Source organism: Schistocerca piceifrons, chromosome 5 (assembly GCF_021461385.2).
Source record: "Schistocerca piceifrons isolate TAMUIC-IGC-003096 chromosome 5, iqSchPice1.1, whole genome shotgun sequence".
NCBI classification, from domain to species: domain Eukaryota; kingdom Metazoa; phylum Arthropoda; class Insecta; order Orthoptera; family Acrididae; genus Schistocerca; species Schistocerca piceifrons.
The window spans coordinates 346884025-346956113 of NC_060142.1; positions in this window are offsets into that span (position 1 = coordinate 346884025).

Genomic DNA, 72089 nt, shown 5'->3' on the forward strand with positions numbered 1-72089 from the left:
TCATACGAAAGTTTGCTTTATCACTAGTAGACGATATCTCTCGACTTCCGTGTCACTTTTCTTTGCTCACAAACGGGGCGCTCGGTCGTTCTGCCATGCTGTTATAGCTTCCGTGTTTGCCGCATCGTACTCAGGATTTCCCAATAGCTGGTAGTCTGCTGGTCACTGACGCAGGCGGATCGCCTCACAGTAGCTGCCAAGGAGAACTAGTACGAATTTTTAGTGTCCGCCGGGGATAGTATCCTGGGGCACAACACGACATATGAAAATCTATGACGGGCTGGGACTCCTCATGATAAACAGGCACAAATTTTCATATGTCGCTTTAAATAGTGTATCTATACCTATTACAGTGTAGTTGACGTTCAAGAATAAATTTCAATAGTTTAAAATGTAGTTCGTCATCAAATATAAACCTACACAGATCTGTTTACTACCGCAATAACTACAAGAGCAATTATTATTAACTGATCAGTTATTCTAAGATCGACGATCAATGTCTCCATAGCAATAACGATTTTACTATGTTGTCAAACCTGTTGTGAAACGAGCCATAGTTTGGTGGATATGAGCATTGACTCTTCACATACTGATGGACTAAGAGGAGAGTAAATCGAGTGAATGGGGCCGAAACGTAGAGCTATAGAGAAAGCTTAGTTGAGCGGAGACTAACGTACACTGATAAGTTAAAACGTTATGACTCTGAATATCAAATCATATACTTTTCAGCCATCTAATTTCCAAACTGTTAATTTATTGGGCTACAGTTTCGGCAATGTATCACGCCATCTTCAGGCCAACTGAACGACGTGTACATCTCCCTGAAGATGACGAGTAGGAAGACCTACACGTCGGTCAGAGGACCTGAAGATGGCGTAATACATCGCCGAAACTGTTAGCCCAATAAAATAAGTTTAGAAATTAGACTTCTGAAAGGTGTTTCATTTGACATTCTGTACTGAACAGTCGAGTCCCGCAACCATCTCTGAGAAGATGGACATACAGAGTTATGACTGTTTGCTAGATACTGTTCTGCTCACTTTCGAAACGTAACACCGCAGCGATTGTGCATGTCAAGGATTCAACAAGCCCTTAGTAGCTTTCTGGAGCTACATGGCAGCAGATGTCTGTGAACAGCTCACGCTGTACCTATGAATTAAGGCCCTGTGGTTTGTTAGCGTGAGTCTGACGCCTGAGAGTCCCCAGATGTGTTCCATGTAGTTCAGATCTGGTCAGTTTAGTCCCCAAGACATCACCATGAGTTCACTAATACGAGTCACAAACGACTAATTCATAATTGTGTCCCTTGCGACACAGACAGTAATTCTGCAGAAAGATATCATCATCGTCAGGAAAGTAATATAGGAATGCAGATGCCTCACTTAGTCCACAGCAGTTATAAAGCGCTGATGATCGTCGTTATTCGTAACGTAGTGACCACGATCGCATTTTTGTGTCCTAACACGTGATAGCGGGAATCAGGACGCTACAGATCAGTTTGCAATTCGCGACCAGTTAGAACCAAATTCAGGGAGACAAATTTCAAGTGAAGGTCGGTTGATTGTATACATCAGCGCCAAACATTGTGACGAGGCACCTGAGTGAGGCGCGAATTTTGAGACTCGATAGGATGCTCACAGCAGGAAACAAGGATACGCGGGTCTGAAGAGCGCTATTTATTTGAAGTCAGACAAACTGCTACCCCGAAGACCAGTAATAAGCATAAGAAAATAGAAGTCAGTATCTGGGCCCATGGGATACGAGCTAATAGAAATGGCAATCAGTAGCATCGTTTTAAGTAAAACTTTGAGATCAGCGTTCCAAGTAAGGTAACTAGTCTTGTTGGACCTACAATGTCAACTTACAACTCTGTCTGAATACAAAAATACGAGCTTTTAGAGGATTGTGGCGGCGCACTGTCTCTTCCTTCTCATACTCGACGCACCAATTCACCGGCGCTTTAAAGTCCTCGGCCAATCTGACGAGTGCCTCTGTTGCTCCACGACACCTGTGGCCAAGCACATTGATTGCTCCCCTTCTCCTCATTGGTAGGAAGGGATTTTTCTTGACATTACATCGACAGCCTCCAAGTTTGGTAGCAACAGCGTTCAGCTGAAAGCTAAACGTCACTACCCTTCCTCTTATGGCCAGCAACAACAGAGTTTAACATCACTTGGCCCTAAGCAGGGGCCTTTCTGAGTGCGGACCGCTCTCGTATCACTCTAACTTCTGCAAATCCATTGACGTTGCGGTTCCCAGCAGCAAAATCGAGACAGCGGCGTCTGCTGAGACGTGCCTTTTTGTGACCATCTTCTACTATGACGCCTTACAACAGCGTCTAGGCGGTGAATGGAATTATCAGCTAATTCTCTGAAGTGAAATTTCTCCCCTAGGAGAGCTGCACAGAACGCCTGCAATTCACAGGGCTCTAGCTTTACTGTGACTTCTGTTAACCTAAACGCTAACACATTTGCTTGCTATTTGCATTGTCTCCCTGATTTTCTGTCTCTCAGTGCTCATGCTGTCTTCCAACAGCCTTAAGCTTACCAGTGTAAAAGTCATTACATCGTCAATATTTGACAATGCCAATACCATCAATATGACGACAATCCTCTTCATGATGACCGTCATCATCAAAATCATAGTTATACTCCGAATGTCGTCTCGTGAAGTTACATACACTACTGGTCATTAAAATTGCTACACCGAGAAGAAATGCACACGATCAACAGGTATTCATTGGACAAATATATTATATTGGAACTGACATGTAATTACATTTTCACGCAATGTGGGTGCATAGATCCTGATAAATCAGTACCCAGAACACCCACCTCTGGCCCTAATAACGGCCTTGATACGCCTGGGCATTGAGTCAAAAAGAGCTCGGATGGCGTGTACAGGTACAGCTGCCCATGCAGCTTCAACACGATACCAGAGTTCATGAGGAGTAGTGACTGGCGTATTGTGACGAGCCAGTTGCTCGGCCACCATTGACCAGACGTTTTCAATTGGTGAGAGATCTGGAGAAGTTGCTGACCAGGGCGGGAGTCGAACATTTTCTGTATCCAGAAAGGCCCGTACAGGACCTGCAACATGCGGTCGTGCGTTATCCTGCTGAAATTTAGGGTTTCGCAGGGATCGAATGAAGGATACATCTGAAATGTAATGTCCACTGTTCAAAGTGCCGTCAATGCGAACAAGAGGTGACCGAGACGTGTAACCAATGGCACCCAATACCATCACGCCGACTGAGACGCCAGTATGGCGATGACGAATACACACTTCCAATGTGCGTTCACCGCGATGTCGCCAAACACGGATGCGACCATCATGATGCTGTAAACAGAACATGGATTCATTCTAAAAGATGACGTTTTGCCATTCGTGCACCCAGGTTCGTCGTTGAGTACACCATCTCAGCGCTCTTGTCTGTGGTGCAGCGTCAAGGGTAACCGCAGTCATGGTCGCCGAGCTGATAGTCCATGCTGCTGCAAACGTCGTTGAACTGTTCGTGCAGATGATTGTCGTCTTGCAAACGTCCCCATCTGTTGACTCAGGGATCTAGACGTGGCTGCACGATCCTTTACAGCCATGCGGATAAGATGCCTGTCATCTCGACTGCTAGTGATACGAGGCCATTGGGATCCAGCACGGCGTTCCGTATTACCCTCCTGAACCCACGGATTCCATATTCTGCTAACAGTCAATGGATCTCAACCAACGCGAGCAGCAACGTCGCGATACGATAAACCGCAATCGCGATAGGCTACAATCCGACCTGTATCAAAGTCGGAAACGTGATGGTACACGTTTCTTCTCCTTACACGAGGCATCACAACAACATTTCACCAGGCATCACCGGTCAACTGCTGTTTGTGTATGAGAAATCGATTGGAAGCTTTCCTCATTTCAGCACGTCCTAGGTGTCGCCACCGGCGCCAACCTCGTTTGAATGACCTGAAAAGCTAACCATATCCGTATCACAGCACCTTCTCCTTGTCGGTTAAATTTCGCGTCTGTAGCACGTCATCTTCGTGGTGTAGCAATTTTAATGGCCAGTAGTGTACCTTTACACGCTCCAGCTGACGATTACTGCAAATGTTCTATAAGTCTAGCAGCTTGATGGTAGTATTGCTTCGTTGTAGTGGAGAGTTCACTGCCACCTGTGAACGACAGCGTGGCGCTGCTTCTGGAAGCTGTGGCGGAGCAGCGGGCCAGCGCTGCCCTCCACGGTCTCAGCTGGGGACAGCCGCACATTCATCAGCCGGCGCGACCCGTGCGGTCGGGACAGCTCAGGCGGACCCCCGATAGCCTGTCGAAGTGACGGACTGCTGCCTCCCTCACGAGTTGGCTAGAGAATTATTAGCGACCAAGCGGCCATACGCACTCTGTCACTGAAATCAGGTCATTTGCTTGTCTGTCTACCTGAGGGGGTGAAACAGAATGAACGGCAGGGAGGGTAGGAAGCAAGTGTGGGGGACACTAGCTTACACTTAAAGATTGTTTGGCCCTACGGGCTCAAACATTTGATAGTCGATCCTGATCGACGAATTGTACTTTAAAACTGTCACTACGATTACTATCAATGTTCCATTTTCCTAAATTCAGTGAGAAAACAATGTGTCATGTATCACATAAATCATACTCTACTTTTTTTCCATTAACCAGGAGTTTGCAGCTTTTAATACAGTTGCGTCTTAACATTCCGATATATTTCATATTGGGCAGATATTATAACTCTGTGAGACATTGACCTTGAGGATTTCAAATGGTTTCCTTCCTCGCGAGCAGTTCTCCAAATATACATGGGAGAGTCCTTTCAGAAATATCAGGTCAATAATAGACTTTATTATTGAAAATAAAAATTTCAACACAAGAACAAATTATGTTAGTCTACAGGGATGCTGAGCGTGGCTTAGACCACTACCTGTTATGTGCTAAGATGATGGTAACATCAGAGGGCCAAACACAAATTAAAGACGTAAATATTGCCAAGATGACAGTGGCTACTTTGAAATACAATTTAAATAGCATGAAACAAGAGTCTGCGGAATTTCTTTATAAATTACGGTTGTCAAACAAACTAAGACACTTAGAGAAGAAACGGTGGAAGGAGAAGACGAGGAAGACCACGGGAAGTGTGGCTAAGCAGAATCCAAGAAACGACGGAGAGAAGAGAAATGGAAGACGATTAGGACGAATGGCGAGATCGAGGCAATTGGCGACATAGGTGCGAGATGCGGCGACAGTTGTGGGACTCCTGCAACAAGGAACGACATCAGAGTAGACGAATTTCGAGGCCCAAGCTTCTATACAAATCATACACGGTTCTTTCATGACAGTTACACTATGTTTTCTCTATGTTTGTACATTTCTTATAGTCGATGGTGACGTATTCCCGGCCTGTTCAATTTTACGTGAAGCTTCGGGAGCTTATCTGATTGACATCAACGTACCACTATGTTATCTCGGCTTTCAAGAAAGCAGCATCTGAAGATGGCTGATTGTCAGGTGCAGTACCTAAGTAAAATATTCTTCTCATAATCCTCACGAGAACTGTCGTTCGAATTTTTTGTACTTAACGTTTTTGCAATACGCCAGCACTCTTCACAGCTGCTTAAAGGGAAATTTTGACTTGTTTCGGTTAAAGATAATGTAATGTGTTGAAGTGCCCTCTACAAACGCTGTTAACCAATTTTTGTTCATGTATTTGCCAAAATTTTATGAGAGACAGACACTTAACGATCACTCTGTATCCGATTTCATCCACTATCCCCATTTGGTTAAAAGTAACCTAACAATGCATAAACATGAACTTTATTACCGGTCAGTAACTATATTAGGTATTCTGTTACCAATTATGACAATAATACGTTAGCTATGCATTATATTACATTTAACGTGACGTTAATACGTTCATGAAACACTCTATGCAGCCTATCGCAAGATTTCAGTTTGTTCTATGCGAGGCCTATAAGGAACTGCTCATTTATGGAAATACTCTCTTAACCTGAAGCTACACTTACAGGCCGTTATCGAAGCAGCTCCTTGTTTCACTTCCTACCTGCAAGATTTCTCTACACACTTAAACCACTTAAAGTGCAGTGCAGCACATATGGGCTGTACTGGTCACCAACCCTTAGAATTTTCACCTAATTTTTCAGGATACTACTTGAAAACTTCGAATTTTTAAATTTGTGTTATCTGTAATAGAAACGACTTTTATGAAATGTCTGTTACATTAACATTTTTAAGTAGCAGGAGCTCTCTCATACGACTTTGTAACAACTGAATAGGCGTGCTGCTAAGAAGTTATTTTACAAAATAAACTCAAGTAATTTACGAGAACGATCATGGCAGAAGGCCTTGAGAATATCCAAACGACTGCAACGATATGGAATGAAACGATTTTTCAAAATTTATATCTTCAGCATTTCGAAGCAGCGGTTAATAACTTTTTATTTTACCTGTTCATAGAAAATTTTTTATTGCAATTAACAACACATGAATTACATAGATAAAATGATGAAAAAGGAAAGTCTTAGCTTCAGACAAACATAGGACATACGTTTAACACCTTGGTTTCAAGCTGCAACACGCAAGTCTGCGTTGATCGTTATCTGTTTACAAATTCAAGTGAATAAACGAAACGAACGCTCTCCCTGCCAGTACGGTGCCGGTGGAACAAATACAAGGGTTGGAATTTAAATAGTGGCAACTATTTATTCACAACCGATACAGAAGACTCACATATTTGCACCTGTAACTGTCTTTTAAAGTAGTCACCAGCATTGTGAAGAACCCGTTGCCAGCGATGTGGAAGGCGTAGTATACCGTTAGCAGAACTTGTTCTGTTGATGGTGCGAATGGAGCGGTCTACTGCCTGTCGAATCTCTGGAACAGTTCTTAACTGCATGCCATGAAGTGGTTCCTTCAACTTCAGAATCAAATCAAAGTCACAATGAGTTAAGTCCCGGGAGTATAGTGGATGATACAGTGCTTCCCAGTCCCATCGACCGAACAAAGCAGCCACAGTTTGACCTGTAAGCGACCGCGCATTGTCGTGCAAAATGATGGGTGGGTTGCGCGGAAAGTGTCGCCGCTTCTTTTGCAAAGCTGGTAGCAGGTGATGATGACTTTGATTTGATTCCTAAGATGAAGGAACCACTTCGTGGCATTCGCTTCAGAACTGTCCCAGAAATTCTACAGGCAGTAGACCGCTCCATTCGTACCATCAACAGGACAGGATCTACTAACGGTATACTACGCCTTCCACATCGCTGGCAACGGATTTTACACAATACTAGTGTACTACTTTGACGGACAGTAACAGGTGCAAATACGTAACTCTTTTGTAGCGGTTGCGAATAAACAGTTGCCAGTACTTATGTTCAAAACCTCGTAATTCCCATTCGTCAATGATATGCTTATTGCGCAACGCTACTGCCCACTACTGCGCGACCTTGCGTAAGGTCTTTGTTATACATACTCTGCCTCATCGTTCTGGCGTGCGTGCATCTTTGTAATCGATATATCACTTATGGTTCTGGATAATATGTTAAAATTTACAGTTTTCTTTATGTGTACCTATTGCTTTCTTGTTAGTAGATAGATTGTTCAGGCCAGGGTGAGGTAAATATACAGATACACGTAATCAGATGCGCAGTCAGTACACCACTTGATATAACTGTTCTTTGTTAGACATAAACATCACATCTTACATTAGACATAAAAGTTACACGTTTTTCTTATCTCTGGCCATCAGTTCATGGAGTGATTCTTCCAAAGACCTGTGCACAAAGTGTTCCACCCATCTGACATCTTTTTCTTTTTAGTCATCATTCTTCCGAATTGATTTGATGCGGCTCGCTGTGAATTATTATCTTCTGAAAACTCCTTATTCTCAGAGTAGGTATTGCCCACGAAGTCCTCAGTTACTGGTAAGATATATGCCAATTTCTACCTTTTTCTACATTTTATTCCTCTAGATCTCCTTCTAGTGCCATAGAGGTAATTCATTGTAGCTATAACACGTGACCTGTCATCCTTTCCCTTCCTATATACAGTGATCTCATTTCGCTGATTCTGCAGGAAACCTCTTATTTTCTTATCAGTCCACCTCATTTTCAAGATCATGCTACAGAACCTCAGCTCATACGCATCGATTCTCTTCTTTCCCGAGCTTTCTACAGTCCATGAGCCCCTACAGTACGATGTTATGTTCCAAACGTACATTGCTATAAATTTATCCCTCACATGAAGGCCGATGTTTGATGCTAGTAGACTGTTTGCCAGGAATGCCGTCTTGAACTGTGCTGTTTTGCATTTATGTCCTCCTTGCTTCGTCTGTAATGTGCTGTTTTCTTCCAAGGTAGCAAAATTCCATCATTTCTTCCATATCGAAGAAAAAAATCGTAACACCAAGAAGGAGTTACGCACCATAAGCGAAACTTGGTATACCAGAAAGATGATTTCTCTACAGATTTCGAGCCAGTCGCATGAATAATATAGTTTGCATTAAATACACGCTATATCAATGGTGAGCGTTAGTTATATTTGAGATTGGACGTAGTGAGTAGATGCTAGTCGGGATTGCCCTTAAGTCGACAAGGACGCCATTAACACCACCTCAGTGAGCTTGAACGAGGTCGAGTAACAGGGTTACGAGAAGCTGGATGTTCGTCCTGCGATATTTCACAAAATGCTTGGCAGGAAAGTAGCGACTGTACTTGATAACTGACAGTGGTAGCCATGAAAATGTACGAGCGCAAGAAGACCGGGCTCCATTCGGCCAAGTGGCACTACCGAGAGGGAAGACCATGGTGTTCGCTGTATGGCTCTATCGCATCGCGCTGCATCTGCAGCAGAAATTTGAGCAGTGTTTGGCACCAAAGTGACTCAACAAAGTGTTATAAATCAATTGCTTCAAGTACGGTTCCTAGCCAGGCTCCCTGCAGCTTGCATTCTACTGCCCCCAAATAGCTATTGACTTCAGTGGTGTTGAGCAAGAGCTTATTGGAAGGCAGGGTGGAGTTCCGTTGTGAATGCTGATGATAGCTGGTTCTGCCTCGGTTCCAGTGATGGCCGTGTATTGATTGGAAGGAGGTCAGTTGAGGGCCTGCAACCCACCTCTAGCTTGCTAGACACACTGGACCTATACCTGGAGTTATAGTCTGGAGTGCGACTTCGCATGGCAGCAGGAGCACTCTAGTGGTTATCTACATCTACATCTACATGATTACTCTGCAATTCACATTTAAGTCCTTGGCAGAGGGTTCATCGAACCACAATCATACAATCTCTCTACCATTCCACTCCCGAACAGCGCGCGGGAAAAATTACCTAAACCTTTCTGTTCGAGCTCTGATTTCTCTTATTTTATTTTGATGATCATTCCTACCTATGTAGGTTGGGTTCAACAAAATATTTTCGCATTCGGAAGAGAAAGTTGGTGACTGAAATTTCGTAAATAGATCTCGCCGCGACGAAAAACGTCTTTGCTTTAATGACTTCCATCCCAACTCGCGTATCATATGCACCCTTTTGATGTCCTCCGTCAATCCCATCTGGTAAGGATCCCACACCGCGCAACAATATTCTAACAGAGGACGAACGAGTGTACTGTAAGCTGTCTCTTTAGTAGACTTGTTGCATCTTCTAAGTGTCCTGCCAATGAAACGCAACCTTTGGCTCGCCTACCCCACAATATTATCTATGTGGTCTTTCCAACTGACGTTGTTCGTAATTTTAACACCCAGATACTTAGTTGAATTGACAGCCTTGAGAATTGTACTATTTATCGAGTAATCGAATTCCAACGGATTTCTTTTGGAATTCATGTGGATCACTTCACGCTTTTCGTTATTTAGCGTCAACTGCCACCTGCCACACCATGCAGCAATCTTTTCTAAATCGCTTTGCAACTGATTCTGGTCTTCGGATGACCTTACTAGACGTTAAATAACAGCATCATCTGCGAACAACCTAAGAGAACTGCTCAGATTGCCACCCAGGTCATTCATATTGATCAGGAACAGCAGAGGTCCCAGGACGCTTCCCTGGGCAACACCTGATATCACTTAAGTTTTACTCGATGATTTGTCGTCTATTACTACGAACTGTGACCTTCCTGACAGGAAATCACGAATCCAGTCGCACAATTTAGACGATACCCCATAGGCCGACAGTTTGATTAGAAGTCGCTTGTGAGGAACGGTGTCAAAAGCTTTCCGGAAATCTAGAAATACGGAATCAACTTGAGATCCCCTGTCGATAGCGGCCATTACTTCGTGCGAATAAAGAGCCAGCTGCGTTGCACAAGAACGATGTTTTCTGAAACCATGCTGATTACTTATCAATAGATCGTTCCCTTCGAGGTTATTCATAATGATTAAATACAGTACATGCTCCAAAACCCTACTGCAAACCGACGTCAATAATATAGGTCTGTAGTTCGATGGATTACTCCTACTACCCTTCTTAAACACTGGTGCGACCTGCGCAATTTTCCAGTCTGTACGTACAGATCTATCGGTGAGCGTGCGATTGAATATAATTGCTAAGTAAGGAGCTATTGTATCAGCGTAATCTGAAAGGAACCTAATCGGTATACAATCTGGACCTAAAGACTTGCCCGTATCGAGCGATTTGAGTTGCTTCGCAACCCCTAAGGTATCTACTTCCAAGAAACTCATGCCAGCAGCTGTTCGTGTTTCAAATTCTGGAATATTCCATTCATATTCCCTGGTGAAGGAATTTCGGAAAACTGCGTTCAATAACTCCGCTTTAGCGACACCGTCGTCGGTAACAGTATCATCGGCACTGCGCAGCGAAGGTATTGACTGCGTCTTGCCGCTTGTGTACTTTACATACGACCAGAATTTCGGATTTTCTACCAAATTTCAAGACAATGTTTCGTTGTGGAACCTATTAAAGGCATGTCGCATTGAAGTCCGTGCCAAATTTCGCGCGTCTGTAAATTTTAGCCAATCTTCTGGATTTCGCGGCAGAACGAGGAGTTGTTGAAATGGTGCCACGTGTAAGTGAAGGTTGCCACACAATCATGGGGCTACATTTTCTTTTCAAACTGCCTGACTGCAAATTTATACGTCAGTCTGGTAATTCGACCTGTTGTGCTGCCAGTCATTAACAGCATTCAAGGGCTGTTTTTCAAAAGTATAACGCTCGCCCACGTACCGCTGTTGTAATTCGACATGCTCTGCAGAGTGCCGACATGTTGCCTTGGCGAGCTCGATCACCAGATCTGTCTCCAATCGAGTACAAAGGGGCACTGCCGGATGGCGACGATTGACCGACCAAGCGCAACAGGCATGAAACTCCATTCCACAAAGTGACATTAGGCACCTGTACAATCCAATGCATGCACGTCTGCAAGTTTGCATTCTCGCACTTACATTAATCCGTGATCTTGCAATATCACTCCCATACATATGTTACCCACGTACTGTGTTTCCAAAATTTCAAAACTAATTATTTTTGTCGTTGCGATTTTTCTTTTCGTCAGTGCATTTCGTGTGGTAAATTTGTCGCATTTCTGCCAATGTTGACTGGAATACTCTCTTTCAAATTCTAAAGGTGGCCGGGGTAAAACACAGGAAGCGAAAGGCTATTTACAATTTGTACAGAAACCAGATGGCAGTTATAAGAGTCGAGGGACATGAAAGGGAAGCAGTGGTTGGGAAGGGAGTAAGACAGGGTTGTAGCCTGTCCCCGATGTTGTTCAATCTGTATATTGAGCAAGCAGTAAAGGAAACAAAAGAAAAATTCGGAGTAGGTACTAAAATTCATGGAGAAGAAATAAAAACTTTGAGGTTCGCCGATGACATTGTAATTCTGTCAGAGACAGCAAAGGACTTGGAAGAGCAGTTGAATGGAATGGACAGTGTCTTGAAAGGAGGATATAAGATGAACATCAACAAAAGCAAAACAAGGATAATGGAATGTAGTCTAATTAAGTCGGGTGATGCTGAGGGAATTAGATTAGGAAATGAGGCACTTAAAGTAGTAAAGGAGTTTTGCTATTTGGGGGGCAAAATAACTGATGATGGTCGAAGTAGAGAGGATATAAAATGTAGACTGGCAATGGCAAGGAAAGCGTTTCTGAAGAAGAGAAATTTGTTAACATCCAGTATTGATTTAAGTGTCAGGAAGTCATTTCTGAAAGTATTCGTATGGAGTGTAGCCATGTATGGAAGTGAAACATGGACGATAAATAGTTTGGACAAGAAGAGAATAGAAGCTTTCGAAATGTGGTGCTACAGAAGAATGCTGAAGATTAGATGGGTAGATCACATAACTAATGAGGAAGTATTGAATAGGATTGGGGAGAAGAGAAGTTTGTGGCACAACTTGACCAGAAGAAGGGATCGGTTGGTAGGACATGTTCTGAGGCATCAAGGGATCACCAATTTAGTATTGGAGGGCAGCGTGGAGGGTAAAAATCGTAGGGGGAGACCAAGAGATGAATACACTAAGCAGATTCAGAAGGATGTAGGTTGCAGTAGGTACTGGGAGATGAAAAAGCTTGCACAGGATAGAGTAGCATGGAGAGCTGCATCAAACCAGTCTCAGGACTGAAGACCACAACAACAACAACAACAACCCTTAATCCATATTCTATGCTCACTAGTTTGTTTACACCGTTTAGTATCTCCTGTGACTCTTCCTCGCTGTCACTGAGGACAGTAATGTCATCAGTGAATTTTATCGTCGACAGCTTTTCGTCCTGTCGGTTAATGCTACTATTCAACCTCCTTTTTATTTCTGTCATAGCTTCTTCGATGCAGAGATTGAACAGTAGGAAAAGAGACTTCACCCCTATCTTAATTCTTGTAGCTCCACGACTGTTCTTTGGCACTACTAATTGAAACAGTAGCACTGTCGCAGCTGTCAAGTGTGAGCGGAGCGGACCGAATAACTTTTGCATCAGAAGCAGCGACTCCGCCAGCCAATTTCCACATTGCGCGCCAGGGCCAGCGCTAGCGTTACTGACGATGCAACAGAACGGTGTGATGACCACGCCAGTGGCAGACCAGTCGCCGTACTTTCTGGCCATTTCCAAGTATGGTTAGAAGCAGTACCTCAAAACAAGTGGGCTCAGAACCTGAATAAATACCCATCATTTTCAGTGAAGGTACTCGCAGTCTGTCAGCACCTACTATGAATGGAAGTCCACGCCAAATGGTTTTGCAAGATGCCACGATGAGTCTTCGACTCTACCACTGACGAGCTGTCTAATGATTCTAAGCCTACTCCTGAGGACGTGGTGCCTTCCTGCTGGTGCGCTAAATTGGACTTATTTCAGCTGCAGCTGGACGTCTATCTTGGAGGGAAGCCGTTCGTGATAGGGACACTGCAGCAGCCCATCTGCCTGTACTTGTGCAGGTAAACAGACTCTGCACGCCTCCATTTACAAAGATGGACATCATTAAGGAGTTGTCTACTGCTCTAAGATTCACGGCGTGCTTCCGCGTCGGCAGACGCGCCGTGAATCGAATTACAGAGTCGCCTGAAGACAGTGCGTGAGCTGTCACAGGCATCCCGTGTCAGAAGCCCTGCTCCACTGATCACCCAAAGGTGGCCACTGAACAGCCATTCCATCTGCAGCCGCCGGCCTTGCTGTCACCGGCAGATACCAAGAGGGCGTAATTACTATGAGATGATACTATGATGGCATTGCTTGTTTTCTAGTAAAATGTATGATTGCAAACCCCGTTTTCACCAGTTACCGACAGTCCGTATCCTGACGTCAACCATCCGCCTCAACTCAACCCTGCTACTTTAGAGGCCACCCAGTATGGGCCTCTACGTTTTGGTATCAGAATAATCTCTGAGATGGATATCGGTACCCAGACCCAAATCGTATGGCAACCGCAGCGGCTGGCAGTGAGAAATGCAGAGGGGTGAGTGGACGAACTGTTTTGCTTCCTACTCCCACTTTCATTTCCAGAGGACGGGTTCCTGGTGGGAGTGTCATCATATCATGAGAATAATGTTTACTAATCTGGGTGAATCAGCTGATTTGTCACAATTTCTTGGCAATTTCACGTGGCACTGCTTCTTACAATCAGTAAAGTGCTCACAGTGCAAACTATTGGGGCACAGTGCACCATGTGCTGATTCGGTATCGGTGGCAAGCTTTACGTGCCACCATTATGACCTACTGTTAGGCAGCGTACTGAATATAAGTGGCTGCGGCGGTATTATAGAAGCAAGGGATAGAATGCTCAGGCATTAAATGCAAATGAGAAGCGCAAGTCCACTAGGTGGCATTCCCATTAAAGTTAACTGCTGCAGAAACATATACAGAGGCAGAATCTGGCGTTGTAGGATCTGTTAGAGGTGGATGTATCATTGGCAAATAAAGACCTCGTTAGAAAGAAACGATTAAACCTACCGCACTAGATATAATTTGCGAGTGCTGGGTGAAAGTGACATGAAGCCAATGGATTCAGAAATATTCGATTTTCAGTTCGGAGAAGAACGATTTCAGTAGTTGTTGAAATGGTGCCACATGTAAGTAAAAGTTACCACACAATCCTGGGGCTATATGTTCTTTTCAAACATCGTGCCAAAACTGATCTTTGTCGAAGTACAGTGGAAATCTATGGGACAGTGTTCGAATTGGGAGGAGACTGTCACCACTAAAATACTGTTGCAATGTTTGGCTTCCTTAAGCATCAACGCAGTTGAACTATAGATAAAATCATTAATGGTAAATTCATGTGGCCGGCCGCTGTGGACGAGCAGTTCTAGACGCTTCAGTCCGGAACCGCGCTGCTGCTACGGTCGCAGGTTCGAACCCTGCCTCGGGCATGGATGTGTGTGATGTCCTTAGGTTAGTTAGGTTTAATTAGTCGAGGGGACTGATGATCTTAGACGTTAAGTCCCGTAGTGCTTAGATCCATTTGAATAATTTTTAATTCACGTGATATTGTACTAGAAAGCACCAGGAAGTTACTTTGGGTGAGTTTGGGGCCAGAGCTGCCTGTTAACATGTTGTGTGTATTCGAGTCGCTAGAAGAGAATGGTGTGTTGGATGCGTCATGGCGTCTTATATGAAGGAGTCCTGTACTGTTTTAGCAAATATACAGTGAAAGAGTGATACCCATCAGTGTAGATAACTTTGATGGTGATGAGTTGAAACCAACCAAAGGATTGTTGGTAGCAAGTTTAGCTGTTTGGGAAGAAGATGATTTGGGCGCATCATCTATGAACCATAATCACATGCAACTAATTGCTGAAACTGCATTACGTGTGGAGGTAGAGCATTTGAAGAGAACAGAGAGAGTGGAAGGGAAAAGTTGTTACCGAAATCCGTGGATCTATTTAATCCTCAGGAACTGTTGCCCGCCATGTTCGTAATACAACACAGAATTACAAGAGCGAATGGAGCAACTATGTATTAGAAAATGTATAGCATATCTCGACATCTACAGCCAATTATGGCGTATTGGTTTACCAACAAACGAGTGAAGCCATGCTAGAGGAGAGCACTAGTCCCTGGGGAGCAGCAGCCATCATCATACACAAAAAGCTGACCGATGAGACAAGCAGTATGAACTTTGTTGTGATTCTCGGCTACTGAATAGCAAGAAAATAACAGATCCATGCCTGAAACCAAACATTTTGGAGACCCTTGGAAATTTGGGGTACTGCCAGTACTTCCCCACAATAGTACTAAGGTATTGCTAAAAAGGTTACTGCAGGCAACCAGACTCTTTGAAATGATGGGAGCGGATATTTTGGAATCTCATAGCCAGACTCCAATGGTAAACTGTTCAAAAAAATGGCTCTGAGCACTATGCGACTTAACTTCTGAGGTCATCAGTCGCTTAGAACTAATCAAACCTAACTAACCTAAGGACATCACACACATCCATGACCGAGGCAGGATTCGAACCTGCGACCGTAGCGGTCGCTCGGCTCCAGACTGTAGCGCCTAGAACCGCACGGCCACTCCGGCCGGCGGTAAACTGTTATGTCCTGATTATCAATGAACATTTCTGATGTTACACCGCAATGATAGCCATTTCAAATCAACAAGCAACTACAGTGGCACAGGCTGTGGTGAATAACCAGTTGGTGAAGTTTTGTGTCCATGTAATCAAGGTAAAGGTAGTAACTTCATGTTGGACTTGATGAAGCAGTTGTGTCGCCTGTTAGGGATTAGAAAACTATGGAATAGACCTTGGCTCCCACAAGCTGATGGTAGAACTGAGTACATGCTTCATACCATTCATAAGATGTTTTGTTACAATTTCGATGGCCACAATAATCATTAGGATGTTTGTTTACTGTTTGTCATGACAGTATGTCACTTCAAGATACATATCAGCACTGGGGTTCCCCGTAATAGTTGGTGTATGGGAGGGAGACTCCTTTACTATTCAACATAGTAAAGCCAAAAATCAGGAGAAATCTGAAGCTAGTTCGGAATTTAGCAAAAAACCTAAAATGAAGAGTGTAACGCGAACACCAGAGCCCTGGACCATGAAAAAGAGGTAGGGAAATGTGTGGGATGATTGCCAGAGTATAGAGTAGGACAATGGGTGACGCTATCAAGTCCATATACCAGAAAGGGTAAGACCAAGAAGTTTATTATATGGTACTAGGATCTGAAGCAAGTAGCTGAGATGACATCATTAGTAAATTTGAAGCTACAATTGCCAACTCGAAAGATTATAGTTCACGTTGGAAATGCTCTGGATTCATTGACCATTGAAAAATGAGAAGGAAAGATAGCGAGAATGAAGACCAGAAAGAACTTACGCCATCTAAATGGAAGATAACACATGGTCTGAAATTCCAGAAGTGGAAGGAAAGGTATGGAATAGTGCAGAATGTTATGGTGTAAGATTATTTTGCGAGATAAAATCATTAACCATGGTATTGTTATGTTATAAGTAGGGTGGGCAGCATCTTACTGCTGTATGGTATAATTACGTGGATACAAACTAAGGGGTAGAATAAACTAAGGGGTGGAATACCGTTTGTCGCTGTAATTATTGTTGTTTTACATAAGGGTTTCTTTATTTTGTGTTCACGCTAGTAATTGTGTCAGTGAACGCCAAGTCTTTCGAATGGGAGAGGAGGTGTAAGTGCAAATTCCTTTTCCCAGGTAGCTGCACATTAGAGGAAGAGCGTCCTAATCCTGGCTATGCTACACTGTATCACTGAGGGTGGAGTGGGAGCACTGCAGGACAAGCAATTGTAAAGTGGAGTACTGTTCACCAGGTAAGATAATGTTATACTCACTAGATGCTAATGGACTCTGAGACTGAGGTACAAAGTATGGAAAATGTGGAATCAGCTACAGAGGTTGAAGAAATGATTTTCAAAATTGCGACAGAAAACAGAGAGGAAAGGTCTGTTTGGAGACGCTTGGGAGAGGAGAGAATACCGCGGATTATACATGTCCTAAGAGCTATTGCAGGAGGCAGAACCACAAATATTGCTAAGGTGCAAGAGGATTGGTTGAATGTTAGTAGGAAGATATTAAAAACAGTATTAAGACCTTCGACGACATTGATGTTAGGAAGCTGAAGGGCGCCATGGGAAGAATAAGAGGTGCAGAACAGACGATTACTAGAACAGCACACCATGCGTTGTCGAAAATGGAACGGGAATTGCTAAACAACACACGCACATTGTAAGATCGATTACAAAGATAACAACAGTTGACTTGGTGAACTGGGAGATAGGATGCAGACCTGGTTAGATTCCTTAGAAACAAGAGGAACAGTTGTGAGGTTTTCAATATCTTCAGCTGACTGCATATGGAATGCCTGGGTGAAAATCGAAGAATTACTGGAAGCAACACACGTGTTATACACAGACGAGTGCAGCACTACTCACATTAGAGCAGTACCTTCTGGGCTTACAGAACCTTCAGATGGAGTGACCTCCGGAATTAGGGCTCTTTGATGAGCCAAGCAAACACTATTTACCGCTGTACTACCAAGTAGCTACACCAGAGATCCGGATTGACCAAGAATGACTCTTTGTGATGGTACATCCATCATGTCCAATGGAGCGGAGCACCCTAGGGAATTATCTGTGGAAGGTAATGATAGTTTCAGAAGATGGTAGCAGACATGCAGTAATGTCAACAGAAGAGCTCCATAACTGTCAGGGGGAACGAATGGCCATTTGTCTGGCGCGAGTGAACCAGACTGCAAGGACACTTAAGAGATTTCATTGTCCTTAGGGGAGACGGATGGCCAGAAATGCTCACAGCGTCATTCCTATTTCTAGCGGACTGGGCCACATGGGATATATTCCATGTACGATGCCATAGTGTTGGTAGCGAATTGCTACAGAGAAGGGAGACTTAGAGGGGCAATGCAGTTGGAGATGCATGGCAGTGGACTGCCGATCAGTGGGACAACTTGTGAGATAGTGGGACTAACTTTTAACCTACTGGCCAACGTTACAGAGATCAGCAGGATAAATCGCTATGGGTACTCCCATACCTACCTCAGTAGTACTCTGGGACTTGACCTCATCCTCTCACTGAACCAACTCATATTGACCCAAAAGTGGCGTATTTCTGCAGAACAGATGGGGCGCCATGTACAGCAACATGATATGATACATGATCATGTGTATCACAATATCCGGTGTCCTGACCCCTCTGACTCTGTGGTTATGCAGCCTTCATGTAGCGCCCACCTTTGTGACCCTTGTAGACTGAACTGCCCGTCGAGCACAGGATATGAATAAATGATTTGTTACGAGAATCTGTAAGAGAGAAAGACTTTTCCACTATTATATTAGTTTGCTCTGCATTTACTACGATTAATGATAGAAGTAAGTGCATCCACAAAGCAAGATTATTCAATAGATCTGGCTGCAGGTTCTTTTCTTCTACTAAAGTATACCGATGGGATTAATGAGACAGTGCTCTAAACGATTTTTTGTCTAGTAATTAATAAGGGTTGTAAACAGTTTATGGCGTGTTGGCAATGTTAGCCCCTTAGGTAATGAGCAGTCACTCAAGGACATTTCAGGCCATTTGTAAATGAAAGCAACTGGACTAAAGTTGTGAACTTAATATGCAATCGACTAATCTTGTGCATCAATCTGAGCAGTGTTAATAAGAATATTGCCCATAATTATTAGCGTGGAAAGTTTGCTGGGCCTCTGGAGAGTTGCCCAAACTAAGATCCAAAGACTGGCTCTACGAGAGGAGGAAGTTACTGTAGTGCTTTCACTACGTTTTGGCTTTGCTCAGTGAAACAGTGGCATTGCCTTAGCTGTCACAAAAGGAACATGGACAGCAGTGGCCGCAGAGAGGACCTAAAGAGCGTTGCATGACATGTAGTAACACTGTACGCTGTTAACGCATTGGAGGCCAGAGGCTACCGCTCACAGTGCTGACGACGCAACAGAACGGCAGGTCGAGCACGGCTGTGGCAGGCCAGTTGCCACTTTTTCTGCCCGTCGTCTTGTTCTTGTGTACTCAGATATAAATAGAGCCTCAGCACAGCAAGCGGGCACCGAACCAGTATAAATACTTGTTATTTTTCTGTATAGGTATTCACAGTCTGGCATTATCTGCTAAGACGGGAGGTCTGCGTCTGTAGAAGGGGTGAAGCTGCCACCATGAGTTTTGGACTCCTCCATCGATAAGCTTTTTACTTGTTCTAAGCTCAATGTTGTGGGCTTGGCACCTCCCCCCTGGTGGGCACTACTGCTTTCACAAGCTGCGACATGGTCGCGAATTGAACAGTGACCCGAATACAGAATAAATTTACTTTACTACACGTCTATGATCATAAATTTTTTGTCATCAGACTACCGGTTTCGGTCTATAATGACCATCTTCAGAAGTTTTATGAAAACATATCCTAATATACTGGAGGGCATGTTTCTATATAACAAATTTTTGGCATCAGACTACCGGTTTCGGTCTATAATGACCATCTTCAGATCTGTTTTCTAAAAACATGTCCTCCAGTATTTTAGGACATGTTTTTATAAAACAGATCTGAAGATGGTCATTGTAGACCGAAACGGGTAACCTGAAGACAAAAAATCTGTAACCATAGACGTGTAGTAAAGGAATTTTATTAGCACTACTGCTCTCGACACCCGTCAGGGGAGTACTCGTATAACTTCTACGGAACGATCCTACGAGTGTTGTACCTTGTTTTCCAATAAAATGTGCGACTGTCATTGCTGTTCTCTTGAGGCACAACAGGTCAGCATCTTGACATTAACCCTCAGCCTCAGCTCAACCCTGCTACTGCAGAAATCATCCCCCTGAGCCTCTACGCATTTTAGTCCGAACACGCCGTTCTTGGTCTTCTTCTCTTATTGTTCCTTGCTGATGCTTGTAGACATTGCATATTATCCGTCTTTCCGTATAGCTTACCCCCATTTTCTCCCAGAATTTCGTATATCTTGCACCATTTTACACTGTCGGGCACATTTTGCAGGTCCACAAATTCTATGAATGTGTCTTCATTTTTCTTCAGTCTTTCTTGCACTGTCAAGCGCAACGTGAGGACTGCCTCTCTGGTGCCTATACCTTTCCTAAATCCAATCTGATCGTCATCTAACGGATCCGTAATTTTCTTTTACATTCTTCTACATATCGTTTTTGTCAATATCTTTGATGCATGAGCTGCGAAGCTGGATTGTGCGATGTTTCCCCCACTTGCCGGCTCTTGTTTCCTTCGGAACGGAATGGATGATTTTTCCGAAAGTCTGAATGCATATCGCTCGTCTCATATGCTCTACACATTAGCCTGAATAACCATTCAGTTGCCACTTCTCCCCGATGTTTTTAGAAATTTATATGGAATTTTATTCATCCCTTCAGCCTTATTTAATCTCAAGTCATCCACAGCTCTTTTAAATTCTAATTCTAGATCACCTATGTCTTCCATGTCGACCCCATCGACTCCAGAGTCTTCTGTCACGTCGTAAGACTATCCCTTCAACTCATAGATGCATATAAGTTACTCTTTTCATCTATCTGTTCTCTCCTCTCCGCTTAATAGTGGAATTCATATTGTATTCATAATGTTGACACCCTTACTTCTAACCTCACCGAATGTTGTTTCGATCTTTCTGTATGCTGAGTCCTTACGAACTCTTACAATTTTTCCTGCAGCCATTTCGCCTTGACTTCCCTGCAAATCCTATTTATCTCTTTCCTAAGTGAAATAGATTTCTGAATTCGTGAATTTCCCTGAAAATCTGTGTACTTTGTTCGATTGTAAGTCCAGTCACGGACCACAAAATTTCTTAATCAGGTACTTAATTTCGGACAATGACGACCATCTATGGACTTCAGAATGATAAAATTTTAGGGGTAACCTAATGTACAATATTTCCAAATTACATAATATACAGAATCAGAAACCACTAGCGTCAAACACGACAATATTCCGTATCTGAGTAAATCCAATGTGCTACACTATTCGTGCCCTTGCATTTATTGACGGTACAGTCGTCACAAAATGATAAATTTTGAGTGCAATGGACATCATTACGACACACATGTTGGCGCTTTAAAGACATGAATTATACTGCATGCAGCGTCAAGTTATGTGCTTGCATTGTGGCAAGTTAGATGGCGGTGCTGAAAGATCACATACCTTCAAGGAAATATTCTCTTTAATTAATTGTGGAACTCTTTCCCACAGAATTTAACGCATATATATCTCCAAACTCAGATGACTACGCCTATATAATTTATACCAATTACCGCATAAGTGGAAGAACACACTTGGTAAGGGCCCGACAGATTTGACTGGTTTTTTTCTTTAATTTGGTGTGTTGCGAAAATTCACTTCGTTTCAGTAAGTGGTTTATTTCTTTGTAAATATCAATCGCGTCGAAATATCAATCGGCTTACGAGCAACACAAGCCAACTACTTTATTGTCGAATCAATGAGACTGACGAAGCGCGTTGAGTGTGTTTGGAGGCAAATCGAGTATTAATTTCTCGAACACGAGCCATTATGACTCGAATAACGCATAGAGTCCTGTTCTACTCTCACAGTTGCAGCTTACGTGCAAAATTATTTGAAATGTCGACAAAACAGACGGCCAGATTTGAATGAATTTTGGGTGTTCAGATACGATCCAACAGTCGAGTACGCTGCGGATGTATTAGTCGATTTCGGAAAAATGACCAATGTTTGATAAAACTGCAATGCTTTGAGGTTTCGACACGAACCGTCAGGATTTTGTTGTGCTAACGGAAAGAACAAATAACCACAACTGACACCGCCGCCAGAGACACTGTCATAATTGCTTTCTGGCCAAGAACCTCATTCGAAGCATTTCCTGGAGAATACACTAAAGTACGTCAGTTCCTTCCAGATGACGTCACTTTTAAGGTAATTTTTTTTTCGACTCCATCGCACATCACATACACAAACGCGTTACACAAACATCAACGATCCGCAATATTTCACCAATGCTCATAAATCAATAATTTGTCTTATTTCTTACAAATTCAAGGGCAAATTCACCATCGCGCAGGAGAATTGTTGCCAACAATGAATCATGGTCACAGATTTCTTCAGGTTTATTTCCTTGGAAAATTGATGATGAAATCAATCATCGCTGTTCCATCAGGCGTACAGTAGTGCGAGAGACAGTGCGCTACTACAACAACTGTTACATGAACACAATTAGTTGATCCGATTCTTCAAGACTGGGCTAGAAATGATGCCTCTGGATGACCACAAAGTAGTGATCAGACCAGACATGAGAGCAGCAGCTGAACACGAATACCTCTTCAATGCACCGACATTGAATTGAGTTGCCATTGTGGTCGTTGGCGGTCTCGCGACATTGTAGTTCGATGGCGTGATGGTGGTAACCTTCAGCGTATCTGCAAAACCCTTAGTTCGTATGATGCAATTCCAATACCCGCTGACACATTGACGAGGAGAGGATGGATATCAGTTTTTGATAAAGATGATTAATGATTAATCCATTAACTGGTACGAAAGACTGTAATAGTACACCCCCATGTACTAATGATTCCAGCCGATTTACCTATTCGTATTGACGTCTATCCCCAAACAATGTTCCGTTTGCTAACAACAATAAATAAGGTCATGCGAAGGATGCGGAGATGAACAGGGAAAGGGAGACGAAATTGATATAAAGAAGGGGAAGGAGGATATCGAAAGCGAGATGACAGAGGTGGAGCTGAACAGTGTGTGGTAAGAGATGTGCAGGGAGCCAGACGAAGGTTATGGACAAAGGTTGGGGGGGAGGAAGAGGAGAAGATGGACAAAAGGAGGGGACGGAGGAGATCGGTGAATAGAAGGGGAAGAAGGAGATCAGGAAGTATATCCAATTCCCATACATATTTAGCAACTGTGAAATATTACCAGGCTCGCTAGTTAAAAATAAAAACCCTTCTTCTAAGTGCACACATCCCGCCAATGTAATCCAAACATAATACAACAAACTTCCTTTCTACAACGTGTAAAGAAACTAACAAAATGTCACTGGACGTAATCAACGCTATTATACCACAACATTTAATCATGAGCTACAATCAAAGCAAATTGTAATAAAGAAGGCTTCACTAAAAATATAATACTGTGTTATTAGAAATATGCAGTACTATTGTATGATACATTCGAATCATTAAAAAAGAGGTCTGCTGCTCACCAATAAAACAGAACAAGGATTTTTAAATGGACAAGCTGCTTTCCCACAATCCACCCACTGAGAAGCACGTAAGCCAGCTCACAATTATATGCAGCGAAATGTAAAAATGATGTCATTGAACATAATCAGCGTATTTGTTACATCTATAATTTATTCACATGGTCTATAGATGAGTCAGTGAAGTTCAGTGAGGAAGGAGACTTTATTAAAATACAGTACTGAAAATGTTAAGTAGTCAGTAGTACAGTTAAACAATGTAAGTGGTAGTTAAAACACCATGTCTGCAGTTTGCTAGTGAAGGAGCGGACACACCTGTACAACAACCCCTTCTCGCCGCCACCCCCCAGACATCAATTGCAAGTACACGTGAATGACTTAAAGTAAACAACGAAATGGAAAAGCAAATGTCAATAGACATAGTCGACTTAAATGTCCTACGTATTGTCCAGTCGTATGAGTTACAGGTAGAATTGAATAATTGCAAATTGAGGCTCTGAAAATTTTTTATGTAAGGGGCAAACTTTTCCCAAACAATAATCACTCAAAACTTCATTATGTATACAGTCTGTACATGAAAACATAAGGAATCATAAAAAACACATTAATAACACCCGTAGTCAACAATGAAAACCTAGTGACCTGTACATACAAACCGTGATGTCTTTTTCCTTCATTGTAATTTCATGCCCCTGTCCCATATGGGCAGGGGAGGGCTGGAAGTGGCACAATTTTCCGCTCTTCAGCCTAGTGGCTTTACAAGAAATGAAAAAGGGGAACTCATACAAAAAAGGGCAAAAAAGGGGAATATAAAAACACAGTAAATGGAGATAATGGAAGTTAAAGTATACACTAACACAGGGATATTCACTGGGTGACAGTTAAAAAAGTCGACATAAAGTTAAAAGAACACAGCTGGCAATTTGTGGGGCACTAAAATACACTGTAGTCACACACATGTTAAAAGTCAGCCACAGCATAAAAAACACAAAGAGTGAAAGACACTTAAAAAACCACTGTAAATGACAGAGCACACACAAAAAATAAAAACCACTGGTATTGACCTGCTGAGGGGTGGGAGGCCTGAGAGGAAGGAAAAAGAGGGGAGGAAGGTGCAGTGGTGGGGGGAGGTTGGGGGGGGGGGAAGGAAGAGGGAAAACAGGGGCAGGTTGCGTACCAAGAGGCAGGAGATGGGTGGGACAGGAGATGAAGAGTGAAGACGAGGCAGGAGGGACCACAGAGCCACAAAAGGGGGACACAGGAAAGGGAGGCGGTGTAGGAGTTAGGAAAACCACTAAGGGGAAGGGAAGGGGAGAGGAGAGGGAGTGCTGAGGAGTAGAGGGGCAAGGTGGGGTTAGAGTTGGTAGGAGGGAGGAGTAGCTGCTGGAAGTTGTGCTGGGAAAGGAGGTGGAGAGTGTGAAGATGGAGAGAGGGCAGGACACAACAGTAAAGCCGCAGCAATGGGCTGGGGGTAGAGAGGAAGGGGGACACCAGTGGGTGGGTGGGGTAAAGTCAGCAGAGGACGTACAGGTTGTGATGGGATGGGTGGAAATCCAAGCATCACTGGCATGACAAAGGATGGGGCAGATCAAGGATTTTTAGGTGTGGAGTATGGTGGAAGGGTGCAATCCCCACGTTCAGCCAAACAGGAGTCTCAGAAGGTGGAGTCTATTGTGGGCTTTGTGTTGGATCATAAGGAGATGGGGTGTCCAGGTGAGGTGGTGGTCAAGGGTGAGGCCAAGGTATTTCAGGATAGGAGTGTGGTTGATAGTACAACCTTAAATGGTTAGGTAGAAATCATGGAGGTGGAAGGAGTGGGTGGTGCAGCCTACGATGATTGCCTGTGTCTTGGAGGGGTTGATATGAACGAACCACTGATTGCACCAAGTGGTGAACTGGTGAGGGTGGGTTTGGAGAATATGTTGGGACCGTTGAAGGGTAGGATAAAGGGCCAGGAAGGCAGTGTGATCAGGAAATTGGAGGAGATGAACAGGTGGGGGAGGTTTGGGTGCATTGGCAGTATACAGGAGATAGAGGAGAGGAGAAAGGATGGAACCTTCGTGCACACCAGTGTTTGAATGGAAAGTAAGGGAGTTGGAATTGTGGATAGTGACACAGGAGGGATGATGGGAGAGGAAGGAAGCAACGTCATGTATGAAATTGATGGGAACAGCATAAGTGTGAAGTTTGAAGAGGAGCCTGAGATGCCAGACACGGTCACAGGCTTTCTGGAGGTTGAGGGAAACAAAGAGAGCAGAGCAATGGGAGTTAAGTTGGAGGTAAAGGATATTGGTAAGGTTAAGGAGATGGTTGTCGACTGAGGAGCGTCTGAAACCACACCTTACTGAACACAGATGACACGGGATGACAGGAAGAGGTGTCAGAAGGAGGTCTCTTGGGTTTAGGGAACAGCAAGACACAGGAAGTGTTCCACAGGTCAAGGGTACATGCCAGTGGAGAGGAGTACATTTTACCGGGTACAGGGGCAACCAGGAAGGACTTGGGGGGGGGGGAGGGGGAGGAATTCCTTGAGGTGGTGGTAGGACACCATCATGACCAGGGGCAGTGTTGTGTTTGGAGCAGAGGACGAGTGTGATGTTGTGTGCAGTGATGGGAGTGTTTAAGTCTGAGGGAGGTAACTGATCTAAATACCAGAAACTAAGGGCGAGGGGTGGGACAGAGGTATCAGTGTGTTCAAGGATGGTGGGGAAGAGGGAGTAATCAAAACTGGGGTCATCAGGAATGGAGAAGTCCTTATGGGTGGGAAGCAAAATGGTTAGCCTTACTGAGGTTGTCAGGGAAGGGGCAGTTGTCTTGCAGAAGAGAGTTATGCGGGGTGGTACGGCTACTAGTAAGGCGGTAGAAGGCCGACTAGTACCTGGAGGAGTTGACAGGGTGGGTGGAGTTCAGGTGTGTAAATGTCTGGCGCCAGTCCCAATGTTTCTTTGCTGTAAGGAGGTTACGGATGTGTTGCTGTAATTGCTGATGGTGGAGGTGTGTATCCCAGTCAGGGGTGCGGGGGAAGGAGCAGTAGAGTCTGCAGAATTCACGAAGAAGAAGGACGGCTTGTGGAAGAAGCGTAGGGTGGTGAGTCTAGATGAATTTGCTAGGAATGTGGGCCTCCACAGCGTCAGTGATGGTCTTCTGAGGGAAGGAAGAGGCATAGGTGATGTCAGCGGGACGGTGAAACGTAAGGGGGTGTCTTGCGACCAGTGAGGCAATGGATACCTGGTGGGCATCCCAGTCGGCGCGGCGGTAGTCATGGACGGACTTGGGAGAGGCAGCAGGGCGGCGGGCTGGAGGGGGGCCACAGGTGATGGTGATGGTGAGAGGGATGGAGAGGGGGGTGGTCACTACCAGTGCGATCGAGGACGTCTGTGACGATACAACCAAGGTACAAACTGTGACAACACAAGGCTCACTTAAAATATAATAGGCACCAAATATTACGAAGTAAATTTAGAAGCAAGAAAATTGTCAGATCAGAGTTCTTTTTTCATTAGCGAGCTGCATGTTTTGCTTTAAGATTCGATTGCATTGTGTAATGTTATTGATATCTTGTGACAAGCATTATTTCTAATAAAGCCTCGACTAATTAAAAAGAATATTTCCTTGAAGTAACAGTATGTGACGTGAAGTGCAACAATGACATCTAACGTGCCAGAATGCAGGCACAACACCCGTCACTGGATTGCAGTATACTTCGGTGTTTAAAGTGTCAACATCTATGGTGTAATGAAGTCCATGGTACTCAAAATTTATCATTTTGTGACGAAGCTTGCATGGTTTATTAGTGTGGCTGTATTATCTATATACGAAATGACACAAACTGTGTAGTATACTGGATTTACACAGGTACGTAAGGGTTGCCATGTTTGATAGTAATGGTTTCTGATTCTGTATATTATGCGATCTGGAAATATTGTACATTAGGCTATCTCTATATGTTTATTACTTTTTGGTCCGAAGATGGTACGTGACTGAATTTGCAATAAAATTAGTGTTTCCTGGATCACTGTGGAATATTATTGCGAATAATATGTCGTAAATTTTTGCACATCCTCCTTTCGTCTATAAACTGAAGTGTTGAATATACTACCCAAAGTAGATTCACGGTTATCTTCTTTGTACATGTGTTTGCCTATCCAACTGCTGTCATTGCCTATTCAAGCTGTCCGTTTCCCTTGAACGGTGTTGCTTACTGAGGTATTCATTATCTCCCTATTATAGCGTTAGAGAACTTCAAATCCCCATCTCTTCGTTCCTCAGTATTTTAGTGATCTCTCTGTGTAACGGTCAATTTCCTCTTCTGCTTCTACCCCTGTCTCTCTGACTCTCTCTCTCTCTCTCTCTCTTTCTTTCTTCATTTTTTACAACCTCTGTTTCACTCTGCACACTCTATGCTTTTTATCGTTTTTCTAAATTCGTCATTCTTCGGCCTTTTTCTCTGTACACTTGCTCCCTCAAATTCTTTGTCATTTTTTTTCTCTATTTTCTGTCCTGAACTATCATTTGTCTTCCTTCTGCCAATAATTGACCTTCGTCCTCTCCCCATTATTTCTCACTCCCTGCATGCCCGCTTTGTTGTTTCTTTGTACCTTGTATCTCTAACTTCATTCACTTTTCCCACTGTCATCTCTTTCACTCACTCTCATATGAATTTCTACATATTAATTTTCTGCCTTTTTATTACTTTTCTCAATAACTAAGAAATTATAAATTTTTCTTGCTGTGAGATTGTTTCTTACAGTAATTTTCTCATAACTCGAAGATAGATGTCGTTTTTCATTGCAAAGTACTGGAAAGTAACAAAAGCCCTCAAAAGTAAACTATTCAAGGTACCGACAGGTCAATGGGAATATTGACAATGGTAGAGATATGCGTGAACTGGCAATAGCTGGGGAACTCATCTTGAAGTTCTTCACGTAATACCAGTGACTTAGGAGGACAAACATGATGAAGAAGACGAAGTTGTTTATGTGCGTTTATTCGTATACGTATATGTATATATGTTGTCGATCATGGTGGTAGTGATAAAAAATGTAGATCAGTTCGTGGAAGAAAAAGTCACTGAAAACCATTTTTTCCTGACATGCTAATATACTGCTAAATCCTTATTCCGTTGTTTTAACTACTTTCTTGTGTACTTGCGAACAGCAAATGACCAAGGATAGAGGCCCTGTCTGGCATACGGTTTCAGTCTGCCAGGAAGTAACGACAATGATCTACATATAAGGCAGATTTAAGCGGCACTGCAGTACACGTCCTAAAAACGTATTAGACCAGAGACCTTTTAGGATCCATAAAGGATGACCTTGGTTTGCATAAGCCGGGTGTCCATCACATTCCTTGCAGATGTGGCATATCACATTCTAGTCAGGCGATCAGGTCCATGGAAAGCCGGAGTATTGAGCACAAGCGTCTCACACTCTTATAACAGCCAAGCAAATGTGCTGTTGGAGAACATTGACTTGGCACCTGTCATCCTACTAAATATAACGACATGCACTTCCAGCAATTGGGATAGTGGTGTTGAGGAAGCAGTTAGGATTAAATTAGCAAATGTTCTTACAAATAGAGGTGACTGTTGATCATCAAATTCTGCTTGAAATCCTGCTCTCCTCCTGCTAAAACAACAGATGAACGTAGTTAATGCTACCTCACCCGTTGGTTACTAATATGCACTAGGTTCTTTTTGGTTATGTCGCGGCGGGGCTAGTGTTTACAGTTTGTGTGTGTGTTTTATCTTTCGGCATATGGTCTGCTTACTGATGTTTTAAATTTCCTTCCAACTGTTTCCACACTGCTCTCTCACTGTAGTTGTGCCTTGGAAATGGCAGGGTGTGAACCTGTCAAAATACCAGCGCTTGTCTAAAAAGTCACCCGGCTGCATTCCTGTAAGTTATGTAAAGATTAATACGCCGGGAGAAAATCAGTTTTCACATGTTCATCGATTCATTATCGTTCTCTGCTACGTTTACCATATATCAACGAAGTTACATCACCAAGTGAGTTTACATTCAAAGTTGCGTTCCAGGTGATGTACTCTGTTAATAAATTTCCAGTGGCGAACAGTGTGTGTGGCATTACAAGAGAAAAAAATTTACAGCGCTGGGTAACGCAATGGGACAGTCTTTCTCTGCCGTGGTGACGTAACGTTATCTCTCTGTCTCTCTCTGCTTCTCCCTAACTTCTCAGTTCGCCTGTGCGCGCACGCAAGTTTGCCAGTTGACAATCCGTCCTCCGTCTGTCTCGAAAATGCACTTCGCGTTAATTTAAAGGCAAAACAGAGAATTAATTGGACTTTAATGGGGGAATAAACTGTGCCTCAGTTTTCTGTTATGATAGTCTTATTAATAAGCGGACCACGACTCGCTCTCATAACAAGTACATAGCTGCCTTCTGGCAACGGGAAATTGAGATAATTAAACGCATCGCAGGGTATGTTTTGTTAAGGAAAGTATTTCTTATTCTGTTCCCGTGCAGTTAATATCAAGTGTTCTTGGCAATTTATTCACCTAAGTGGAACGCACGTGTGACAGGCCATAAATTATTGAATCATACATACATCGCTACAGACAAGGAACAAGAACGTTATAAATTGTCTTTACGCGGAAAGTGTCAAATTATGTTTCCGATTGTTGTCTTTGTCGTTCATCCTTTGTTACACGTGTTTCATATCAGTTCCACTTTACCATTATATGAAATGTAAAGGTACTACCTTCGGCATCTCGGTATAACGTTTCTCTGCTATTTTTCTATAGTAACGTCTAAGGTACACGTATTTTCATTACAGATAAAAACAATTAACCCTCGTAATACCAAGAGAGCGGGGCGGGAGTACTTTGTGACAACCTTTTCAAAGCTTTATAACCCAGACAGTGTCTTAATATTTAAAAATTTTGAAAAGAATATTTGTTGTTTTAAATGAAATCTTCTACACGATTCCTCGTAATTTTAAATTTTTCAATTAAAGTTAACCCAAAAATGTAAGTCTTAGTTGTAGACGTCACTTTCCCCAATGGAGATCGTATTCAATATTTCCAAGTTCAAGGCCTTACTTACACATCAGTATCTCTTTATTACTAAGCTGAGAGTAGAAGTCAACAAGAATAAACGAAATTTCCATTTTTTAAATCTTTCTTGGTAGTCATAAAGTCGCTAGTACACGTTATTGAAATTGCATTGATAAGGAAAAGAGAAAGTTAAAAGATATTTTCAGGCTCTGGATTCTCATTGCACATCAGTACCTCTTTAAAAAGGATGTTATTAATATAATTCAAGAAGAATTAACGATTTTTTTCGTAAGGGTAGGCACAAAGTACCCCCATTTGGTAATGCGCGTTATGGAAAATGTCGTCATATTGCTACGTTGAGGATTCACAATAAGCAGAAATCTTGAGGTTCAACGGCTCATACTTTACGTTATTGCTTGATTTACAAACTATATACATTGGAAATTAGGAATCCGAAGGATAACGTCGGTGAAATCATCGCTAAAAACTGTTTCATGTTCACATAGCGACCTACCGGCTGGGAAAATTTTAAATGTCAGCAGTAAAGATATTTAGTTGTTGATGGCATTATTGTTCTGTGCGATGCAAGCTACATGACGTACGCAGCGTTGAGAAACTTGCAATGTATATTGATTTTCCGACCTGTACACACCATGCTGATGGACCAGAAGCGTCAAAAGCTTAAAACTACAGTAGACACTTGAAAACTATAGCTACCTAGCCTTCACTGCTTTCGTGGTATTGCACACAAAGTCCATTGTCTTGGTTAATAGGTGAAAGGGATGTAACGAGCTTCTAATAACAAGAAGCGACTTACAGTTTTGTTTATTGTGTGCATTTCAGTGTAAAAACTTACATTTCTTGCACATTTGTGTTTCTAGAAGCAATAGTTTCGCGTTTTAATTACTGCGTAGCGTATATTTCGGCCATCTGCTTTGCATCAGGTGGCTGTTTTCGTGTGAGCAGTCACTACAGCTGTAGACCTCATTAGCTGGTCACCATCTACTGTACATCTACTTTCTGTGGGGCTGATCGAAGAGCTTACCAAATTCGTCGGCGAACAGGTTTTCGGCGCTCTCTGTGGCTGTAAAAGTCCCTGAGCCACATGCAGTTGCTTGCCATGTTTCAGCGGAAGCCTATTGCCCAACAAGATCTGGGCATCCACAGAGGATGGGTAACTGATAGTTGGGAACTCCAATGTCAGGTGCATAATGGGGACCATTAGCAATATGGCTGCCACGGAGGGGAAGATATCCAGTGTGCACTCGGCGTGTATACCAAGAGGAGTCATTTCAGATGTGAAAAAAGTCATGAAGAGCACATGGTCATCCAACTGCAGGTGGTGGCTCATGTCGGTACTAACGATGTGTGTCGCCTTGAATCAGAAGAAATTCCCTCTGCTTTCGTACAACTAGCTGAATTGGTAAAGACTGTCAGTCTTATTTGCGAGATGATGACAGAGCCCACCATCTGTAGCATTGTTGATAGGACCGACTGTGGATCTTTGGCACAAAGCGAATAGAGGCTCACATTCTGAATCAGAGGCTCAGACAGTTCTACGACTGTGTAGGTTGCAGATTTCTCGACTTGGGCCATAGGATGGTGGGGTTCCGGGTTCCGCTTAACAGGTGAGATGTCCACCAAACACTGGATATGGCTACGTGGATAGCGGGGGACCGGCCATTCTTTAGATTAGAGCGACTCAGGAAAGTGCAAAAAGGGCTTCAGTTTCAAAAGCTGCACGACGAATTCAGGAACAACGCAGGGGGGACACGTAGCAGCTGTCCATATTGTAGTTGTAAACTGTCGTAGCTGTGTTGGGAAAGGATCGTAACTACAAGCACTAATAGAAAGCATTGAATCTCAAATCGTTATAGGTTCCAAAAGCTGGCGGAAGCCGGAAATAAGTTTGACTGAAATGTTTACAAAGGACCTAACAGGATTTTGAAAGGATACATTAAATACAGTTAGTGGCGGCGTCTTTGTTGCTGTTAGACAATAGTTTATCTTGTAGCGAAATTGAAATAGATTGTTCCTGTGAGTTAGTATAGGGAGATTATACACTTGTCAACAGGAGTACAGGTATGTTAATAACTGGCTCCCTTCAACGAACCCCTACTCCGATGATGCAGTTGCTGAACAGTTCAATAAAAACTTGAGTCTCATCACGAATCGATACCCCACTCGTACAATTATAAATGGTGGTGTCAGAGATCATACTCACTGCTTTCTCCGAAAGTTATTTTGAGTAATTAGTTCTAGAGACCACTCGAAGTGTAAATTGCTGCGGGAGCGTCAAAAATGGTTCAAATGGCTCTGAGCACTATGGGACTTAACATCTTAGGTTATCAGTCCCCTAGAACGTGGAACTACTTAAACCTAACTAACCTAAGGAAATCACGCACATCCATGCCCAAGGCAGGATTCGAACCTGCGGCCGTAGCAGTCCCACGGTTCCGGACTGCAGCGCCTAGAACCACACGGCCACTGCGGCCAGTCTGCGGGAACGTACTTGACCACTCAGTAGCAAATAATCCTAAGAAAATAGTGAACTTCATGACGGATACAGGGATTACTGAACACGAGATCGTTGTTGCGAGACTGACCACCATAACATCCAAATCTACTAAACACGAAAAAAAGTACCTGTTTAAAAAAGCAGACAAAATTTTGCTTGACGCCTTCCGAAGAGACAGCCTCCACACCTTCTCAACTAAATATGTAAGTGTAGAAGAGGTGTGCCTTAAATTCAGAGAAATAGTATCTGAGGCAGTTGATAGATTTATCCCAAATAAATTAATAAAAGATAATGCTGATCCCCGATTATACACAAAACAGTTCAGGACACTGTTACAAAAACAATGGAAAAGGAGAGGAAAATTTAAAAGAACACAACATCTGCAACAATGGCGATTTTTCATTGAAGCTTGAAACTTGGCACAGACTTCAATGCGAGATGTTTTTTTATAGTTTCCACAGTGAAACACCCGAAATCTGAAAAAAAACGCAAAGGGATTCTGGTCGTATGCAATGTACACTAGTGGCAAGACACAGTCATTATCTTCATTAGGTTACCTTCCATTCGGAAAGTGGATGCACTCAGCGACTGTACGTGAGTTATAAATTATAGAGTGCAGCAATCAGTCATCCTTTTTAGATTTTATTACGCAAATCTGGATTTCGGCTAGTAGCTAGCCATCCTCAAAGCTAAAAATACAAGAAATACATAGTCAGGTGCTATAATAAAAAGTTACATCTAATGGGATAACTTATATGGTTTGTATATTACATAACGCTATTTTTTATTCTCAATGCATGTAAGTCCCTGTTATCTGGGCGTCTGTGACAGTTCTTTGAATACTACTGTATTCAGAAGGTAGGCCGTGTGGAGAACACATCCGTTGTTTGTATAGCGCCCTCTATGAACTACGAATATAATATTTAAGGGAAGTAAGACACTTCAAATTTACATGGGAATTTTATAAAATAAATCATAAGTAAAATTCTTTACATTGCTGTTCGACTTATTTCATATTTGCCGGTAAATATAGAAAATACATATAAGAAAAATTTCAGGTTCACTCCTTGTGAGTCAGTTGTTTTATTCTTTAAACATCTAAGTAACGTCAGATGGGTAAAACCCTTTTAAAAAAAAATATTTATAAGACACGAGATTCACGTGTCGTTTTCAGAAAAATGACTTAACGTTTGGTAACTATACATATAATTAAAGTGATGTGACGCCCAAAAATTCATTACTTCCATTAGTCTGTAACAGTACCAAGAGTGCTTCAAGTGCTTTCGTTGTGAAACGGAAGTTTACGAGTATACTGAAATATGAATGGAGTTGTCCCTAGACAAGTAAGTGCTAGAAAAACTGTTACACATAGTTACGAAAGTAACTGAAAAACTCGTGTCTCTGTGTTTTAGCCGGCCGGCCGGAGTGGCCGAGCGGTTAAAGGCGCTTCAGTCTGGAACCGCACGACCGCTACGGTCGCAGGTTCGAATCCTGCCTCGGGCATGGATGTGTGTGATGTCCTTAGGTTAGTTAGGTTTAAGTAGTTCTAAGTTCTGGGGGACTTATGACCACAGCAGTTGAATCCCATAGTGCTCAGAGCCGTTTGAACCATTTTTTTGTTTTTGCCGGCCGGAGTGGCCGAGCGGTTCTAGGTGCTTCAGTCTGGAACCGCGCGACCGCTACGGTCGCAGGTTCGAATCCTGCCTCGGGCATGGATGTGTGTGATGTCCTTAGGTTAGTTAGGTTTAAGTAGTTCTAAGTTCTAGGGGACTGATGACCTTAGAATTTATGTCCCATAGTGCTCAGAGCCATTTTTTTTGTGTTTTTGCGGTCTACAGTAATCAAGACAGTATCGGAATTAAATGTTGAGTACAATAAACGCGAACTAAGAGTAAGTTAATAAACGATGTACAAATGAAACAGACTGTTATTTGAAATCTGTTAATATCATTTGGCCTTTCCGTCAGTACATGAGGTCAGAATCGTCTTGGTATAGCTATGGTTGTTCCTTCCCGTTTCCATGTCACACTCACATCATCAACAGTCGACTTTAGCATCTTTATAAGGGTCGAAATTTGCCTGATGTTTTTCTAACTATATTGACACACAATGTCTAGTCCACATTCAAAATCCGTGAGCTCTCCTAACCAACCCACGCTTCTGTCATTGCTTCTTTACCGACAACCCAATACTCCTAGGCATCATTTAACTGGCGATCCGTCTCTCGTGACATCTAGTGGTCAAAGCATTACCAGTGGTTTTGATCACATATGGAACTGCAACAAGTCCTGCAACCTAACTATCTTCACAGTGGTTAGTGTGGTATAAATCTAGATGATACATGTGACCATTTAACACCAATTTTGTTTACCTCCCTGTGGTAACATGTCATTGTTGTCACTGAGTTAGGTGGTTACGGCTTTCAGCTATGTCTTTGTCCACCTCGATAGCTAGGTGGTCAGCAAAACTGAATGCTGTGTGAAGGAGCTCGGGTTCGGTTCCCGGCTGGGTCGGAGATTTTCTCCGCTCAGGGGCTGGGTGTTGTGTTGTCATCATAATCACATCATCCCCGTCGACATGCAATTAGCCGAAGTGGCGTCAGCTCGAAACACTTCTACCAGGCGACCGGTCTACCCGACCGGACGCCGTAGCTACACCAAATTTCATTTCATTTCAGCTATGGCTTTCAGCCATCGCCGCCGCAAGCGTTTGCACTTGGTTATTGTAAGCTGGCGACAGAGCTGTTAGCTGCCAGTAATCCTTCACCTTACGGTGTATACTGAGGTGACAAAAGTCATGAGGTAACGATAAGCACATATTCAAAATAATGGTTCAAATGGCTCTAAGCACTATGGGACTTAACATCTGAGGTCATCAGCCCCCTAGAACTTAGAACTACTTAAACCTAACTAACCTAAGGAAATCACACACATCCATGCGCGAGGCAGTATTCGAACCTGCGACCGTAGGAGCAGCGCGGTTCCGGACTGAAGCGCATAGAACCTCTCGGCCACAGCGGCCGGCTGCACATATACAGTTCGCGGTAGTATCGCGTACTCATCGTATAAAAGGTCAGTGATTTGACAGAACAGTCATTTGATTCATCCGTAAAGGTTTCCGACGTGATTATGACGGAAATTAACAGACTTTGAACGCAGAATGGTAGCCGGAGCTAGACGCAAGGGACATTCCATTTCAGAAATCGTTAAGGAATTCGATATGACGAGATCCTGAGTGTCAAAAGTGTGCCGAGAATAGCTAATTTAGGGTATTACTTATCACCACGGACAAGGCATTGGCCGACGATCTTCACTTATAGATCGAAAGCAGCAGCGTTCGTGTGGAGTTGTCAGTGCTAAAAAGAAAAGCAGCACTGTGTGAAACGACCATAGAAATCAATGTAGAACGTACAACTAACATATCCATTAACGCAGTGCTGTGAAATTTGGCGTTAAAGGCCTTTGGCAGCAGACGACCAACGCGAGTGCCTTTACTAAAAACATGACATCGCCTGCAGCGTGTCTCCTGGGCTCGTGACCGTTTCGGTTGGAGCCTAGACTGTTGAGACGAGTCCCGATTTCAGTGGAATTGGGTATATTCGGATAATTGGAAAACATTTGCAGCCATTCATGGACGTCATGTTCCCTAACAACGATGGACGTTCATGGATGACAATGGGTCTAGTTACTGGGCCACAATTGTTCGCGATTGGTTTGGAGAACACACTGGACAGTTGGAGAGAACGAAGTGGCCACCCAAGCCGCCCGACATGAATCTCATCGAATATTTATGGAACAGAACAGACAGGTCAGTTCGTGCATAAAATCCTGCGCCAACAACAATTTTGCAATTACTGAGGTTCCATAGGCAATGTGGCTCAGTATTTCTGCAGTGGACTTACGACGACTTGTTGAGTCCTTGCCACGTCGTTTTGCTGCTCTATGTCGGGCAAAATGAGGTGCGATACGGTACTAGAAGGTGACTTTTCTCACCTCAATGTATAGCGGCGCACAGCTATTCGGTAGCGACTGGAAGGCGACCGGACCTCTACGGCCCTGCGCCGGTCCGGGCAGCCCGTAATTAGCGACCGCGCGGATCTGGGCCGCTGTTCCTCTGCCCTGCCCTCCGCTCTGTCCTTTGCCGACCCCACTTGCCGCGCCCAGCCTTTCCCTTGGGGCGCTCCCAGAATTACAACTTAATGAGGTTGACTTTCCTAATTAATTGTGCCCTTCCTTCTACAAAATTGCTATTATTCATTTTAGCGAGCGGTCTGACGAGTTGCCTCGGGGTCCGGCGATGGCAACACCATTGTTTGATCTGTAAGGCGTGCCAGATAATTGACTTAAGAACTTGCATCTTCGAGTGGCTGTGGAGGCTCACAAACAATGTAGCGATCCACCCTCCGGTTTTAATTTCACATTGACAACGAGAATATTATTACAAGCTAGATATTTTCGTTCAATTTCTGCAGAATCCGAGAATATTGTCGTGCGCCATCTTTCTCGGAATAACAGCCACCTTAGTTGCTTGAAGAGGTATACAATTAGGGAGACGGCGAGTTGACTTCGTACTAAAAGTAGATTAAAGGTATCAATACCTAATGGGGCTGTTCACCATTCAACAAGCTTTTCCAAGTAGCAAATCACAAGCCAGAATTCGAATGAGACACCTATCAATTCAGAATACGATGCAGATGTTGGTGTTCCGACGAAACATAATTTAATCATTGAATGAATACCTATAAAATACGATGGAAAAAGCATCAACTTATAGAGTGATGAAGAGAGGTCAAAAAATTCAAAGAGGCCATGCATCATAAGAGTATGCAAAAAACTCTAGATCCTACAGTTATCAGAGAAGTAACCTCTTGTCTAGGTGATAGTAACAATGTATGACACCCAGTCGCAAGTGGCTTTACGAATATGTTTTTTCAGAAAGCCACAGTCATTATCAATCTATATGTTCATAAGGAAGTCGTTAATTAATATTTATTGTAATGATTCAGATTAGAATCAGTAAAAAATCACTAAAGTGTGTGTTTTGTTGTACATTTAGTTGTGAATGAGTGGAAAATTGTGGCGACGCTTATATAAACATAAACGCTTTGCCAGATTATGTGTATTTTAGCTACTCTCTCCATCGTCGTGTTCTGTTGTGTCAGCAGATAAATACAACACTACGCCGGTAATCACCTCACAATCACAACGCACGATGTAATTTCATGTTGCGATTAGTTATTTTTCCATTTGTCTTATAACATTGCCGGCATCAGCCAAGGACCAGAGTAGTACCCTACTGCTATTGTAAGTGTAGCTGTCAGTGCTGAAACTACAGATGGTGAACTGTGTAAGGACGTCTTACTTTAACGCATACTAAATCAGTACAGAATTGCTATTCGTTCCACGGTGACCATCGGAGACACGGTCGCGTCTGAAATATCAGTCGTCGTTAGCCATAAAATAACTGTCCAGCACCATTGATTGGCTATTGTAATACAATGTGTAGGACCGTTACTTGATCAACGAACTTAATGAACTCTTAGTTTCAACTCGTATGCGGTTTTGTGCTGCATTGCTTGCTTTATGGTGGCCCACCACCGTCTATTTCCCAGTTGAAGAAACACATTTCAGACTTGGTGAATACGAGAATTTAAATAGGATCTTTGCAGGAAAGCAGAGGAGCTGATGAGACATGATGGCGGCAGCGAACTGGACAGTTTACTTGTGCCCTGTTTCACTAGTGCGCTCTCCGTCTATCAACAAAATACAAATCCCCTCAGCACAACATAAGGATTGTAGTCTACTTATCTGTGCTTACACAGAGAGTTAGTAGACTGTTCAGAAACAATGCACAGGAAAAGCTCTGACCATTGGTCTTATTTCCACTACGACGCCGTTTAACGGCTGCCGTAATATACTTATGAGCTTGATGGGAGGACTGTTAGAGTTTCACGTCTCGTCCAAGTAAAGAAAATCACATTTGGAAATGTGTGGGATATGAAATTGTAACTAACTTGGCTAAAAAAAATAAGAGTGGTTATAACTAATGGTTCACTACTTGAGAGTGTCTCCACAAAAAAAAGGGATCGAAGGAAAATAAAACATTGTGTAAGCATTTGTAATGAGTCTGGAATAGAAATAACGAATAAATCATGCTAATAAACACATTTTAATTTCCCCGTCAGAGAGTAACATTTGCAATGGCGTACCATGTTTACGTTCCATGTTACGCACATTACATTTTGCTAATTGCGTACCATGTTTACGTTCCATGTTACACACGTTACATTTTGACGATTATCTGCACCCACAATAGCCTGCTGCAGGTCCTTGGTCCTTGGTGTCAGAGTTCCTCAGAGAAAATGGTACCAATCATGTACCGTGCTGTGAAGCCACGCCACTCAGTGACGCATTCACTATGCAAGAGAACTTCATGAACGTTCGTTGGCTATAAAGTTCCCCAAACGCGAAAATTGTAAATGTTCACTGCCCAGAGAGCGTACAGTGTGCTTCATCACTGCATTAGATGTTCCAAGGCCGCATGTCGTCAACCTTAACGCAACGTGATATACCGATGCTTCTTCTTCTTCTTGTTTCTTGTTTATCCCGGCTTCCTGAGATCTCTTGTGAGGAGACACGATACGACACGTTCAGTAGCGACGTGGAACAATCAATAAAGTTACACAACAGTTAGTAACTTAACTTTTGAAACCATCGGTTTATTGGAGTTTCTGGAAATAAAATCACTCTCATACTCTCATGCGGCCAGCAAATTTCGTGCAACAGTTTGTATGTGTAACGGGACTTATTAGGTCGCAAGTAGTTCTAATGAATTAATTAATCTGCATTACAGTGTTGCTAAGCAAAGTGATCAACAAGGTGATATGTGTCTCAAGTAAAACAGAACCTCGATATTTTGAATAAACTTTCGGGTCATTTTTGTCAAAATCAGCACTTGTCTCAAAATTAATTTCCAACTTCGTGCATTAAATCCAAGCGCGTTTGCGTTTGCAACTATTGTACGCGATTCACTGGACAGCTCGATCACGCATTAGCGTGTAACGTATTTCAAATCGAACGCGCAGGTTTCAGTTTTCCCTAATGGGCTAAACGACTCTTTTGTAATAACATGATGTGTCTATCTCACGTAAAGTCTAAATGAAACTGGATTTGTCTCCATTCGGGTCAAAATCACACAAAATAAAATTCACCGCGCAGGTCAGCGAACTGTACATGCGCTCTCTCTTGCACTCTTAAGTGATAACTCGCCTCACAGTAAAAGCCGCACATAAATCCGCACTTTTTCAAGCACACAAAATTCGAAGTACCTGTATATTAAACAGATAAATTATGGCCTGCAATTACTAATTAAAATTTCCTATTCTGAATAAACTTCAAGAACTTGTATTTCATAATCGATAAAATTTTATCGCCTGAAAGAAACTATTAGTTTGCTAAAACAGATTGAGATTAGTCAATTCGTGTCCAGACGATGACGTCACGAATCTATGCTTGCTTGGAATGAACGAAATACCTGTACCGAAAAATTCTGTCTGTTGAGTAATTTACTGACTTTTATAACAAATTTGATACCCCTTACATCGCTACAGTAAGAAACGCAAGAGCAAAGTCGTATGACTCTCTCACGTTCGTGGCAAAAGTTGTTGAGGGGTATGAAGCTTCTACGGACACCATTTCACAGTTGTTCGCAGCACTTTACGAACGGTGGACTATGGAATGTTCAGCTGTCGTGACACAGCTCGTGCACTGCTTGTCTCACATTGCCTCCTGCATTCTCTCTCGTTTCAACAGTAACTTCTTCAAAAATTTGTGAAGCAATTGGCCGAAGGTCTCTTCAAGGAGCAATTACCAAATCACCAGTTAATTCGAACTTCCAAACATGTTCTTCAACTCCGGTGCGGAAAGAAGATTTTACGGTATTTTTTTATTATTATTATTATTGCGTCGATACTCGCGAAGAGCAACAGATAGTTTTGATAAAATATCTTTACGAGACTCACGTTGACTGTCTGCAACTGTAATGGACACTGATGTTTGTGGTTCAATCCTACGTCGCCGTACCAGTATCGGCACCTAACGGCAAGTCAAGACACTAACACTACTAACAAAGCAAATCCTGCGTCGCACAGTCTAAACATCATCCCTATAAAGTTGGGTATCCATACGGAAAATAGTTTTCCGTCTACGCTGGCTCATGTCTTGAAAGCTCAGTTGTAACCACTGTGTGTATAGGAAGGTAGGTGGCAGGAAAGTGCATTTAATTAACGTGGGATAAGCTACGTATCTAAAGCTTCAGCACGGACTGTTCCTTCGTCCTTGACACTCTCGCTCGTCAAAATTGTGTAATTTTCCAGCACTGTACGAAAGTTCGACATGGAGGGAATGGATGCTCCCGTACCAATTAAAGTAACTCAGCTCTGGTAGTATCAACTCAATTATGAAAATAGTTCCTACAAGTAAACCGGACTCTCTTTCGCAGCCGAAATATACAAATCTATGGGTATCTTTCTCATGAGCATTTCCAAGTTCTTGCTATTATGATAATCATCTAATTAATTGCTAAATGTCACAGTGATGGTTCGGTCAGCTTGCATGACACAGTGCAGTACGTTCAAAGTTTATTCTTATGACATGTTCACTTTTCAAATACATGTTTCAACCAGTGCACCGCAGCAGGTGTAAACGGATATAAATTCTAACGCGCTGTTTTTAATTTGCACAAAGTGAAACTGCTCGCTAGTTTTATTAAATAATTTAATTATCCATGTGAAAAAAAAGTGTTAACACTGGGATTTGCTTATACGACATTAAGGTCTCTAAGGGATCATACTAATCCCGCAACCATTCTCCAGTTGAAAGTAATAATTTGCTCAAACGTGATGACATTAATCCATGATATTTGCGAAAAGTAGGGCCTAGTGTCCTATATCCTATATGGGCACTTTTAGAGAGACTAACTTTTTTAACTTCCTTGTAGGCTCACCTTAACCGAAGGGAACTGCCATTCTATAACAGCCAATTACAATACACCATTCAAGGTCGTAAACCTGAACCACCCCGCTTTCAGTCCATCACTTAAGTCATCGGCTTTCTCATCGTCAACAGGCTATTCGTGACTTCGTCACTGATCTTATGGAGGAAGAAAACTCTACGGTATTGGAGGCTGGGACACGGTATGGTTTTCCAGAGAACACTGCGCAGCGAAGTTAATGACTGTACTGTATTTTTACATGTGCAAGTCAAAATACTGCCACCAAGCCCACACTAAACAAGTATATTTTTGGAACTCATAGATCTGAATACAAATGTTGATGTTAATGGTTTTCTTCTACTACTTCATTTAGTGAAATTACACACACACACACACACACACACACACACACACACACACACACAAACACACACACACAGTCATCATCCAATTTCAGTGTAATTAAGAAAACTGTAAAATCTGGTATCATGTGCATTTTATACTGTTTTTATTACGTTTCTAAATGAATTAATTGTCACTTTACTGATTTTTTGTGATTGAGAAACGGAAAATACTCTACTGGCCACTAAAATTTCTACACCACGAAGATGACGTGCTACAGACGCGAAATTTAACCGACAGGAAGAAAATGCTGTGATATGCAAATGATTAGCTTTTCAGAGCATTCACACAAGGTTGGCGCCGGTGGCGACACCTACAATGTGCTTACATGAGGAAAGTTTCCAACCGAATTCTCATACACAAACAGCAGTTGACCGGCGTTGCCTGGTGATACGTTGTTGTGATGCCTCGTGTAAGGAGGAGAAATGCGTACCATCACGTTTCCGACTTTGATAAAGGTCGGATTGTAGCCTATCGCGATTGCGGTTTATCGTATCGCTGCATTGCTGCCCGCGTTGCTCGAGATCCAATGACTGTTAGCAGAATATGGAATCGGTGGGTTTAGGAGGGTAATACGGAACGCCATGCTGGATCCCAACGGCCTCGTATCACTAGCAGTCGACATGAAGGCATCTTATCCGCATGGCTGTAACGGATCGTGCAGCCACGTCTCGATCCATGAGTCAACAGATGGGGACGTTTGCAAGACAAAAACCATCTGCACGAACAGTTCGACGACGTTTGCAGCAGCATGGACTATCAGCTCGGAGACCATGGCTGCGGTTACCCTAGACGCTGCATCACAGATAGGAGCGCCTGCGATACAGAAAATGTCCATCTGCTGCCCTGGCCAGCACATTCTCCAGATCTCTCACCAATTGAAAACGTCTGGTCAATGGTGGCCGAGCAACTGGCTCGTCGCAATATGCCGGTCGCTACTCTTGATGAACTGTGGTATCGTGTTGAAGTTGCATGGATACACGCCATCCAACCTCTGTTTCACTCAATGCCCAGGCGTATCAAGGCCGTTATTACGGCCAGAGGTGGTTGTTATGGGTACTGATTTCTCAGGATCTATGCACCCAAATTGCGTGAAAATGTAATCACATGTCAGTTCTAAAATAATACATTTGTCCAATGAATTCCCGTTTATCATCTGCATTTCTTCTTGGTGTAGCAGTTTTAATGGCCAGTAGTGTAGTTCCTTCCTCTATGAAGACTAGAGCTCGATTCTTCGACATTTAGACGGAATAGTCAATCAGCCCTCTCCGGAACGTGGGACCGTTCTCTTTTCTCGGTGGCTGAGACGAATGTGGCCAATCAGCGTTATATACGTTACTGCGTTGCCTGTGTTATTGTGATTACGATGCAACGTTCCTTTCGCCATGCATGCTTGTCCAAAGGAACAGGCATTGCGGCGACCACAAGCGTTATAAACACATCAAATGAATTCGCAATTGTAGAATTGAATGCCGAAATGAAAATCTGCGCTGGACCGGGACTCGAACCCGGATTTCTCGCTTATCGCGAGCGGTCGCCTTGCCATTTGGCTACCCACGCCCAAACGTCCATATGTCTGTTCCCTAGGACATGCATGCATGTCCAAAGGAACTTTGCATCGTAATGAGAATAACACATTCACTGCAATATCGTTTTATCTGCCGATATCGGGCAAGCGACTTTCAACTACAACTTTTGACCTGTACGGGAATATATATAATGGAAGTACGTGTATAGGTCGTAGACCCATGGTTGACGACATGAAGTGCGGGTGTGGCCGTGAGTCGTGCACGGATAGCTAAATGGTAAGGCGAGCGCTCGTGATAAGCGAGAAATCCGGGATCGAGTCCCAGTCCGGCACATTCCATTCGCAATCGCAAATTCATTTGATGATCGAGCGTTATTGTTGCTCTCGTGTTATTAGCTTATTGCCTCGCTCGACTATTCCTAAGGCTTTAACTAATTTTCGTATTCAGCCAAATTACTGGATTACGGGAAGCCATGCAAACTTCTTATTACGATACACAGCCAGACGGAAAAAGTTAAGCAGTTAGAAGGGGAGGAGGAAACGAAATGATACTTAATACTGTGAGAGAGTATGTGATGCTATTTGAATGATTAAACACTTGTGTAAGATTTATGAAGAACTTGGCAGTATTAGCCCACTTACCAGAACGACTTTGCGCCCCTCCTGGTTTGGATGCGTTCACCGATTTGGTTGGGAAAGCTCTCATAATTCCGTTGTATCCTCTCCTGAGACGAGCTGACCCACATGTGTATATAATGCTATATCAGTGTGAATGGAAGCCATCGTTGATGCCAGACCGAGAATTTCGAGTTTTTATGGAATTTTTGTGTTTTAGTACCTCTTTAAATTGTCTACATGATTCTTGGATGGTGAACTACATTATGCAACACACTTAAAGCGTTAACGTAATTGCCTCCAATTGCAACGTAGACAGTAGCTTTCTCGCTTCCCACGCCCGGGTTCCCGGGTTCGATTCCCGGCGGGGTCAGGGATTTTCTCTGCCTCGTGATGGCTGGGTGTTGTGTGCTGTCCTTAGGTTAGTTAGGTTTAAGTAGTTCTAAGTTCTAGGGGACTTATGACCACAGCAGTTGAGTCCCATAGTGCTCAGAGCCATTTGAACCATTTTTTTGCAACGTTGACATTTGAAATTTGGCTCAAAGGTAGGAAAGACTTCATTTGTAATTATACAAAAGCTTGGAGCCCTGCGACGTCACACGCGGGCTCGGCGACGTTACAGACAGCATGGTGTCGACATAAGCGAAAGGAGGTCCGGGTTCAGAAGTTCATGTGAGGTGTAAGGTGTGTTAATGAGATTACATAGGCACCAAACTTTATCCCAACTTTTCTCAACGCCACCTTCGACGTGTCATATGAGGGGAAATTCATTACACCCATTCATCCCTACATTTCATTCCTTCTTTTGACGCCTATCCCATGGAGTTCCGAACCGCGACGCCTGGCACTTGAAATCACGCAGTTTTCTTATAGATGACATAAGAAATCATTTCAGTCACACCGCCGCTCAGAATCGCCACGAAAAGGCCTCAGGGGGTGACAAAATTAACGTCAGTGGAACCATTTCTTTCCTTGAGGCGTTGGTTCCCACATATTTCGAAGTCGAGAATGACTGTTCGCAGTGCGATGAGGAACTTTTTTGATAAACCTTGACCCTGTTGACTCCCGCCGGACAAATCAGCACTTCTCTACAGACAGTGTAGGCAGATAACTCCATTGAAAATGACCTGACTATACTGGACTGTAGCACGCCGCTGTGAAGAAATTTGAGGGTGATCCAAAGCAGCAAAGAGTGCTTATGTAGCGTTATCTCCATGTGCTGGGAGGGAGTTCAAAAATGGCTCTGAGCACTATGGGACTTAATTTCTGTGGTCATCAGTCCCCTAGAACTTAGAACTACTTAAACCTAACTAACCTAAGGACATCACACACATCCATGCGAGGCAGGATTCGAACCTGCGACCGTAGCAGTCGCGCGGTTCCGGACTGAGCGCCGTAACCGCGAGACCACCGCGGCCGGCTGCGCGGGAGTGGGGCAACATTTACACATATGGGAATACAATGGCAAAGGGTCCCCCTAAGAACCCCAGTTTTACAACGTTTTTAGTGTCACCCACACATATTTTTAGCCACTTTAAAAATATACCACTATGGGGAGAACACGTGACGGGGTCCTAGGCGCCTGCAAGTAGGTAACACTCTGATGCCCTTCTGATGTAGCATGCCTGCAACCACGTAGGTCTCCGTCACTGACTGTCTCTGTGGAAGTAAATTTTTAAAGTGCTCGTCAAAGACGGGTGGGTGGCACTGTGGGTGTTGGAGAAATGTTGCCTTAAAGGGTAGCTTCGCCATATTCTTAACGTCTGTGTCAAAGTCGTAGGCCCCCTAACCCAGTCGCGATCACACCATAGGCGGGCTTCTCAGCTTTGGATCACATTGAAATACCGTAAAATGTTTCTGAACTGTCGATAGTCGTTCCATCCCTTCACCACAGCAATTACTGCGGTCATTCTGCAATCCAAATGTTTGCGATCACTTTCGTTGGAGTTGCTAGCTCACGATGTTCTTAGAGAAGGGTTGAATCGGCCAGAGGAGGCGTCAGCAGGGAAGGGTTGAATCGGTCATAGGAGGCGTCAGAAAAAGTTCGAAAAATGTTGTCTTGTTACTCACCGCAGCGGAAACGGTCGTTTACGACCGCTAAACGAGTGGGTATCAACTCTCCAAGAAAATGGGTGGTTCTATTGACGCCCTGTAAGCCACCCCCTGAGGCCTTCCCGTGTTGATTCTGTGCGGCGGTTTATCTGATAAGTTTCTTTCAGCCACCCATACGAAAACCTCGTGATTTCAACGCTGAACTTCTTTTGACCTCCACCGCAGAGGAGTCGAAAGAAGGGATGAAACGTGGGTAAGAGACAGTGTGACGATCTTGTCATCACGTGACACGTCAGCAGTGGTATTAGAAAGATTTGAGATGGAATTTGGTGCCAACGTAACATAATTAACCCACCTTACACGGCACATGAACTTCTAAACTCTAGAGTCTTTTTCTCACATGTACCGACGCCTCGCTGTTTGATGCGTCATCGAGACCGAGGGTGACATCACAGGAAGCAACGCTTTTGCTATGTTAGAGAGAAAGGTTGTAGACTAATTGAGTCGAATTTCAAACTCCTGCCTCACAAATATGGGATATCGAAGAAGTGACTCGTGAATTGTGTTCCACAGTGTATTATTACAATAACGAACTGTTCTATAAGGTTTTATTACAAATTGTGTGTGATTTTGCAAGCCGATATTCTCTAGCAAAGCGCCGGCCGCGGTGGTCTAGCGGTTCTAGGCGCTCAGTCCGGAACCGCGCGACTGCTACGGTCGCAGGTTCGAATCCTGCCTCGGGCATGGATGTGTGTGATGTCCTTAGGTTAGTTAAGTATAAGTAGTTCTAAGTTCTAGGGGACTGATGACCACAGATGTTAAGTCCCATAGTGCTCAGAGCCATTTGAACCATTTCTCTAGCAAAGCGACACCCCATATGACGCACGCAGAGCGTGGCAGCAGAACTCTTGAGTCATATCTCCGTGCAGCATATTCACAGACGATCAAGACTGCCTCTGAATGAATGATGAAATACTGCTACACCATAAACCAAAGTGGAACGAACGGACTGAGGGACAATGACTGAAGGTTTGTATTAAAAAATATTTTCGGCCAGGACGCAGTGTTTTTCCTGCTAGTGTTCGACCAGTAGCATGAAGCAGAAATGACGAAAATAAAGGAAAGGTAAGGAGTGGGATTAAAATTCAACGTTATAGACATCAGTCATTGCTGACTTCAATGAAAATATGGAAGAATAAAAGAACCTTTCTAATGGAATGAAAAGTTTAAGGAGCACAGAATATGGACTGGAAGTAAACGAAGGAAAGATGGAAGTAATGAAGAGCAGTAGAAATGAGATTCCAGAGTAGCTATTAACAAAACCACGAAGTAGAGAGAGTTAAGGAATTCTGCTACCTTGGAGTCAAATTAGCGCATGAGGACCAAAGCAAGGATGTTATAGGAAGAGGACAAGCACATGCAAAGAGGGCATTTCTTACGAAACTATGTCAAACATAAGCCTTAATTAGAAGACATTTATGAGAACTTACTTCCGGATCACAGAATTTAGTGAATCATGGAGAGTGAATCATGGACTGTGATCAAGCTGGAAAATAGGAGAATTGAAGCATTTTAGGTATGGTATTACCAGAAGATGCTGAAAATTAAGTGGATTAATAAGATAAGAAATAAGATCCTCCCTGGAATTAGCGAGGAAAGGAATAGGTGAAAAATATTTAGTGGAAGAGACAGGATTATGGGACGAGTCTTGAAATCAGGAAACAAAGTCCATGGTTACGAGGGAACCTACAGGGCTTAAATGGCAGGTGAAGGCAGAGATTGGAATGTGTTCACAAATAATCGAGGACGTTAGATGCAGATGAAAATCTGCGTTTGAAGAAGTTGTCACAAAAGAGGGGGTCGTGGTGGGCCACTTTAAATGACTCCTTGTGGTACGACTGCATTTACTAATACTTGTAAAGATTTCTGTCCGTTAAGAACGATATGCTGTGATCTGTTTGCTAGCAACTGATCGTTCACAAGGATTTTCTAATATTTCGCACGTTCGTACTTTGTTTATTAGCTGACATTGGAAAACCGTTTTCAACGCCTCAGGGGGTCAAAGAACTCGACACCGTCCTCTACACCAGCATTTACTGCTCACTGGATCTCGTTGTCGAAGAGAGCGAATTGGTTTCCTGTGATTCTTCCTTATTTTCACTGTGGATCGCTCTATCATCACGGAATCTTATCACTGATATCAAACCACCTAGAATTTTATTCTTTTGCCTTAAAATGAATGTTGTTCGTACAGAGGACATTTTCGGTCTACAAAAAGATCACAAGATACAAGCATGAAACCTGTTCCAGTCTGAAGTTGTTTGCATCTCTTCGACAATCCTTCCTGAAAAAGGGAAATGCTCTGAGAATTTTTCCTGTCTCTTAAAACTGTTTTTTTTTTTTTTTTTATTTATTTATTTATTGTTCCGTGGGACCACATTTAGGAGAAGTCTCCATGGTCATGGAACGAGTCAATACATGAAATTATAACACGATTGTAGAATCACATAAAATGAAACAAGTCGTTAGTTTAAATAAAGAAAATCAAGAATGTAACACTGGAATTTGCTTAATTTTTTATCTCTTCCAGGAGCTCCTCGACAGAATAGAAGGAGTGAGCCATGAGGAAACTCTTCAGTTTAGACTTAAAAGTGTTTGGGCTACTGCTAAGATTTTTGAGTTCTTGTGGTAGCTTATTGAAAATGGATGCAGCAGAATACTGCACTCCTTTCTGCACAAGAGTCAAGGAAGTGCATTCCACATGCAGATTTGATTTCTGCCTAGTATTAACTGAGTGAAAGCTGCTAACTCTTGGGAATAAGCTAATATTACTAACAACAAACGACATTAAAGAAAATACATACTGTGAGGGCAATGTCAAAATTCCCAGACTATTGAATAGGGGTCGACAAGAGGTTTTCGAACTTACACCATACATAGCTCGAACAGCCCGTTTTTGAGCCAAAAATACCCTTTTTGAATCAGAAGAATTACCCCAAAAAATAATACCATATGACATAAGCGTATGAAAATATGCGAAGTATACTACTTTTCGTGTTGAAATGTCACTTATTTCAGATACTGTTCTAATGGTAAATAAAGCGGCATTTAGTTTCTGAACAAGATCCTGAACATGGGCTTTCCACAACAGCTTACTATCTATCCGTACGCCTAGGAACTTGAACTGTTCCGTCTCGCTTATAACATGCCCATTCTGTCTGATTAAAATGTCAGTTCTTGTTGAATTGTGGGTTAGAAACTGTAAAAACTGAGTCTTACTGTGATTTAGCATCAAATTATTTTCCACAAGCCACGAACTTACTTCATGAACTACATTATTTGATAATGTTTCAATATTACACACAAGATCCTTCACTACCAAGGTGGTGTCATCAGCAAACAGAAATATTTTTGAATCACCTGTAATACTAGAAGGCATATCATTTACATAAATAAGGAACAGCAGTGGCCCCAGCACCGACCCTTGGGGAACGCCCCATTTAACAGTGCCCCATTGGGACTGAACATCATTACCACTCTCAATATTGCGGAGGATTACCTTCTGCTTTCTGTTCTTAAAGTAGGAGGCGAACCAATTGTAAGCTACTCCCCTTACTCCATAATGTTCCAACTTCTGCAGTAATATTTTGTGGTCAACACAGTCAAAAGCCTTCGTTAAATCAAAGAAAACACCTAACGTTCTCAACCTTTTATTTAATCCGTCCAAAACCTCACAGAGAAAAGAGAATATAGCATTTTCAGTTGTTAAGCCATTTCTAAAACCAAACTGTACATTTGACAGCAAATTATGTGAATTTAAATGCTGCAGTAACCTTGTATATACAAGCCTCTCGGTAACTTTAGCAAACACCGATGGCATAGAAATAGGTCTATAATTGTCAACATTATCCCTGTCTCCCTTTTTATAAAGTGGCTTCACTACCGAGTACTTTAATCGGTCAGGAAACCGACCACTGCTAAAGGAAAAGTTACAGATATGGCTAAGTACTGAGCTAATATACGTGGAACAATACTTCAGTATTCTGCTAGATACCCCGTCATATCCATGAGAGTTCTTGGTCTTTAGTGATTTAATTATTAACTCAATCTCCCTCTTGTCAGTATCATGGAGGAGCATTTCAGGTAACAGTCTCGGAACACTTTTTTCTAAGAGCGCTATATGATTCCCTGTTGGGACTAGGTTTCTATTTAGTTCACCTGCTATATTCAGAAAGTGATTATTAAGTACTGTACATATATGCGACTTATCAGCAACACGGACATCCCCACTACGCAGTGATTCTATATCCTCGACCTGTCTCTGCAGACCAGCCACTTCCTTTACGACTGACCATATGGTTTTAATTTTATCCTGAGACTTAGCTATTCTATCTGCATACCACATACTTTTTGCCTTCCTAATAACTTTTTTAAGCACCTTACAATACTGTTTGTAATGGGCTGCTGCATTTAGATTTTGACTGTTTCTAACGTTTTGATATAATTGCCACTTTGTTCTACAAGATATTCTTATCCCTTTAGTCAGCCACCCAGGCTGCCTGTTTGTGCTAGTACCCTGTTTTAAACGTTCTAACGGAAAGCAACTTTCAAAGAGCACGAGAAAAGTCTTGAGGAAAGCATTATATTTATCGTCTACTGTATCAGCACTATAAACATCTTGCCAATCTTGTTCCTTGATAAGGTTTACAAAAGTCTGTACAGCAACTGGATCAGCTTTCCTAAAAAGTTGGTAACTATATTTAACATGTGTTGAAGCACAAAAATCTTTTAGACTTAAAATTTGTGCATCATGATCTGAAAGGCCATTCACCTTTTTGCTAACAGAATGCCCTTCTAATAATGACGAATGAACAAAAATATTGTCTATGGTTGTTCTACTGTTCCCTTGCACTCTCGTTGGAAAGAATACGGTTTGCATAAGATTATATGAATTAAGGAGGTCTACCAGCATCCTTTTCCTTGCACAATCACTTATACAATTAATATTGAAGTCACCACATATAACTAACTTTTTGTATTTCCTATAAAGTGAACCAAGAACCTCCTCTAGCTTTAGCAAAAATGTTGTGAAATCGGAGTCTGGGGATCTATAAATAACAACAGTAAGAAGTTTAGCTCCACTAAATTTAACCACACCTGCACAACATTCAAACACCTTTTCAGTGCAGTACTTTGAAACATCAATTGACTCAAATGGGATACCGTTTTTCACATACATGGCTACTCCCCCACACCGCAAAGAGCTCCTAGAAAAGCTGCCAGCCAACCTGTATCCTGGTAAAGGAAGCCTCTGAATTATCTCCTTATTTAAGAAGTGTTCAGATATACCAATAATTTCAGAGTCAACATCTATAAGCAGTTCACTAACTTTATCTCGAATACCTTGTATATTTTGATGAAATATACTAATTCCCTCATTAATCGGATACCCAAGCTTTGTAGAAAGCAATTTGTTGGAGATTGGCGCAATTAGAAGGGCAATTTATTTCTCGTCGAGGGTGATATCTAAAAAACTGGACCAATTTATCTAATTTATTTATTCAATTTTTACACAAAACTTTCAGTACGCTTCAAAGTATTTTCCATTGACACTAATACATTGTCTAATATTGTATTCCATTGTTTAGAACATTTATCAAAAAAATTTGCCTCCTCCGATATCTGAAAGTGCCCATTCATTGTTTTTTACCTCCGCATAGTCACTAAAACACTTTCCGGAAACGTCTCTTTTCATTTGGGAAAAAATTTGAAAAGTCGCAAGGGTCTTAGTTGGATGATAAGGGGAGAGAGCCATTAGGTTCGAGCCGTTTCTGGCTGACAGTTGGAGCACAGGCAGGGCTGTGTGATCTGGGGCGTTACAGATGTGGGAAAACTTCTCACCTGGCTACCTCACACCAGGCCTCTGCCACCGTAAGTTGTTGCGCTATATTTTCAAAACATTTATGCAGGAAATCTGATGAACTGTCTGTCGGTGTGCAACAAACTCTGAATGGGTGGCTGTCGACACATCGAAAAAAGTAATCGGTATTGTTTTGATATTTGACTTTATAGGCGTTCTTAGAGCGAGGCGAACTTCGAGTCTTCCACTCACTTGAGTGTTGCTTCGTTTGCCCATGATTCGTCATCAGTGATACCTCTGGGAAAAAATTAGGATTGCTTCTGCACACTAGTTACAAACGGCAGCCTACTTTCACACACGTTGTTTTGCTTCAGCAGTCAGTAGTCGAGACACGAATTTGCCAGCTACGCTTTTCATCCGGAAATATTCCATTAAAATTTGCTGAAATGAAGTCCAAGTCACCACAGATAAGCTCCGCAACTTTTTCAGTGGTACTATGAAAATATTACAACAAACCTTCAAGAATTTTGTAGCATTTTCATGGGTTTGGGCAATGGAAAGATGACCATAGCGAGATATGTTACCAATCGATATATCAGCTGTTTTATGACAGAAAAACCACTCAAACATTTGAGATTTTCCCACTGCATCATCCTTGGAAGGCAGTTATCAAATTTCAGGTGTTCTTGTCCGAGTTTTGCAGAGAAAGAAGCAAAACTTTCACGAGAATCAGCCATTACATAAGCGACGAGCACACAAAACCATAGTCCCGGAATAGCTTCACACAAGATAAACGGAAAATTCTTTATCGACTATGACTGGCCTGCTGTCTCTGGAATGATAGCACTCCACGCTCTTGGCAGCAGAACGAGTTACTATAAAAATTCGGCTTACCCAATGCTCTGTTAGATTCGTTCCATATTATTTAACTTGTAATCCGTGCTGTTAGCACTCAGTCATTTGTGATTTGACTTTTTACTTCTTTTTTGTTACTATTCAGTGGTACCGAGCCACATTAAAGTATCGATATTCCCAGTAAGCACCCGATCCTATTTATGCACCAACATTTTGTGCTTCCAAATTTCCCTTCTTGCTTTAAGCTCTGAATGAATGAATGAGTGAGTTGATTGTGTATGTTGAATTTGTCTTATATATGGTACGTGTACAGCATTTGGCTGCGTGTTGTGGTAGTAACAGTGTAGCCAACGTAATTTACTCAGTCAAAACAAGGAGACTTGTACCCTTTCGGTAGTCATTCGACAGTAGTCTCTTCCGGATATCTGGGGAAAGTTCGTTACAAGAAGAGCCTGCTCTCGGGACTGAACTATCGTTGAATGAAGATGGTAGTCTAAAGGGAAACTTGGCGCTGGTTAGTTTGTTAATGTGTGACGGTATGTAGGTATTCTAACTGATTAGCTAGTTCAGTTCCAAGTTCGCTAGACGAATTTTTATATTCTTCGGTGTTTAGATACGAGTATATTTTCTATATTTAATAGTTTTTTCCCGTCCTTGTTTTGTGTAATCAGAAGACGTGATGTATGGTGTTCGTTACTCCAGCAGATGGGTTAAATTCAATTGTCTAACTTCTCTTTTAATTGGAGTGAATGTGTAAACGTACCTCGTGTGTGTGTAGTTTCACTGTGTGCGATTTCAGTATCATATTGCATAAATTTTACTCTTAATTCCGTGTGATATTTTATTGCTCCTTGTGTGTACGTGATTTACATTTGTGTTCTTCAAGTTTTCAGGAATCTCAAAAATTTTAACTTGTTTTGAATATTCGCAACATTTACCGACAAGTCAGCGTAGCTTACTTTCGTGTGGAAGATGACGCAGATAAATTTCCTCATCGGACATTGAACACTAGTATTGGTATTCACAATAATTAAATCACACCGGTGGGGAAAAACCTCTGAGTTTTCACTTATTGTGACTGGCAAAATTCTTTTCACCTCTGTTATTTTTTTGTGTAAATCTTGCATGTATTGTGAACTTTTCACACTCGCGCCTAAGATTCTTTATTATTATTATTATTATTATTATTATTATTATTATTTATCGCTGAAGTGTACCTCAGCAATCCGTATAGTAATTGTATAAGTGAGTTAAATAATTAAATAACAAGCAACGAGAAATCATTGTTCAAACTTACATCATGAATGTTAATACGATGTTTTACTTCAATAAACTGTTTTAAACTGTGATGACTGTTCCTCAGACAAAGTCCTCCTAATTTGTCACGTTATTTTAATACATCCAGCCTAGCGTTTCAGAAACGCAAAAGCAGGCCTTATATTTCTAGATTTTTGTTCAAATGGCTCCGAGCACTATGGGACTTAACATCTAAGGTTATCGGTCCCCTAGAACTTAGAACTACTTCAACCTAACTAACCTATGGACATCACACACATCCATGCCCGACGCAGGATTCGAATCTGCGACCGTAGTGGTCACGCGGATCCAGACTGAAGCTCCTAGAACCGCTCGGTCGCAGCAGTCGGTTTCTAGATTTTTGTCTGGCGTCTTCTTTTTTTCCCTGAATGTATTTGATTTATCATCTGTACTTAAATTGTTCGTATAGGCCCACTCCAGCTGTTCACTTCGATCAGGCTGCAGAATTCCACGTTGGGGGACTTAAACTAGTTCTTGTTTGCATATCACTTACCAATTATCCGTTCTTCCATTAGCAACTATTTAACAGCCCGTTTTCGTTTGAATACCTCTCGAATTCTGCGTACAAGTGCGTAGTATAGGTATTCCAGCACTGTAAAATTGTTACTTCGTTACAGAGACGGCCACTTTCCCCGAGAATCGCCGAGGACAACGTCCGGGCGAGCTGTTTCTTAAGAGACAGAAGCAGCCCGCGAGAACTGCATTCTTCTGTTTCTGGACATTCTCGGCCCTCACCCCGACCTGGCGACGTGTGGAGGTGTGTGCGGGCGAGAGACAGCTGCGAGCAGGTTGAGGACGAGGGCTGGCGCGGCGGGAAGAGTTGCTGCGTGGACTGTGTGACAGGTAGGGGCGGCGCGGGTGTCGTTGTTTTTGGTGGCTGGGCGGGGCGCAGCGTCCGGAAGGAATGCGGGCGCGGCGCGGCGTCATGTCCGCAGACTCGCCAATAACGGGCATTCCAGCGCCGCTTTGAAGTGGACGTCCGCTCTCCGAGGCCAGAGCCTGCAGTGACGCCGGCGGAATAAAAAAGAAGAGGGCCGGCGGAAAAAGGCGGCCTAGGGTGGGCGAAAGTGGAGGAAAGCGATGCAGCAAAGCGGCACCAACCGCACGCACAGCTGCCGGCGGGCGAGCGTGCTGCCCTCGGGCGGCATGAGCGGTAACTGCTGGTCGTGAACAGGCAGGGCACTTATACGTATCATAGCGTGCTAAGGGTGTTCATAGACTTTTGTTATAGCCTCTAAACAATAAATCTACCACCACGATACTTGGTAACAATATTTAGCCCTTTCTGCATATTCACCCTTGAATGCGGCACATTTTTTTCCAACCATGGATGACTTGGCACAAGCCATGGTTGAAGAAGTCTGCATTTTGAATGTTCAGGAAACGTTCCTCGTTGATGGTCACCTCGTCGTTCCCCTGGAAATGCGTGTCACACAATGATTTTATCATATGGTGATTGAGGAAGCAGTCACTGGCTGCCACGTCAAGGATATGGAGCGTGTGTGTTGCTGGGGGGGGGGGGGGGGTTCAAAATGGTTCAAATGGCTCTGAGTACTATGGGACTTAACATCTGAGGTCATCAGTCCCCTAGAACTTAGAACTACTTAAACCTAACTCACCTAAGGACATCACACACATCCATGCCCGAGGCAGGATTCGAACCCGCGTCCGTAGCGGTCACGTGGTTCCAGTATCAATGCTCAAAGAAGCAAAACGTGTAATTGTGTCCTATGCAGAATAATCTGGGGCTTAGTCGCAGTGCGAACACTCCCTTCAACAGCTTACTCGCGTATCGTCGTGACGGGCCCCTGAGAGCTCATCAGGAGTTTGCTCCTGTGACAGTTTGCCTCTTCTGACCATTTATCTTTTAGCATCACGCCGTGGCGCCCCGAAAAACGCTATCACCCTGCCAGCTGATGCTTCTGTCCTCCCCTTTATCGACAGTGATAAATCCACTTTTCCAGTGTTTACTTTGTTTCTTTGCCCAGGATCATAGTGAAAAATCTAGTGACTAAAATTTGGAACCCACGAATGGCGTTTGGGTCAGGTCATTTGACGTTCCTCGCTCGCTATTTTGCAGATGTCTTATTGACTTTCATTGTATTTTGTTTTTTTCTGGATTATAACTTGTGTACCGTTTCGTCAAAAACGTCACTCGGAACGATTTGTTACAATTAATTGGGAGTTAACGACACACCAGTAGTAAAAAGATTTTAATATAAACAATACTGGTACTCCAAACTGCATTTTGTCGGCATGGTCTCAGTCTACTGACTGGTTTGATGCGGCTCGCCACGAATTCCTTTCCTGTGCTAACCTCTTCATCTCAGAGTATCACTTGCAACCTACGTCCTCAATTATTTGCTTGACTTATTCCAATCTCTGTCTTCCTCTACAGTTTTTGCCCTCTACAGATCCCTCTAGTACCATGGAAGTCTTTCCCTCATGTCTTAGCAGATGTCCTATCATCCTGTCCCTTCTCCTTATCAGTGTTATTCACATATTCCTTTCCTCTCCGATTCTGCGTAGAACCTCCTCATTCCTTACCTTATCAGTCCACCTAATTTTCAACATTCGTCTATAGCACCACATCTCAAATGCTTCGATTCTCTTCTGTTCCGGTTTTTCCACAGTCCATGTTTCACTACCATACAATGCTGTACTCCAGACGTACATCCTCAGAAATTTCTTCCTCAAATTAAGGCCGGTATTTGATATTAGCAGACTTCTCTTGGCCAGAAATGCCTTTTTTTGCCATAGCGAGTCTGCTTTTGATGTCCTCCTTGCTCCGTCCGTCATTGGTTATTTTACTGCCTAGGTAGCAGAATTCCTTAACTTCATTGACTTCGTGACCATCAATCCTGATGTTAAGTTTCTCGCTGTTCTCATTTCTACTACTTCTCATTACCTTCGTCTTTCTCCGATTTACTCTCAAACCATACTGTGTACTCATTAGACTGTTCATTCCGTTCAGCAGATCATTTAATTCTTTTTCACTTTCACTCAGGATAGCAATGTCATCAGCGAATCGTATCATTGATATCCTTTCACCTTGTATTTTAATTTCACTCCTGAACCTTTCTTTTATTTCCATCATTGCTTCACCGATGTACAGACTGAAGAGTAGGGGCGAAAGGCTACAGCCTTGTCTTACACCCTTCTTAATACGAGCACTTCGTCCTTGGTCGTCCACTCTTATTATTCCCTCCTGGTTGTTGTACATATTGTATATGACCCGTCTCTCCCTATAGCTTACCCCTACTTTTTTCAGAATCTCGAACAGCTTGCACCATTTTATATTGTCGAACGCTTTGCTTTTTCCAGGTCGACAAAACCTATGAAAGTGTCTGGTTATATAGTCGACGAAAATAGGGTCGCATCCTGCTGCATGCTAATTATCTTTTCTTTTCTTTCTTTACATTTCTAACAGATTTTGGTTCTTTCTTACTCGTGTAACAGAAGTACGTTCTGCAACATTCGATGTTATTTACATATAACAGCATGCTCTGTCAGTAACTAGTTTCTTAGTTTCGTGACGTCTCACTGTAGAACGAAAGAGGAAACTCCAGCAAGTCAATCGGCCGGCAATCATGTTTGTATTCTTGATGTTACAAATATTTAGACGTTTTCTTCTAAATATGTCGCGATTGCCGAGTGTGTAGTTAGGTAGGGGTTATAAGAAATAGATTAAATTACTTCCAATAAAACGAACAGTAATGATATTTGTATCCTTGCGTGCCACAAATATTTAGTTGCAATCGAATCGTGAATAACGCTTTCGTAAATTCGGTGGTGACAGCGAGCGAGGATCGTCACGTGAATCAGACGACAGCCAGATTGTGGATGCTGTAGCATGTAGCTTCTCCATTCGAGTCACTCGTTGTGAAGCACCCAGCACTCGTCCAAAATGACAGCACAACTGAGGAAGGCATCTGGTTTGGCCTGGCACCGTTGCCACAATTGCACTGCTGCATCAGTTCAGCTGTTTTCTTAATGGATGTGAGGTGTTGAGAAACTCAGTGGGCTGTGACCTTTGTCGTGGAAGATGAAAAAAAAGTCTGTATGGCATTTTTGTCTGGGGGTACCGTATTGAGGCGTTCTGCCGCCTGGTGCAGGACTTTTTATTGGACGCCATTTTGGCAACTCGCCCCTGTCTCTCGACCTCCCCCTCCCTGTTCCTTCCACACAACGTGGTAACGTGTAAATGGCGGTCTGTTCTTCTACTGACTGAGGCAGACAGGCATAGTCTGCGTGGCTGCCATATTTCTTGGACTCTTGTCACTATAATTTATTACCCTCTTTACCTTAATTGCCAATGGCCTTGCCTCTGTGGTCACACCAGTTCCCGTCGGATTACCGAAGTTATGTGCTGTCGGGCTTGGCTAATGCTTGGGTGGTGACCGTCCAGGTCTACTGAGCGCTGTTGGCAAGTGGGGTGCACTCGAACCCTTGTGACGCCAGTTGACAAAAGCTGGCGACTCTGGAAGAGCGGTGTGCTGACCACATGCCCCTTCATACCCGCATCTAGTGACGCCTATCAGCTGAGGATGACATGGCGTTATCTCGGCACCGTTGGGCCTTCCGAGACCCGTTAGGACGGAGGAGCTATGGTAATAAGGATAATTAAAGCTGTTAGGACTGGTTGTGAGACGTGGATGGCTCGCTTTGCTGGTAAGGCACTTGTGCATGAAAGGCAGAGGTCCGGAGTTCCAGTCTCAGTCTGGCATACACTATCAACCTGCCAGAAGTGTCGTTATCAGTGCATACTCCAGTTCAGAGTGAAAAAATTCATTCAAGAAAAGTTATGTTTGCTAGATGTTTGCCGATCCTCTTACCCTTATCGTTTTACTTATTGTCCTTTTTGCTGATATTTAAAACTACAGTTCTTGGTTCAAATGGCTCTGAGCACTATGCGACTTAACTTCTGAGGTCATCAGTCGCCTAGAACTTAGAACTAATTAAACCTAACTAACCTAAGGACATCACACACATCCATGCCCGAGGCAGGATTCGAACCTGCTTTGGCCGGCACTACAGTTCTGTTTATTGCTATAATTTATTATCATTATCACTCATATTTATTTCCCAATTCGTATATTTTATGACATAAGATTCAATCAAATATGGCGTAACTATGACTGCACTATCATACGTGGCTGCCTCTATGAAGCTGTGGTATGAATCCACCACTATGGCGATATGTGTGGACACAACCCAGTGTAAAACAGTCAGAAATATAAAAAAAAATCCAAGTAAGACAGCCTACATATTGCACGATATAGTTAATTACGAACGTTTCTTGATCTCTCCTGATACGTATGTAGCGGTATGACGATAGATACGCTCCAAGGATCACACACAGGAGATCACCAGCACTGGATATGTGTAAAATTAATATTAGGTGAGACAGCTTGTCTAACAGTTGTATATTGCATGGTCTGCTTACATAAACATATCTGAACGTTTTGATTCCATGTAATACATGACACCTTTTAAGGCCGTGTATGTAACTTTCTATGTTACAAATGCACTGTGGTGGTGCAGAGATGCTTTATTTAATGTTGACGTGCTTTAGCGAATGTGTTCTTGCATGAGAAAAACATTGCTACGCTGGAGCACGGTGCCTACCACGAGACATTTACCGCTTAGACGAGACCGCCAGCCACAAGTCTTAGCGCACGGCAGAGGCTGGCCTCCACGCTTTTGTGACTCTCGGACATCTCCAGAGCCAAGGCTGTCTTATCTCCCGACCTCCATCCAACACCCCAGGCTTACAAATGCGAACGCAGCTTTCAAAATTACATTCTCCAGCATCTAATAACTGTCAGTCCTTATAAGCTGATAAAATGCTTCCAAAAATTAAATTTTGGGATTCATGATTAAGGCTGAGGGCTCAGTTCACATTTGATGCGCTTGTACGTCATACACTAGTGCCTCTGTAACGTGGCAAATACAATGAGGTGTCAAAATTCATTGGACAGCGATATGCACATATACAGATGGCGGCAGTAACACGTACATAAGGTACAAAAGGGCAGTGTATTGGCGGAGTTGTCATTTGTACTCAGATGATTCATGACAAAAGACTGTCGACGTCATTATGGCCGCGCGACGGGAATCAACAGACTTTCAACACGGAATGGTAGTTGGTACTAGACGCGAGGGAAATTCAGTTTGAGAAATCATTAGGGAATTCAATATTATGCGATGCAGAATGTCGAGAATGTTTCGAAAGTACTAAATTTCAGGCGTTACTTCTGACCACAGACAACGCAAAAGCCGATGGCTTACACTTAACTACCGAAAACAGCGGCGTAGAGTTGTGAAGTGCTAACAGACAAGCAACATTGCGTGAAATAACCGCAGAAATCAATGTGGAACTTACGACGAGGTTATCCGTTAGGACAGTGTGGTGAAATCTGGCGTTAATGGGCCATGGCAGCAGATGACAGACGCGAGTGCCTTTGTTAACAACACATAACCGGCAGCCCCTCTCCTGGGCTTGTGACCATGTCGATCGGATCGACTGGAAAACCGTCCCTTGGTCGGATAAGTTCCCAGTCCAGTTGGTAAAAACTGATGATAGGGTTCGAGTGTGGCGCAGACCCCGCGAAAGTCGTGGACTCAAGTTGTCAACAAGGCACTGTGCAAGCTGTTGGGGCTCCGTAATGGTGTGGGCTGCGTTTACGTGGAATGTAGTGGGTCCTTTGGTCCAACTGAACCGAACATTGACTGGAAATGGCTATGTTCGGCTACTCGCAGACCATTTGCAGCCATTCGTGGACTTCATGTTATCAAACGACGATGGAATTTTTATGGATGACAATGCAATATGTCACTAGGTCACAAGTGTTGGCGACTGGTTTGAAGAACATTCTGGAGAGATCGAGGGAATGATTTGGTCAACCATCGAGCATTTATGTTACATAATCTAGAGGTCAGATTGTGCACATAATCCTGCACTGACAACACCTTGGCAATTATGCACGGCCATAGAGGCAGCATGCCTCAATATTTGTGCAGACGACTTCCAACGACTTGTTGAGTCCATGGCACATCGACTTGCTGCACTACGCCTGGCGAAAGGAGATCCGACGCAATATTAGCAGGCATCTCACGACTTTTCTTACCTCAGTATTGTCAAAGAGCGCATGCACATAAAGAGTACGGGTGATGTGTCTACAGATTATTTAAACGCACCATAGTCTACAGTGGAGGCCGCACGAGCTGAGATTTCACAACTAGTGATGACGTAGTATCAGTGTCGCGCTGTTTTTTAATGCACAGAAGCTAACAGATTTTACAGCTGTAACAATATTCTAATTTTGATTGCTTCCACCAACTGACAATAGCTGTGAGGTAGCAAACCAGGCTGGCTGCGGTGGCCGAGCCGTTCTAGGCGCTTCAGTCCGGAACCGCGCGACTGCTACGGTCGCAGTTTCGAATCCTGCCTCGGTCATGGATGTGTGTGATGTCCTTAGGTTAGTTAGATTCAAGTAGTTCTAAGTTCTAGGGGACTGATGACCTCAGATGTTAAGTCCCATAGTGCTTAGAGCCATTTGAACCATAAGTGCCATACCGACGCTAATTCTAACATCTCAGCTTGTGCTGCCAATGCTATATACCTTTACTTTGTGTAAATGATTTGCAAATATAGCACACTGTTACAAAACTACAAAACAAGACGATTTGTAGCATTGCGTGGTGTGCAATTTAGTCTGCTACCTCGTAACTCCGAGATTGATGGTGTGAGGGATTTTAAACACTAGGTTTTCCGACATGTTTGCCATATTACACGTGACAAGTGCATGATTTAAAAATGCATCAAATATGAACTGAGCCTGCAGCCTGAATGACAAATGCGGAAATTGAATATCTTTAAGCTTTTCATCGAGTAAGAGGTATGCATGATATTCTCTGCTGTAGCACGTCGTGCCGGACGCTGTGTTCATGTAAGGAGGCGCTATCGACAGGGGATCTCAAGTTCATTCCGTATTTCTAGATTTCCGGAAAGCTTTTACACCGTTCCTCACAAGCGACTTCTAATCAAGCTGCGGGCCTATGGGGTATCGTCTCAGTTGTGCGACTGGATTCGTGATTTCCTGTCAGGAAGGTCGCAGTTCGTAGTAATAGACGGTAAATCATCGAGTAAAACTGAAGTGATATCAGGTGTTCCCCAGGGAAGCGTCCTGGGACCTCTGCTGTTCCTGATCTATATAAATGACCTTGGTGACAATCTCAGAAGTTCTCTTAGGTTGTTCGCAGATGATGCTGTAATTTACCGTCTAGTAAGGTCGTCCGAAGACCAGTATCAGTTGCAAAGCGATTTAGAAAAGATTGCTGTATGGTGTGGCAGGTGGCAGTTGACGCTAAATAACGAAAAGTGTGAAGTGATCCACATGAGTTCCAAAACAAATCCGTTGGAATTCGATTACTCGATAAATAGTATAATTCTCAAGGCTGTCAATTCAACTAAGTACCTGGGTGTTAAAATTACGAACAACTTCAGTTGGAAAGACCACATAGATAATATTGTGGGGAAGGCGAGCCAAAGGTTGCGTTTCATTCGCAGGACACTTAGAAGATGCAACAAGTCTACTAAAGAGACAGCTTACACTACACTCGTTCGTCCTCTGTTAGAATATTGCTGCGCGGTGTGGAGTCCTTACCAGGTGGGATTGACGGAGGACATCGAAAGGGAGCAAAAAAGGACAGCTCGTTTTGTATTATCACGTAATAGGGGAGAGAGTGTGGCAGATATGATACGCGAATTGGGATGGAAGTCATTAAAGCAAAGACGTTTATCTTCGCGGCGAGAGCTATTTACGAAATTTCAGTCACCAACATTCTCTTCCGAATGCGAAAATACACTCCTGGAGATTGAAATAAGAACACCATGAATTCATTGTCCCAGGAAGGGGAAACTTTATTGACACATTCCTGGGGTCAGATACATCACATGATCACACTGACAGAACCACAGGCACATAGACACAGGCAACAGAGCATGCACAATGTCGGCACTAGTACAGTGTATATCCACCTTTCGCAGCAATGCAGGCTGCTATTCTCCCATGGAGACGATCGTAGAGATGCTGGATGTAGTCCTGTGGAACGGCTTGCCATGCCATTTCCACCTGGCGCCTCAGTTGGACCAGCGTTCGAGCTGGACGTGCAGACCGCGTGAGACGACGCTTCATCCAGTCCCAAACATGCTCAATGGGGGACAGATCCGGAGATCTTGCTGGCGAAGGTAGTTGACTTACACCTTCTAGAGCACGTTGGGTGGCACGGGATACATGCGGACGTGCATTGTCCTGTTGGAACAGCAAGTTCCCTTGCCGGTCTAGGAATGGTAGAACGATGGGTTCGATGACGGTTTGGATGTACCGTGCACTATTCAGTGTCCCCTCGACGATCACCAGTGGTCTACGGCCAGTGTAGGAGATCGCTCCCCACACCATGATGCCGGGTGTTGGCCCTGTGTGCCTCGGTCGTATGCAGTCCTGATTGTGGCGCTCACCTGCACGGCGCCAAACACGCATGCGACCATCATTGGCACCAAGGCAGAAGCGACTCTCATCGCTGAAGACGACACGTCTCCATTCGTCCCTCCATTCACGCCTGTCGCGACACCACTGGAGGCGGGATGCACGATGTTGGGGCGTGAGCGGAAGACGGCCTAACGCTGTGCGGGACCGTAGCCCAGCTTCATGGAGACGATTGCGAATGGTCCTCGCCGATACCCCAGGAGCAACAGTGTCCCTAATTTGCTGGGAAGTGGCGGTGCGGTCCCCTACGGCACTGCGTAGGATCCTACGGTCTTGGCGTGCATCCGTGCGTCGCTGCGGTCCGGTCCCAGGTCGACGGGCACGTGCACCTTCCGCCGACCACTGGCGACAACATCGATGTACTGTGAGACCTCACGCCCCACGTGTTGAGCAATTCGGCGGTACGTCCACCCGGCCTCCCGCATGCCCACTATACGCCCTCGCTCAAAGTCCGTCAACTGCACATACGGTTCACGTCCACGCTGTCGCGGCATGCTACCGGTGTTAAAGACTGCGATGGAGCTCCGTATGCCACGGCAAACTGGCTGACACTGACGGCGGCGGTGCACAAATGCTGCGCAGCTAGCGCCATTCGACGGCCAATACCGCGGTTCCTGGTGTGTCCGCTGTGCCGTGCGTGTGATCATTGCTTGTACAGCCCTCTCGCAGTGTCCGGAGCAAGTATGGTGGGTCTGACACACCGGTGTCAATGTGTTCTTTTTTCCATTTCCAGGAGTGTATTTTGTTGAGCCCAACCTACATAGGTAGGAATGCTCATCAAAATAAAATAAGAGAAATCAGATCTCGAAAAGAAGGGTTTAGGTGTTCGTTTTTCCCGCGCGCTGTTCGGGAGTGGAATGGTAAAGATATAGTATGTTTGTGGTTCGAGGAACCCTCTGCCAAGCACTTAAATGTGAATTGCAGAGTAGTCATGTAGATGTAGATGTAGATGTAGATGGTCTCAAGACAAGCTTGTCAGTGGGGTTATCTTGTTGTCACAAACACATGGCAGCCATAGCATGGCGACCAGAACACGATGCAGGAGGACGGTGTGCTATGATCTGAGACTGACGATTGCGCCCAGGCTTCGCAAATCTTATGGGAGGTAACGCGCCCCGTCATTTGTAGGCTGGTGGCAATTGTTTTTGAAGTAACCTTACGTTTGCTTAACCATTTCAGTATCATATAAAGCATTCCCACGCCTCCACAATGTATAAAAATGGTTCAAATGGCTCTTAGCACTATGGGACTTAACATCTATGGTCATCAGTCCCCTAGAACTTAGAACTACTTAAACCTAACTAACCTAAGGGCATCACACAACACCCAGTCATCACGAGGCAGAGAACACAATGTATACAAAACATAGAAAATGTGTACTTTATTTGAGAAGGACAGCTACCACACAAATCCTTGAAATGTGTAATGTGTTACATTGCATCAAAATTTACATAAAAAGAAATTAGCCCACGCAGTATACAACTGTTAAGCAACCTACCTTATGTGGTTTTCTTGTCCTAGTTTTGCGCTTATCACAGCCCTGGTGATATCCTGTGTGTGACCAGTGGCACGTTTAGGAGGTCTGTTCAAAAATTTCCGAAAGATTCGTAATTTCGCGCCAATGGTGTCTTGGAGCGAAATGTTGTTGGCATCCCTGTACGCACCTGTGTTTAATGTGTAACTGCCGGAAGCTTCATTTTCGTTGTCTGTTAGTTATTGTTCGGAGCTGTATTGAGTAGATCGTCGTGTCGCACAGTTGGCGAATTTTAAGATGGCAGAGTTAGAGGGACAACGAGTCTGCATTAAATTTTTCGTGAAACTCAAAAAAACTTTTACAGAGGCACACGAAACTATGCAGGAAGCCAACAGTGATGAGCTCTTAACCCGTGTTAGATGTTACGAATGGTTCAGGCGGTTTAAAAGTGGCCGGAGGGAAGTTAAGGATGACCCTCGTTCAGGACGCACTTCCACTACCGACGAAGCATTGTCAGGAACTCAAAATATTTTGCTTTCCAATCGAAGACTGACTCTCCGAAAGATTGCAGAAGAATGTAACATTTCAGACGGATCCTGTCATGAAACCCTGACAGAGATCTTGGAATGCAACGCATTACTGCCAAGGTCGTCCCACGGCTCATTAGTCAAGACCAAATATACCTCTGCCTCGCATCTGTGAAAAGGTTTTGTATCGTGCAAATGAGAACGAGTTGTTCCTTAAGAGAAACGTAACTAGTGCTGAGATGCGGGTCTACGGCTATGGTACTGATACCAAGGTTCAGTCTTCACAATGGGTCGGGAAAGATTCTTCAAGACCAAGAAAGCTCGTCTGGTCAGGTCAAATATCAAAGCCATGCTGATAGTTTTCTTTCACTCTAAAAGATTAGTTCACCATGAATTCGTGCCAGAGAGAAAAACTGTTAATCCATTGTATTATCAGGATGTGTCGCGACGCCTGCGAAAAAATTTGAGAAGGAAATGGCCTGAAAAGTGGTGAGACAATTCATGGCTCTTGCATCGCGACAACGCACCCGCACATTCGTCCCTCCTGGTGCGTGACTATTGCACAAATAACGAAATCGCTGTGCTGCCTCATCCTCAGTACTCTCAAGACCTGGGCTCCTGCGGATTTTTTTTATTTCCAAAGTTGGAAATACCCTAGAAGGGACGAAATTTTGCAACGATACACGAGATAAAAGAAAATCTGCAGACGGCGCTTCGCGCTGTCCAACAAGAGGTGTACCAGTCCAGGTATCTGTCCCATGGTCTATCTTGACCGCAGGAAATCAGTCGCAGTGGGTCTAGAGAAGGGACATAGGTCCCTAGTTCACTACAGTTTGCAGAAGTTGGTTGCGGTAAACCCCTGCTCCGCGGTTTTTCGGCAGACTCGGTTTTCCCCTTTGAAGTCAGTCTGCTGCTACGCCACTGCATGTCCACAGTGTGTCTTACTTTTATCCATTGCTGTCAGAGTTTCTTTCGTGACCGTATTATTTTCGTAAAATGAAAAACAATCCGCCTTCATTCACTAATCGTGATTTTATTAAATGCACGCTGCATTTCGAGCCCTGGGAGCATATCTTCAGGCGTTTGATTAGTGTACATCAGTTTTCAAATTCGGGTTAATGCTCGTTCCCTTAGGATTACATTGGCATAATTACAAAGTGACATATTGTGAATACACGTTTTTATAAAATTAAGACAACATAAAAAATTACTTCGTGTTACTGGTAGTGGTTACATGGTTTTGAAATACGGTATCAGTAGATATATTTATGTTTGTATACACACTTTTCGTTCTACAACACATTTGCAAACAAAATTTAAAACAAGTCAAACAATATAAAAAATGGTTCAAATGGCTCTGAGCACTATGGGACTTAACATCTATGGTCACCAGTCCCCTAGAACTTAGAACTACTTAAACCTAACTAATCTAAGAACATCACACAACACCAAGTCATCACGAGGCAGACAAAAACAATATCAAACTTGAATCTCAGAACCAAATTATTGTCCTACGACTGACCATGGTTAGGCGAGCCTGTAAAAAATAAGTATAGCTATCTGCATTTCTAATTTGTTTGTCTCTTTATGATGGCGTCCCGTTTCAACATAGAGGCCAAACCTTCTGATCGTTCGGTCACAGATTTTGTGATAAGTTGTTTAACTGACGCATAACGAGCATTGCACTCACTTTTCTGGCAAGCTATTGATTACATCGTAATAAAAGTATGCTAACATATAAAATGCACCAGACAGAAACAAACGATGTGTACATTTCAAGTCTACCCTGCCGAGGATATCATGACGCTCACGTTTCACACCGGTAAACATAAATTATCCCGATTAAAATAGGGAGGGTAACAAATTACAGTGATAATTCCCAGAAGTCTACCAAACACGTAGGCTGTGACAGTATGCCTTAGCCAATAGGAAATCAGCCCAGCATTCATGTGTTACTCAACTGGCTTTGAAGGGAGGGGAGGGAGATCTGGCAAAAATTCAGGATGTGCTGGTATCCCCCTTTTAATCGTACTACCCACGAGCAGTGTCATGCCCATACCTTTACCACCAACATGCAGACATGGCCAACTGATATAGAGACACTCACTTAGTACGGTGTAGCACATTTTTCGCACTCAGGACGATGATGTTATGGCGTGGAATAAACTCCATGAGACACCGAAAACCTCAGGAAGCCATCCTAATCCATGGCCTCTCATTTAACCATCTTCAACAATTCTAGCAAATAGTATCAAACTCAGTCCAAGGTGATATCATTACACTCCACGGCGTCCTTGATGTGCTCAGTGAGACTGATGTAAAAAACGAAGGAGAGTGTAGTAGTGGAGACAAAGCATCGTTGTGTGTATTTTGAACCATTTTCACAAAATTCGGGAGCAATAGAATGGTCACAACCTGCTAACTAAAAAGAAATAAAAAAAACGAAAATCGAACACACAAGATTAGTCGGTTGGTTCGTGCATCTTCCGCTTTCCCTTTCCGTCGACGACAGTTAGAACAAGACTGGGAAAGAAACAGAGCTCTTCCCTTTCCAAAGGAACAATGTTGGGAAATTCATCACAAGATACTTAGGAAACATTTAATTCATGTTTGCTGAATGGTGATTTGAGTATTTTATCCTTCTATAGCGAGTCCACTGTGTTATGTAGCTACCAGTTGGCTAAAGGATTACGTGCCTTTTGAGGACTCTTATAAACGTGTACATATATTCTCATTAATAAAATACACATTGTGTCATGGGTTTCTAAAATAATTAATTTGTATAGGTTTCGTGTATGCTTAAGATATTCAGTTGAGTAAACGGCCAGGGCGTAATGCTGGTTACTACATACAGATTAAAACACGCTCAGTGTATCGCTAATCTTGATATGGAATATATCTGGGAAGTGATACAAATACATATGGCTTCAGAAAATGAAACATAAACAAGTACATGTGTTAAACCAAAGGAAATTAGGAAACGAGCATCATTGCAAAGAATAACTGACATGAAACAAACTTGCCCTTACTCGCAGAATAATATTCCCCCAACGCAGTTGCCTGTGCAACAGTAGACTCATTTACATCTATACGCTGCAGACTGTTGTGAAGTCCTCAGTAGAGGATTCTTCCCAATGTACAAGTTCTTGGGGCGTCTGGCAGTTCCACTCACGTATGGGACGCGGGAAGGATGACTGCTTAAACGTCTCTATGTGAGCTATTATGAGTCTATTCTTACCTTTGGCACCTCCACGGGATCGATACGTTGGGGGCTGTAGTATATTACTAGCTAGTTTCCCCGATTAAAGTTGGTTCTTGAGTCTTTGGAAGTATCTGTTCACGGATAGTTTATATGCTGTCAGTTGAGAACGGGCACTGATGACCTCGCTGTTGAGCATGCTACACATACCACCACCGCCAACACCACCACGGGATAGTTGGTGTCTATATTCAAGCATCCGCCAGGTTTGGTTTGCCGGCATCTCTGTAGCACCCTACTATGTGTAAATCAAACTTGTGACATTCGTACTGCCTTTCTTTTTATACGGTCAAACAACCGCTGTTAATCTTATTTGGTATGGATCACAGACGGTCGAGCAATAATCGAGGATAGGTGGCATGAGTGGTTTGTAAGCAATCACCTTTGTAGGTTGATAGCGTTTTTCTAGTGTCTTTCCAATGAATCTAAATCCGCCGCATGCTTTAAATATGATTGATCCTCTGTGATAATTCCATTTCGTGTCCCTACAATTTATTACATCTTAATATTTGTTTGAGTTGACTGATTGACTGATTCCAGTTGTGGTTCCTTGATATTGCAGCAATACGACACTAACTGTCTCTGTTTTGTGAAGTGCACAATTTTACGTTTTCGAGCATTTAAAACAAGTTGCCAGTCGATGCTACGATGCTACTACGAAATGTAGTCAACATCAGACCGTAGATTTTTGTAGCTTTTGACAGACTCTAGTTAATCATATATAACTGCATCATCTTCGAAAAGTCTAAAGATGCTACGAACGTGGTCCGAAAGATCGTTAACAGCAAGAGCCCCAACACATTTCCATAGGACTGTCGATAACTCTCCATCCAAGGTAAAATATTGTATCTTCTACACGGGTAGGCCCTCACTCCAGTCACTGATTTCACTTCATACCCAATTCGATCGGTCTTTCGATGACAAACAAAGGTGTGATACTGTGTTAAATGGTTTTCGAAAGTCAACATGTATTGCACCTATTTCACGGCTTTCACCATAGCTTTCAGGCTCTCACTTGACAGTAGAGCGTATTGGGCTGCATATGACGAATCTTTCCGGAATCCATACTAGCTGGTGTGGAAGACATCTTTCTTTTACATATACCTCATTCCGAAGGAAGGGAGGAAGATTAGATTTTAACAACTCGTCAACAGCGTGGTTATTAGAGACTGAGCACAAGCTCGCATTACGAAAGATTGGGGAAGGAAATTAGCTGTGATCTTTACAAAGATATCTTCCCAGCCCTTTTCTCGAACGAGTTTGGAAACCGTGGAAAAACTTAAATGTGGATAACGCAACGGCGATTTGAACCGTCGTCCCCCAGAAAGTGAGACCAGTGTGTTAACCACTGCGCCACCTCGCTCGGTACATCTTCATAGGTTTGAGCTCAGATACATTCGAAATAAGCTTCTGTAAGCTTCTAGAAAAAAAATGTCAAGGATATGGGATGATAGTTGTGAATCTCTTTTGGTACACTTAGTGTGCAAACGTGTGCAGGCCACACTAAACACTTAATTTATATCTGCTGGGATTTTTTTTTTTCGACGGATCTAGGGTGTATTATGGTTAAAGGAGGAGCTAGCTCAGCCGAAAATTTCATGTAGAATCTGACATAGATTTCATGATGGCTTGGAACCTTGTAGAAATTAGAGATTTCAGCCACTGACACTACTATATACTACTACCGCTATCACTCATCTTTCCGGAAAAATTGAATTGGGGTACTATCGCTGAACTAGTTTTCGTAACGGAACATTTGAAAATCGTGGACAGCGTTTCTCCTTTCGCTTTGTTACTTTCAATTTCAGTTCCTGTGTCATCCATTAGTGTTTGGACACACTCTTTGCTGCTATTTACAGCCTTAGCATATAACAATTTCTTTCTAAATGTGACAGATTTTTCGATAATATTCTTCTACAGTAGTCAATGAAGGCTTTATACATCTCTTGATAGTAAGGTACGAATCTTTCATCGTCTCTCAATCTATGGCCCTACTCTTTGTGGTACACCTATTATAGATCAGTCCCTGTTTCTTCAGAAGTTTCTTTAAAGTGACTGCGAACCATGAAGGGTCCCTCTTATCATGAACTGTCCAACTAGGTACAGATGTTCTTTTAAATTTGAACCATAGCTCTTCTGCTTGCACTTGTCTGAAGCTAAATGTTTCTACCGTGTTGGATTTTAGTTTCTTTTCTAGTGCGAAAAACACAACTACAGCATTCCAATCCTCTCGATATACAATTAGTTTCACCCCAAAAATTTCGCTGCTGTATATTTCGGGTTGTAGCCTGCTTACTGTACGTAGTATGATGAAGGTTTCAAATTCTGTAACTGTTAGGAACGCAAGGAGGACTTCTGGTCAATTTCATCTGTCATGACACCGATGGGCATCACACAATAAAGAAACAACAGGTAAGAAGCGGCGCAGCTTAGCGGCGTGTGGCTGCTCCTGGG